Below are 65,433 nucleotides of genomic sequence, written 5' to 3' on the forward strand. Positions count from 1 at the left end.
ATACGTGGAACGTGGCTAGGAAGAACTGAGCCAAGCAATTAAATAACAGACAGGTATTACTCACTAACAGCACGCTGTATCCAGCCCGGGGGATCTGGAGGCGGCCCAAGAACTATATTACAACTGCGGGGGGAGAGCCGTATTGGATAGGCAGCTACGGCTTTCTAGTGAATACCACAGGGCCCACACCTTGTCGAAATGATGTGCTTTATCGTGGAGGTAGTATGTTATACTCTCCATGCTTGCGACATGCCAAATGTAAGACCGTAGTCCCTGCATAGAGGGAGCATTAGTGTCTTTTCAATGCTTTGCTATTAGGGATTTAGCAGCTGCAGGGCCACCTTAACTACTTTATGGGCCCCCGGGCAATGCAGTGTACCGGGCCCCTAAAAATATATATATATATATATATATATATATATATAAATAGTGTGTGTGTGTGTGTGTAAAAAAAATATATATGTATGTAAAAAAAAACGTGATTATATATATAATCACTTTTTTTTTACATATATATATAGGGGCCCCCTTAACTTACCTTAAGTCCGATCCTCTTCTTTTTTCCGCGCCGCTGAGTCTCTTCTGCCCTCTTCTGTGCTGTGGTTGCAGTGAATGCTGGGCGTGACATCACGCCCAGCATTCACTGCGAGCACAGCACGGAAGAGGGGACCAGGGAGGGAGCCGGATCACCGCTAATGTGACCGCAAGGTAAGTATTTCACCTGCCCATCGTGCCCAATGGAAGAGACGGCCCTGAGCAGCTGCCAAGATATGGGAGATTAGCTTGTTAGAAGGCACGCTCTCATCAGGTATAGGGCGGGAGAGAAGAAATTACCAGGGGTCCTTATTTATCTGTTGTTCTGACACAAAGTTTATAAGTGTAAGGACCATCAGCATCATCATTTATTTATATACCATGTTTCAGAAAGGAACTATATGAGGGCAAATCCATATATGTAGCATCGTACCTATCTGACCACATTCCTGCCAGCAGCTCAGAGTGGCTGTGGGAAACATTCTAGTCAGCTAGTCAGTGGTATAGTACCACCTATAGTACAATATGTAGGCTGTTTCCTTAATTAATGTAGAGATCGAGCACTTGGCAATCTCCTCCCTTCAAAGGTCATCTGGAGGAGGTCCCAGGTCATTTTCCCATTCCCGCTTATGCCGGTTTGGCTTGTCAAAGGTATATTCTATAAGCCAATTATAGATCCTGGGGAGATCATCCCTTTGGTGAGTGGGGAATGTAGACACATATGCTCAAAGAAAGTAAGGGTCCGGAGAGCATCAGGGGAGGGCAAGGACATGGCGAAGTGTCGGACTTGGAAGTATTCAAAGAAAAGCGGGCAAATACCCCAGGCTGACATGAGCGGGAATGGGAAAATTACCTGGGACCTCCTCCACATGATTCATGCTGGGAGGAGATCAGGGAGGGGATTGCCAAGAGCTCGATCTCAACATTAATAAAGGAAACAGCCTACAAAGTGTACTATAGGTGGTACAATAAGTTGTCTCAAATGTTTCCTACGGCCACTCCGAGCTGCTGACGGGAATGTGGCCAGAGAGGCACGATGCTACATGTATGGTTGACCTCCCCTCGCATAGTTCCTTTCTGGAACATGGTCCTTACACTTATAAACTCTGTGCCAGAACAACAGATAAATAAAGACCTCTGGTCATTCCTTCTTTCTCACCCTATACCCGATGTCCTATACGCGTCGGCAGTTATAGGATGCTCACCCTGACTCAATTAGATTTTATTACAACTAGACTAAGAGCCTAGTAAGCCTACATACAGCGACCATGTTACTATGCTATTGACATTCCTAAGATCTTGCAGATCAAGCCATTATAGCGCTGTGATTTCTAAATGGAAAATATATTTTGAGACCAGCCTATTATAGGATATGTAGTCAGTGAATAAATTGAGGTCACAATCATTATAATAAACAATAGATTCCCATGGCTTTAGGAGCACAAACATATATCTATCAGCGCTCAGGAGTATGCCTAATTTCAATATAAGAACTACTTAATGAGGCTGGATACTTTTCTTAAATTAACTGGATATTGTCAGCATTAAATGCAGACCTCAGATAGCCTCTATATCGCTATTATGCAACCTGACAAAGACATTATACGGTGAATACTTATTCACCTTGGCGCAGACATTTATATATAGCACTTATTAAACATTTACCAGATCATTAGAGGTTATTCAACTTATAGGTTAATTAAGGATATACCCACGAGTCTAATAGTAGTCTTTGACGGGTATAAGATAGTACACATAAGCAGACTTATCTACACTGCTCAGTACTCTATTTGAGTCCAACACAGGAATCATTTATTTATTACCTCCTCTTATTATACTATAGAAGCATAATGGTAGAGCATCCTAGTTTTAATTTCACTATTTCACCACAACTGTTTCGCTAATTTCATTATTTACATTTTTCTTGAATAAAAGTTATATTTTATCTTGTTTACATTATATTTGAATTGGGAAATATTGTGCACCATTGAAATTAACTCCTAGGGCTAGATTTACTAAGCTGCGGGTTTGAAAAAGTGGGGATGTTGCCTATAGCAACCAATCAGATTCTAGCTGTCATTTATTTAGTACCTTCTACAAAATGACAGCTAGAATCTGATTGGTTGCTATAGGCAACATCCCCACTTTTTCAAACCTGCAGCTTAGTAAATCTAGCGCCTAGTCTTTTCTTTGTATTCAGAAATAGTTAATGGTAGCACCCCTCTCTGAAGAAAATATATTTTCAAAGTATAACTTGTCATAGGTCAAGGTGATATAGATTCCAAGATACTTGGGGGTAAATGTATGAACATGCGGGTTCTTTAACACCCGCGTGTTCAGCGTGTTCGGCGATTAAATTTCAAGCGGCGCTGCATTGTAAAGGGAAACTTCCCTTTACAATGCAGCGCCGCTTGAAATTTAATCGCCGAACATGCTGAACACACGGGTGTTAAAGAACCCGCATGTTCATACATTTACCCCTTGATCTTATTCATACTTGTCAACTCTCCCTGAATGTCAGGGAGACTCCCTGAAATAGGGGTGATCTCCCTCACTCCCTGAAGAGTCTGGCATTCTCCCTGATGCTGAGCCAGTACAAGATGTGGTTGGCTTCGCCATCTGTGGCATGATGACACAGTTCAGAAATTGTGTCTTATGTCCATGTATTGATGCCTATGGAGGTGGCCATTTTCATGGAGACCAAGATTTAATCAAAGACTGACAGGTAAGACAACATGACTTCAGTAATGGAGACAGAAATGTAAAAGACACTTCAGTCTCTAAAGATTCATTAGCTGCTTTTCTTTAACGCATGTCCTGGAGACTCCCGCATTTCTGGGAGAGCAGGGCAACCTCCCGGTTCTCGCCCCCGCAATAGATAAGTGGCAGGGGCGGGGCTTATTGACGCAAATATTGCACAATCTTAGCCCCGCCCCCTGCTGTAATTGACCAAAAATTGTGATGTAATTCATCAAGCCCCATCCCCGCATGCCCACCTTCCCCGGGATCTCCCTGAAGCCAATTAGGAAAAGTTGGCAAGTATGATCTTATTTACCTGCCAGCGTAGGGAAAAATTGGTCTGTAAGCTAGTCCTAAGGGAAGGGGAGGCATGGAGGAGCATGGCCTCTGATTTAATAAAATTAATTTTATAACCTGAGAGGAGGCCATACTCATCCATACGTTTGTATAAGGTGGGTAGAGACTCATGGGGGTTTGTCAGGGCGAGGAGTATGTCGTCAGCAAAAGAGAGAGACCTTGAATTCCCGTGGTCCCACCGTCCCACATGAAACCAACACCGCCTGTCTGATCATTGCCGCCAGGGGTTCTATAATTAGCACGAAAATTAAGGGCGATAGGGGGGAGCCCTGTCTCGTCCCGTTGGAAAGGGAGAGGAGGTCCGATAAAGAGCCGTTAACCAGAACCCTAGCTTTGGGGGAGTTGTAAAGGGCAGATACCCTGGTCAGAAATTCAGCCGCGAAGCCGTAAGCCTTCAGAAGATGGATCATAAAGTTCCATGAAATTCGGTCGAACACCTTCTCGGCATCCAAAGAAAACAACATGACTGGGAGACGTCTCTGGTTAATGATTTGAACTAGGTCTATCACGCGACGAGTATTCTCCCTAGCCTGGCGACCCTGGATGAACCCCACCTGATCGTAGTGGATCAGATCCGGAAGGACTCTATTCAAACAGGTGGCCAGGATCTTGGCGTATATCTTAATATCAACATTAAGGAGGGAGATGGGATGGTAGCTTACACAATCGCTGGGTCCTTCCCCTCCTTATAAATGACTACAATACGTGCTTCCAACATCGATTTAGGGAAGGGGTCTCCATGAAAGACAGCATTGAATAGGGTGTGGAGGTCGGGGACCAGGGTCTGAGAGAATTTTTTATAGTAGGCCGCGGTGAAGCCATCTGGACCCGGGGCACTCCCAGAGTTTAGGGCAACTAGATTATACAATGTAGAGTAAAATTTCTGAAACTCGCAGCCTATCTGGTCAGGACAGTAAATGGGTGAGCCAGAGGGAGACTTAAGGACCATAACGTTATTTTGAGACCTCTGAACCCTCAGAGGGGCAGCCAAAATTCTGTCTGCTTTATCTCCCTTCTCATAGAACGTTTGCCTTAGCTGTTTCAGGGCTGTGGCAGTGGATTCAGAGAGAAGGAGGTTCAAATCAGATCTCACCTTTAGAAGTTTGGTCAGGGTGTCTTCATATGGGAAGAGTTTGTGTTGTCTATCCAAAGTCTGGAGTTGGATAGTTAATGACGTACGTTTAGAGATGGCCAACCTCTTACGGTGTGAGGCCATGCTAATAAGGTGGCCCCGTACTACCACCTTATGGGCTTCCCAGAGGGTCATGGGGGATATATATCGGGGAGGTCATTAAAAAGTAAAATGCTCTTCTAGAAGGGTCCGAAGCTCTAGTGTAACTAGCTGATCGCGGAGAATATAGTCATTAATGCGACACGTAGCAGGGCGAGGGCGGGAGACTATGTCTGAGAGGTCCGCAGATATGAGAGAGTGGTCAGATCAAAACATCGGATGTATGTGAGCCTCCCTGAGTTTCAGAGACAGATCGTGGCTGAGGAAGACCATGTTTATGCATGAATAGGTGCCATGAACCGGGGAGTAAAATGTATAAACTCGGGAAGAGGGTTCCCTAAGCCTCCAAGAGTCAAAGAGAAAATGATGAGAAAGGAGGGATGTCAAGGCCCTGGATTTATGGGACTCCGAGCCACTGGCAGGTGGAGGCAGAGTGGATGACCTATCTATAGTGTCATCTACTACAACATTAAAGTCCCCTACCATAATCACTTCTCCCTGGCACACCTGAGAGAGCAAGGAGTCTAGGGCAACAAAGAACGCTAGTTTTCATTCGGGCCATACAAGTTGACTAGAGTACATGGGGTATTAAGTTTTCCCACTAAGATTAGAAAACGGCCGGTCAGAATGGGATGTCAAAACTTCAAATATCACTACACCCCATTTTTTCTGTCTAGGGTCACAAGCTAGGAAAGTAGAAGGGTATAGTTTAAAACTTCAGTTCCGGATGTGAAGGACAAGTAAATTGTGTTTCCTGGAGAAAGACTATACCTGCCCTATGTTGTTTAAGTGGTTAAGCGCTTTTGTGGGCTGTTCAAACCTTTAACGTTCAAGGATCCTAAGAGCCATCGGGAGGTGGAGACAGGGCCGCCTCAGTTCGCCCAGTGAGGGCCAGACGCGCTGCAAAAAAAAAGAACAATACAATGTAAATATTGTTGTAATGAAGACAAAGGATATGAAGAAGTGCCTGAATTAAGAAAAGGTAGAAAGGAGAGGAGAAAAAAAAAGGGGATCGGGGGAGTGGACAGGACCAGCATGCGGGGGCACATCTGGTCCGTGATGCCGGCCAGGAAAGGTAAGGTGTAGTGCCAGTGGCAGGGAAGGACCGGGCAAGGACAATATACCCATTATGGGGACGTAGCCAGGGATTCAGACAGAGAAAAAGCCTGGGAGTACCAGCCATAGAATGTGGACGCCCACATTATCCCCCGGCCAGGGTCAAAGGAGCTGTAGAGGAAGCCAGGTGGAGGGGGAAAGTCGTGAGGGATGGGGATCAACTACTACCCTGAACCAGAGAACCGGTCAAACAGAGCGAGAAATGGGGGCAGTAGGTGAGTAGCATTCTGAAACAATAAGAAAGCAATGGAGTGTAAACACAGAAAGTTAGTAAGAAACAGATTAACCCAACATCTTGTGCATATGGCACCCAATTCCTCCAAATCTACATGAGAAGGACTAAAAACCAGCGGTCAGTCATGTAGAGAGAAGGTACATGAAACGGGATGGCTTCTGAGAAAAGAAACACAATAAGCATTTATCAAGCAGGTGGAACAGTAACAGATGGCTTAGCGGTTATGGTCACAGTCGGCCACTCGATAGTTGGGAGCTTCCGGGAGGCGGAGGTGGGTCCCAAAGAGCCGGACCCTGATCCCGGTGCTGAAGGGTGGGCGAGGGAGGCCGGGCCGGGATTCCCAGAGTCTCAAGAAGTTGGACTGCTACCGGCATTGATCGAGCAGAATGAAGCTTATGATGCCAGACTATAAGACGGAACGGGAAGCCCCATCGTTAACGAAAACTGTTGTCCCTGAGGATAGATGTCACTGATTTCAATTCACACCTCTTGAGGAGAGTAATGTCCTGGAAAATTTGAAAAGAGATTGAGTCAGTCTTGCAAGATTCCCGCAGGATCACTTCCTGGGTAGTGTAATAGTGACAGCGAAGAATGACAGGATGGGAGGATTCTTGAGGGCGAAGAGGTTTTTTCCCCGGGCCCTGTTCTCTTGGTCGTCTTGTAGATGGAGCATATCTTGTTGTAATCGCTGGATGTCAGTCACTGTATCCCGGTGAGAGGAGACAACTTCACCCATTTTAGTTTCAAGGTAGTCTGTCCTATTCCCCAGATCTTGCAGTTCAGCCCTGAGTGAGCCAATTGCTTTTTGCACTTCTGTTTCTGTTTCCTTGTCTCCTTGACCTACCGAAATAGGGATTGTAAATCTTTACGAGTCAGTGGCAAGGAGACCGAATCATCAGAGTCGGAATGAGCTTTGCGGTGTGAAGAGGAGGTGCTTAGAGTCTTTGCCTCCATAAATGCAAATTTCTTAAGGCTCTGAGGAAGATAGGTCCACCTGTCTTCCTGCCTCCTTTTAGGCATGGTATACTCAAGGAAGAGGCCACAAATAGATCAAACAGGATGCGCTGTTGTGGAGGTTTCTGTGTTTAGGTTAGAAAAGAAGACAGCCTCACAACATTCTAAGGGCCATGCGGGGCGTCGTAACTTAGTCCATGTCGCGGCTTATATTAGAGCAGAACAATGTTCAGCCAGATAGAAGTCCAGACCTCTCCCTCTGTGGGTATGTGGAAAGGTGTCCGCGGGATGCTGTGCATTGTGTGCTAGGATGGATTAAGTACCCAGAGAAGGGAGTAGAGCACGGTCCAGGAAATAAGCACCCTTTTGTGGAGAAGATGATAGATAGGCGGTGCGATAAGTCCAAATTCAGCAAAATACTCAGAACTCCTCAGAGGGGACTAGGCTGTAGGTAGCGAACAGCAACAATGTACTACTCCGTGATGATATGAAGAAGTAGTAGGTTCCCCTTTTTGCAGGTGGTTTCTGGAGTGTGTAGGGGGGCATTGAGCAAGCTTTCACAGCTACAGGCATCCCAGCCGTAAAGGATTGAGGAAAATATTATGACATCTATTAACCCCTACAAGCCCAGAGCCACTGTGTACAGGGAGAGGTCTGTCACTTTGCTTTAGTGTTCATCTGTGTACAAAATGAGGGGAGCAGTGAAAATTTTCAAAGCAAATATAATATATCAAATCACCTCTTGATGGCAGTGCACATCTGGTATGTGTTACAATATTTGCACGATAGTTGCCTGGCTCTTTCAGCTGGTGTGAAAGTCTAGAGAAAGATGTCACTCTGGTTAGCTGGTGTGGAGGGGTTGGAGGGGTTGTCAAGTCTCAAGAGACACATCCAGTATGAATAATCACCACAGACGCTACCTAAAGTGGTATGAAAGAAGCAGAGAAACCACCTCTTAATGCTGGAATAATCCCGTTTGTGAGGTGGGCTGATCAGGGCCGGTACTAGGGTCCATGGCGCCCTAGGCAAAATCGGCGCCCTCTCCCCGCCCCCCCCCCCCCCCCCCCGCAAAAATTGGCGCCCTCCTCCCTCCTCACCCCGTCTTTTCTTACCTTGTCTCACCACCGCCGCCTCTCTGCTCCGTCTCCTCCACTCCACTCACTGACACTAGTGGAGTGAAGTGGAGGAGACGGAGCAGAGAGGCGGCGGTGGTGAGCAATAGCCTCTTCCCCCCCTCCCTGTGCATCTGAATGCCGTGACAGGTATGGTCAGCGGTCGCCGCACAGTTTTAAAATTAATTTCCAGTTCTGTGGCGCCCTCCAGAGCCCGGCGCCCTAGGCAAGTGCCTAACCTTGCCTAATGGGAGCGCCGGGCCTGGGGCTGATTGCCAGGCCTGGCGAGTGTGGGGCCATTTGAAGGGAGCCCTGATGGTCAGGCTGCCTGTTTAGATCCTCTGGTCACCGTCAACGTGGCCCGGAAGTGTGCGGCCGAGCAGTAATACATTTTAATGTTAACTGATTCAGCTTGTTATGCCTGGCATTCACACATAGCTATCTCTCCGTTACAATCCCAGAGCTACTCAGCCAGTGTATTATCCATAGCAGAATTAAGATGGAACAAATTCCAGTATACATCTTCCTCCTGTATAATACACAAGATTGCAAACCCTTATTCCATATACTTTGTTTATTGTCCTAAACTGCAACTCTCTTATGATTACACAGCTAGTGTCAAGAAATATAGACCGAAAGCAACGTGCATTTGCAGAGACACTGGAGTGTAAAACGAGACACAATGTAATTATTATTAGAGACCTTGTATGTAGTACTGTACATTTATTAATTTATCAGACTATTGTTTCATCTGAACACAGTTCATCTAAAATGAAATTTATGTCAGGTTGTCTTTTAAAATAGTATGATACTCTTTGGGGATTTAATGTATGACACATTATTCAGATCTCTATTACAAACACATTCAAACCATATGAATTGGTCACGCAATTGTTTAATCTGAATTAAAAATCTACCAATGTTCCTCCTCTAGTAATGCTTCTGTTCTGCTCCAAGTTCTGCTAGACTGTGGTAAAGGATGCATTTTGTATTTTCGGGTTCCTTTTAGATACCTGTCAAACCGTTCTTATTTCCAGAGGACCATACTGCTTTGTAACGGAAGAGAGCATGCATAACTCTCAATAGTCCCAATTATCTGATGCAAAAGGACATAACCCATCAGAAAGCAGACGTGATGTGGTTGGGCAGATCTGAGGCATGGTCTAAATTGTCCTAATTTTCTGTAATGTTGGCATGTATATGATAGTGATGATGGCCTCTGAAATGCATACACTGTGCCATAAATGACATTTACCCACATTTTACCCATGAGTTACTTAACTTGTAGGAAAAGTACTGTAAACAGGGGCTGGCTGAGCTAGGGGACAGGGGACATCTGTATTTTTCCTTTACAATGTTCCTAATAAGCTGCTGGGCCGTGTGTCGCCCCTGACTGTAAACACTATTTGTCTTCAATGGAAGGAGTGCTTTTACTCAAATGTAAAACATTGTTTTTAAGGTGCAATGCACAATTACATGTTTACCTCCTACATACATGGCCAGGTTGCCTCTTAATAGCAACTGCACATTAACATTGTACAGGGTTGTATGTTGGCTGTGTCCTGTCAATGAGAACCTGAAAAACCAGTTAGGCACAGAACGTGACACTTTGTTTTCCACAGTGCAGGTGACAGGTTAACCTTTCTGCTGCAGGTTGACACAAGCAGTGTGGGCTTAGGACACTACTTATGTCTGCCTCCTCTCGGGGGATAGAATGAGTGTTCTTATTGGTGGACACATGTAGCTAAGACCAAATTAACTACACCAGCCTGAGGTCAAGAATGACTCTCTTAGATATATTACATAATGGCAATAGTCAGATGTGGGATCCTGAAACACAAGATTTTTTTAAGTACAAGTGAAGATCTCATGGATTGTGGATAATAATGCACCCATTTCCCTCTCCGCTCATAAAACTAGCCTGTTGTAAGTGTTCTTTGTGCTCGAAGGTGAATTGGATGTTCTTGCATTCACTGGCGTATAGTCCGGTTCTGGCCATTCGCTGAGCGATTTATATTTTTTTAATGCAAATTACACTACATATTGGCTTTACGTTTTATCAGTAGTGAACCAGGCCCTGAATCCGTACCATAGAAAAACACTTTCACTATTTTCCATTGTATTTATCCTGAAGCTGAGAACTGAATTGTGATTAGAGCGTTCTAGCACAGCTTCACAAGAGATTGTAGATCAGCTAAGTTGTTTATTCCTCTGTTTGTTGTATGTGCATTATTGTTTTTGTTTGATAAATATTTTTTATAACTTTTAACTTTATCAAGAGGTCAGGGATGACCTCTTTATAAAGTCGGACGACGAAACGCGTTGAGGGGAAAAAGGCTCTCCGTGTTTTCTCCTTGAATCACCCTATACTACCCTGGCCAGGTGGAATTCTGGAATCCGCAGTTGTCATCTAGGAGTTTACAGATAAGCCTCACTCTGTCTATTATTTTGTACGGGCATATTTTTAACTTTTGGTATTAAAACATTTTTTACTGTGGAGATCATGAGTTTATTTGGATAATTAATTTTAGTCCCTGTATTATAGCGGTTTGCTATTAGCCTTTTCTAGGCTTACTATACCGTAATAGCCTTTCTTTTGAGTTTCCAGCTTTATTGTCTGATGCCATAAAGATCACACATAAGAGGACTTTCATTTTACAGCTGTTCTTGGAGTGACAACATCAGATAAGCTGCTTATTATTTTATTTCTGGTACAAGGCTATTTCACTTGCATTCTCACCTGGAGATTACTTCTCTTGTAATACACTATGTGTGGCGCTTCTATTTTTTTGTCTTTTAGATTTATCTGGGCAAATAAGTGCTAAAAACTAAGGAGCTGCCTGCTGTATAAACTTGTATGTTAACTAGGTTTTACACTCTGGATGGTATACACCTATTTTACACAGTAGGTTTTAATTTTGTGAAGTTCCTGTGGTATCACATTTCACTAAGCGCCTATTGCTTTTCTTTCTTGTTTTCTATATCTTCAATCTGCGCCGACTTCCTTCTGTTGCTTGCAGAGGGCTGTTCTTTCTCTTCTTCCGACGTCTCTTCTCTGTCTTCCTCCAGCTCCTAGGCCTCTTCAGTCTTCTCTTCTCCTCCAGCAACCATCTTGTTTCTTCAGCTTCCTGTGCTGTTCTGATCAGATCAGTGCATGGGGCGGGGCTTAATGTATTGGCTCTCCATGATTGACGCGCTGTGGCGCCAAATTCAAACGGGCCGAGTTGAGTCCTGATTGGCTCACTTTCCTGGCCATTGAATGGCAGACAGCAAATCGTCACCAATGCCGGGAAGTGCTGAAGGAAGCTTTGGGTGGCTCCTCTTCACCCTACTCATGGGCACTGCTCCAGGGGACCGCACTGACACACACACACACACACACACACACGCTGGGAAAGTCATCAAAGCCAGATGTACAGTATATCTCAAAGGCTTCTGTCTTGTATGTTTTAAAGCACAAGGGAAATTATTTGTGTCTGGAAAGAAGCTTCCCAAACTTGTCTTCAGCTATAGGAAAAGCCAGTTAGGGTCCCTGGTGTTATGTATAGAGGGAGAAGGGTGGGCTTCATACATAAGGCACATTTCCGGGCCAGTGCAAGGGCACCCCAGGCAAAGCCCCAGCCTGCTACCCCATGCCCTACCCCCAAAGCCATACTTATCAAGAAAAGAACTGAAGGTTTCAAGTCAGATTAAAGGGAATTTAAAATGCAATTGATTTACTAGTAAACAAACATTCACACTTCACATTTCCATAGTGCCTAAATTTACAGTGTTAAAAAATAAAGATAACAAATATTCACTATATTATAGAATGAAGTAAATGATAAGTGATGTATAATTACCACACAATTATTGAGATATAATACAAGAATATTGAACATGCGGTAGAAAAGCAATATACCCGGAAGCTGATTTTAATCAATAATATCATATATTAATATTTTGCTATTTAACGTGTTTATGTTTTATGGAAATATAATAAAGTTTATTTTTTAAGTGTGAACTTACTGGGAGTATAACATCCTTCTAGATCATTTCTACATTTCTGATGAGTTTAAGTGGACTTTTATTGGTTATAGTTTATGGTTGTTTATTTACAAACTAAAGCCACTGTCTAACCTAAAATTTAATGTATATTGCCTGCCAGGTTGTCACAAAGCTGGTGGCTCAACTGTTTATCAAAAGCTACATTAGATAGGCACCATTAGAGCTGACTTATGTCTTTAGGGAGTCCAGAGAACATTCAGACAGGGGGGGGGGGGTCACTAATGTCTAGTCAGAGTTGTACACATTCAAAGGGGGGGGGGGGGGGGCACAGGCACACATGCACAAGGAGACTCATTGGCAGGGGCATACGTGGGCAGGGGGACACGGGCCCACATGGACAGGGGGGGACACGGCACACATGGACAGGGGGGGATACGGGAACCTGAGAGTGTCATGGTGTTGTCATTCTGCTTTGCTGACAACTCTCTTTACCTTTCACTGGCTGCGACCTGTGAGTAGTTATCCGGTGGTGGGAGAGGATCTAGGTGCCATTGCTCCTTCAGGAGCTCCTCTGATGGCGGAGAATAGTTGTGCAGGAGTGAAGGGGAGTCACCTTGCTGCGCAGCTATGCAATAAGACACTGAATGACTCCATTGCAGATCCTGGTTAGTTCATAAGATGCGTGGCGGCAAACGGCATTGTAGGTCAGGTTAATCATGCCCACGGCTGCCGACATTCATTAGACATTATTGTAATACCCCTGTGGTGTTATTTAGATTAATACGTTGAAGTTGCACCTTACCAGTATTAGATAGTTCTCTTTCTGGTTTCAACACTAAGGGGGGTATTCAATTGACGGCGGGATCGCCGAAAATCAGGCGCTCAAAGAATATTACCGTTAATACGGTAATTACTCGCTGGATTTCAGCTCGCAGCTCCCTGAGTAAATTACCGTATTAACGGTATTTACGCGCAGGATTACCGTATTAATGGTAATATTCTTTGAGCGCGGGATTTTCAGCGATCCCGCCGTCAATTGAATACCCCCCTTAGGATTATCTATGCACCAGAAGGGTAAGGAGATTTATCCACAGAAATTTAAGATGACACAAGTGTATTCTGAACTAATTCCCTTTTATTAATTAGAACTACTCTGATATTTATTTTAGAAGCGCACAATTACTTTTAAACAATATCTTATCACTTTGAAACTATTTACAATTGACAAACCTTTAAATTCACCATACTAATAACACTAATATCTTATTGAAATTCTATGTCTATGGATGTTTCTGCTGAACAAATTATTAATCTTTATATATATATATATATATATATATATATATATATATATACACATATATATATATGTATATATATATATATATATATATATATATATATATATATACACACACATATATATATATATATATATATATATATATATATATATATATATATATATATATAAAAATCATTAATACATAACACGATAAAGAGATGAATTTCTCAATACAACTTTAAGACCCACATCATATATTTCAATAACTATTTGTAGAAGTGGTGCACGTGGTTGGGGCCCATAAATTTCTTTTTCACGCCAAATAAACTGGTAATCTTTGGATTACACGGTCTCCTTCCTCTACTGAGAATAAGTTTTCTTTTATTTCCTTCAAAAACAGCTTCTTTTTTTTTTTTATCCCGTTGGACTTCATGGGGGGTATTCAATTGTTCCTCCGGGCGCCGCCGGAACGAGCGCGTTAAAACTATTACCGTTTATAAGGTAAACTTGCGCATAAAAACCGTTAATACGGTAGTTTACTCGCTGAATTTCATTTCGCAGCTCAGGGAGCTGCGAGATGAAATTCAGCGAGTAATCAGGGGCGAACGCAGGGTTTAGAAGGGGGGGTTTCCGCCCCCCCGGGAAAAAAAAAATAGAGCGAAAGAGAACTGCTGCGCATGCGCAGCAGCTCCATTTCAGCGAGGCTGAATCCTACAGCAGCCGCGGTGCTGTCAAGAAGCATCCGCGGCAGTGCTGTATTATACTACAATACAGCACTGCCGCGGGTGCTTCTTTGACAGCACCACGGCTGCTGTACAGTATCGTTGGTTCCCGGAGGGGAGGGGTTTCTGGAGAACCAGAAACCCCCCCTGCGTGCGCCACTGAATAATTACCGTATAAACGGTAATAGTTTTAACGCGCTCGTTCCGGCGGCGCCCGGAGGAACAATTGAATACCCCCCTATAAATAGTTACTTTATTAAGTGGTTGCAGACCTTCAGAAGAAGAGTTTGGCAAAACACTATCTTGAAAAACTGATTATTTTTTAGTAAGCAGTTCAAGTATATAAAGATCAGTAAAATGTGTCTAAGTAACTGCTGATGGTTTTTTCAGTTGCAGTGATGTAATGGGTGTTATGCTTAACTGTTGTTTTACAACTCCAACTTGTCTCTCTCCTCTCACACTGTCCTCAGTACATAGGCACAGTCTCTGTTGTGTGTGTTCACAGATCTCTCTACTGCTTAGTAATTTATAGCACTTTACTTTCTACTCACTTCTTCTCTTCTTCCATTTTTTTCACTTCTACTCTGCTTATATATCACTTTATCTGATTTTCCTGAGTATCACACAGTGTGATTCACACGCCTCTCGCTCTGTCACCCTCGGCAACCACTCCCACTCTTTTTTTTTTTTTATTAAATCTTTATAAACACTTATAACAATTAACAAATGTAACCACATCTAACCAGGCAGGTATATGAACATAGTTCTGAGTACACACATATATTTACATATAGATACACCCCGGGGTACTCAGGTTTTTGAGTAACACATTATTAACTATTATACATGGCTTCAGTGGTGCCCCCAGAGCACGGCACCCTAGGCAGTTGCCTAATGGAAGCGCCGGCCCTACTGGTGACTTTGGGGTATATGTGTTGCCATTTAGTTAGCTGTGTGGTGTAACATAAGTCCGTGCACAAGCAGTTTATTGTGAGTAAATTGGTAAATAATGGTGACAAGTAAACCCTCACAAAAAAGTAAATGTCCATCTGTGGCGAATACCTGACTGTCTGTATAGTGGTAGCCTTTCTGTACTCAACTGCAAGCATAGGGCATTCTACAGCATCTGGCCTCTACCTTCTAGATAGACAATTGGGAAAATATCTAGGGAGTGTTTCTTGCCCGTATATTTATCAGATCTAGCCATCATATGACTCCTGTGCGGGAATATTCGATTGTGAAACTTCTTCCCTCCACTATCCACAATTTATACTGAACCTGACAATAATCCAGATTTTTGTTGTAGAGTCAAGATTTCTGCCAGCAAATGAGGTATGACCTATCAGGAAACAGATGGTCTTGTGAGTGATGGTCATAGTTTAAGTGGATAGGATGTGGTCTTTGCAGATTCAGGGTGTGACCTAATTTATTCCAATTTTCATTTATGAGAAAAGATTACAATTTTAATGTTCTACCCAGGAGAGGGGTTTCATCTCATTATACAATGTAATTATTATTTATGTATAAAATATTTATCAGGAATAACTAAATTGAGAGCCACCTCTAATTTTCAAGTAGCTCTTTAAGACCATACTTGCCAAGATTTTTTCTTGGGCTTCCGGGAAATGCTGGCTGGGACGTGGGCGTGCAGGGGGCGGGGCGCCGAAATCGCATCATTTTGGACCCGCCCCCAAGACGTAATGACGCAAATCGCGTCATTTTACAGCGGGGGCAGGGCCAAACGCTGCGATTCCGGGTGAATCATGGCGTTTAAGCCAAATTCTGCCCACTTCACTAGGAAGTGGGCAAATCAGGGAGATTGCCACACTCTCCCAGGAGTCCGGGAGACTCTCGCGAAATGCGGGAGTCTCCCGGACATTCCGGGAGAGTTGGCAAGTATGTTTAAGACATCATATACAATACAGTATATTAAGCAACTTATGTGGGTAGTGCTCTCTCCCTTCCATTGGCCTCCCTCTTTTTTAGGTCTCCTGACCAATAAGAAGCGCTGAAAAGGCTGATCTAGAGGAAGGAGGTGAGCCTGTTCAACTTATTGGAGAGCTGACAAAGTAAAGGTTAACAGCATAGGAAATGTAATGCTTCCCACATCTGTTTAGATAAAAAGCAGCCACTCTCCAGTGCGAACTGGTGATGGGAAACCTATAATATCCTATATTATATTAGAACACCTAATACAAGACTGCAATATTTTCAATAAACAAATGAATCCCCATTCTCCTTTTAGTGACCAGTCCAATGAAATGTTAAATTACATAAATGTATTTTATTGCAATTATTAATGTAGAATTCGAGGCACCAAAATCCAATGATGGTAATCTAAAAAAAAGTAATAGTATATAATTGAGAGGTATTGGAAGAAATAGCACTGACCAATAGCGACTGGTTTGGTCAATAGCCCCATCAATAAGTAATGCCTGAAGGAAACAAGTTTTACCAGTCCACATTTGTTAATATTCAGGGCAAGGGTTAAACATTTATCAAGGGTTTTGGGTCTGCTTTTCTGTGCAACCAAGCCCTGGCAATATGTTTTTGTTGATTAACAGTTACATAACCCCAAACGTAGTATTGTTTGTAGTTTGAAAAGTGGGAGGTGTGGAGGGGCATTGTTGGAAAATGCCCCTGACTTGCAGGGACTGTGTTCAGTAGAACAGATTAGTTAATTTAATGGTTTTCAACACTGATCAATAAATACCTCTCGTGCTGTATATTAAATACACTACATATTGTTTAAAAGGTATTTATTGAAGAGCTCTATTCCAAATGCAAAAAAATACATTATAACCAGGTTCTGTACTCACATAATTCTGGGGATTGTAGTGCTCCGGGGTTCTGCTAAAGAGTAATATGCATAGTGTGCTTAAATACACCTGCAGCAATATCACTGGAAATGATCTGACAATGTTGATAACTATGATCTTCTACATTGCACCTACTGTGCAGCAAAGTGTTTGGGTACTACAAGTCTCCCAGCATGGGCAGAGCTGACATCTCTCCCTGTATGGGCAGAGGTGAAATCTCTTTTTTCCATGATACAAATGGCAGTAATTAGTGGTAATTACAAAGCAGTTGTGGGGAACCCAGTGAAGTGACCCACAGTAAACTGATACATGGAGGGTACACTTACTAAGTGGGGGAAGGTATTCCCACTTGGACAACCTTTTTCCTATACAAGATACATGACACAGGATAGCAGTAAATCAAGAATTACAATTCCAAGTTAGAGAGTGTGATTTTGCTTTTATCAGACAGATGCTCCACAGACTAACATTAATGGGTATATTTACTAAACTGTGGGTTTGAAAAAGTGGTTGCTATGGGCAACATCTACAATCAGATTCTAGCTGTCATTTTGTAGAATGCACTACTGTTTAGTAAATATACCCCTAAAACTTAAACCACTTGCGTTTTTTGTTACATAAGCAGTAAAATTATTTTTGTGTCCTCTGTGCTATGTTGTAAACATGTTCTGTTTCCTGACAGGACTGATTTTGTTCTTGCTTTCCCTCTTTCCCCCTCCCACTCCACCCTGAAATTCTGTGTCACAACAATCATGGACTTTGCTCTAGTCTAACAAACACTTACTGACATATTAACTAATACACTTTTCTCTCCCACACCCATTGGAAGTAAAGGCAAAGTGGTCTCATAGTACTCATGGGGTACAGACAGACATTCCTATTAGGTGATGCAATGCCACTTGCCAAATATTGCCTAAAGGGGGCAATTTAAAAATGATTGGTCCTATGGCTAAAGCTGTGTCCCACAACATTTAAGTTTTCTAAAAAAAAATGATATTTATTTATATAAAAAATAAATGAGTAACTATCGTTATAACAATAGGACTATTGCAAAATTAGATTTGTATTGCGGGGATACGCTGACGCTGGAATGCCCTGGCCAATTTGCCTATTTGTCCTTCCCTAACACTTGGTAGAAATTATGCTAACCTACATATTTTTTTGTAAATGTTCAGAAAACATAATAAACCCACCAGAAAGAAAAGTGTTTGCATATTTGCAATTTATTCTCTATATTTTAACACATATATGCTGTACCAACATAGAAGGCAATGCACAGCGCTGTCAATAAACTAAAACTTCCACACTGAATATTAACGTCCTTTTGCTAACATAAGTCTAGAGCGATTGTAATGATTTAAACAGGCTGGAAAGTCACCAGAGCAATGATCTGATCTGTGCCTGGCATGCTGACCAGCACTCCATAAACCTTGATCTGTTCTTTCTGCGCTGAGCACAGTGTAAATTCACACAGCTATCCCTCTGGTAGGTGTAAGTAACCTTTGTTCACACTGACAACTAGTAACCCCTCCCTCCCGCCCAGGGTCCATCCTGGCTGACAGTGATTGGCCTCCTGTGAAGGGGTGTGCGGGCAGAGAGCCTATAGGAGAACAGAGCGTTTAGGCACCGCCCCCGATGCGATATGTAACTCGGCATATAAGAGTGTGATGTGGCCCAATCTGTCCCGCCTCTCCCAAGATTCTGCTTACCACCTAGAGCCAGCATACCAGTAAGTGCACCCATAGGAAGGGGGGAAGTGAAGGAGTTGCCCAGTGGGTCTCTAGGCTTTCAAAAGATAAAGGCAATATTTAGTGCAGTAGCGAAACCGCATTAAACGAGTCTGTAATGCTATATAATACTTTGGGTGACAGTAATGTTCTGCGGATCTGTCACAGCTATGGTTGAATTAGTAAAACTCAGCACAGTCTTTGCTGTACAGAAGTCCCTGAAGTGATGATCTGCAGGAATTAGATAGTGGGGGTGGGGTAACTGGTAAAGAACTGGCTATTTCCAGATGTGTAGAAATGTTGACTGTAGTTAGAATTTCTTTGGCATTGAATTGTACAATTGTGTGTTTTCTGCTAAACAGGGCAGTGTCTTGTTTACCTATGTGTCTATTCACATCTGTATACAAATGGTCTGATATTGCAACTTTTTGTGCAGATTCATGTGTGTAATGTACACACTTTCTTACAGCTAATGTATAGCAACCTATAAATTAACTTATACTGTCAAACTCATGAAAGCTCTTTTCCAAAGTAATCGCCCTTACTGTTCTAGTAATTTTGCAGATCTGCAAAATGTCGATGTGCCCCAAAACCAAGTGTCTAGCATCCCTTCTATTGAATGTACTTTCTTTAGGGGGTTTTGTTACTGCAAATGTGTTCTTGCAGGAATTCTGGTAAGCAAGGGTTGTGTAAATTGTGAGTATATTCGAAGTCACAGAGAATTTTTGTGACCGAATAGATGCCTTTAGACAGGTCATTGATCTCAGAGGTGACTTCCTTCTAATCCACAATTTTTCCCAACAAGCATTAATGTAATGATGTAATTCACTGTTTATACAGATATTATTAACTGGAGTTTATACATATAATGGCATGAATTGTGTATTATTAGCCTGATGTTGTGAGGAGGAAGCACTTGGCTGGAGAATAATTTTAGGAAATTTCTTTTTGCAGTCATACAGAGTTGGAACTAGTGAGCTGTGGGCCCTGGTGCAAGGAAGCGGGGCCCACAGCTCCCTAGTTCCCTGTGCAGCGGGCATTATCTCCATGGACCCCAGTGCACCGCATCTGCTGCACCAATGGTAGTTCCGCCACTGCAGTTATAATATATGAATAAAGGAACCATAAGTGTTTCTAATCGCGATAACGGCACAGATACAAATGCTTATGATAAAGAGAGACTGAAACATTTAATCTTGGTAATGCTTCAGTGATATTTAGATGTACATTTAAAATCACACAATGTATGCATTTATTGGCAGAAGGTTTACATAACATAAAACTGAACAATCTATTTACTAGGCACATAATGATTTTGCAAGTTTTCAAATGCAAAGTTTTTAAGCAAGTTGACATGTGCAAATCTCGCATTGTTGAAATTTAGAAGTTTGGGAAAGTTTAGCTGCAAATTGTGCATGTTGCATGAAAAGCTGTGTTTAAGCCAACAGCTAGCCATTGCAAGTTTCCTTGGCATTTTATTAGCTGTAGCCTTTAAATCAGATATTTCCTACCTTGAGTACTAAGAGCTGAACCATATCAACCATGGTCCCATCTATATTTTACAGTATACTAAAATAATTATTTTGAAAACGATGTCTCTTCTTGTATAATCATCATCGTTTACTTGTAAGGCTCCACAATACCAGCAGCCTGAACAGTCAGATTTACAAATCGTACAAAATACAATCACACTAAAGTGTTGTTCAGTTGTACAGACTAGGTTGACTATGAAGTTGCACAAGAGAGACAAAGGGTAGGGAGGGCCCTGCTCATGAGAGCTTACAGTCTAGACAATGCTATTTCCTTCCTTTTGCTCAAATGGCATTGCTTGGTTAAGCCAAGCAAACATTATACCAATGTTTATAATAATTTGCCCACTGGTAACACTGTTCCATTGGATTGCACAGGAAATATTTAATTTTTATCTGGCAAAAGCAAATGTTATTGCAGCTCCCATTCTTGTTGACCATTAAATGTTTGTAGACAAATAAGGTTCTTTGTGCAGAAGGACTTGGGTCTGTGTTTTTCTGAACATATAAACAATTTAATAATATTTTGAATTGTGTATGTTTTTTTTAAAGTGAAAGTATACTCCAAAATGGGTGTATAATATAGCGTTGAAGAAGCTATGCTTTTCAAATAATTTGTGTGGATCTGGTACAAAAACTTCACATGATACAGTTTTTTACAGGTTGCAGCAATTGTAATTTCAGCCTTCCTCTCTTAGGGCTAGATTTACTAAGCTTCGGGTTTGAAAAAGTGGGGATGTTGCCTATAGCAACCAATCAGATTCTAGCTATCATTTTGTAGAAGGTACTAAATAAATGAAAGCTAGAATCTGATTGGTTGCTATAGGCAACATCCCCACTTTTTCAAACCCGCAGCTTAGTAAATCTAGCCCTTAGTCTCAATAGCCCAGGAAGATATACATTCATCCAACATATACCTCACGTAACTTTGTTATGTTAATTAAATGCCATATGACGGCCCAGAATAACCAACTAATAGAGAAAAATTACACAGAACACTAACAGAATTATTTGGAATCTCCAATCTTGAAAAAAAGATTTGGGAGTTTTTGTCAAGTCAGATGTGACTGCTGTGCCAGGGTCTTGCAAATACATGGTGGACTTACACACACACACACAGCAATTCCGAGTCGATTAAATATTTCTAATACTGTATGTACCTATCCAGCTTGCAGGTAGGCTTTGGCAGTTAAAAGGCAGAACTTGTAAATCCTTGATCAATGTCTCTAATCCTTGAGCTCTTCCAATAGGCCATCAAGAATGTCTCACCAATACCCAGCACTCACTCCTGAACAGAAGAAGGAACTTGCGGAGATCGCTCAGTCTATTGTTAAAGGTGGCAGGGGGATTTTGGCAGCAGATGAGTCTGTGGGTAAGTATTCCTGGATATCTTAAAGATAAAATGCAAAAGAAATGTTCATTAAGGGGGCTTGATATTAGTTTACCCAAGCTTAAAAATCTTAATTCTTTCCTTTGTAACTTACACAAAGGAGAGGCAAGCATGTTCATGAGCCTATAAATTCAATTGGCAACAATGATATCAGTGATGACCATATTCATGAGGCTTAACAAATATCTGCAATACATCTGTTCCTAGTGAATTAATAGACTGCGTTTGAATAAATATTTATTATAACCACAAAATGGCTCCAATGTGTAGACGATTGGTGCTCTTTAAACCAACCCAATGATCAGAACTGAACAAGCATAACTTTCCGCTACGGGATCATGAGGTCATTAATTTGGAACTGTTCATCATCATCATCATCATCATTTATTTATATAGCACCACTAATTCCGCAGTGCTGTACAGAGAACTCATTCACATCAGTCCCTTCCCCATTGGAGCTTACAGTCTCAATTCCCTAATATAGACATACATTCACACACAGACACAGACAGACATAGAGGGTAACAGACAGACAGAGACTAGGGTCAATTTTGATAGCAGCCAATTAACCTACTAGTATGCTTTTGGAGTGTGGGAGGAAACCGGAGCACCCGGAGGAAACCCACGCAAACACAGGGAGAACATACAAACTCCACACAGATAAGGCCATGGTTGGGAATCGAACTCATGACCCCAGTGCTGTGAGGCAGAAGTGCTAACCACTATGCCACTGTGCTGCCCACTGTTGGCAACATCTGTCACTTGTGTTACATTCTAATTTCAAGTGGTCTTGATTAATCTTTAGTCCATCCTGTGAGTAACTTTATTTACATAGCTCCCTTGGTGAAGCCTAATCCTAAACAATTCTAACCAACCATTCCTCTCAGGGACCATGGGCAGTCGCTTGAAGCGTATCAATGTGGAGAATATAGAGGAAAACAGACGACTGTTCCGGAATCTTCTTTTCACGTCTAATAACAAACTTAATGACTGCATTGGAGGAGTCATTCTTTTCCATGAGACTCTTTACCAGAAGTCTAACAGTGGAGTCACATTCCCCAAGCTTCTGAAGGATCTTGGCATAGTTGTTGGAATTAAGGTCTGTCTTTAATTTGGTTGCTGCTTCTGAGTGACTGATGCTTGGCTTCTACATTACATTTCTCTCACCTCTCCATTGTTTTACAGGTAGATAAAGGTACAGCTCCTCTTGCTGGGACTGATGGAGAGACCACCACACAAGGTCAGTGATTAGTAAAATTCCTGTGACTTTTATTCACCTACAAAGGCCACATGTTTCTCTCAATAGCTCCATTAAACTGCTCTTCAGACATTTCCAAAAGACCTCTATCTAGATGTTGTCCAGTATTCCCTCCAAACCTTTGGCTGTTACAATTTTAGGTCTGGATGGACTCGGAGAGCGGTGCGCTCAGTATAAAAAGGATGGTGCTGACTTTGCCAAGTGGCGCTGTGTGCTGAAGATCTCAGACCACGCACCATCAAGTCTTTCCATTTTTGAAAATGCTAATGTGTTGGCACGGTATGCCAGCATATGTCAACAGGTAACTGTTTATTTTAGAAATATTTTTCGACTGGCTTGTACACAATGGTTTTGTCATTTTCCTTTTTGTTTGCATTTGCTTATGCTGAAATCTCTTTTGCACTTTGGCACTGATTCAAGAGCTCCACTTTTGCACTCTTGATAAATGATCTGCACCCAACAGACAGAGCTGATTAAGCAATCTTTGCCTAGATGCAGTTACCAGTCCTATTAATTACAGGGAAAACCAATTACTTGATATACTTTGCATAGTAACATTTCTGGGCCTCTTTTGTTACTCTGTGCATTTTTTTTTTTTTTTGAGAATTTGATAAACTGTCAACATTATTCCTCCATTTGCCGTTACATGCATTTCAACTTCAAGGTCACCACAGGTCTCTGATATTCAAGTCTTGAGGGTTGATGATGCCTGCATGCCCCATGTATGGCATTACAACCCACATGGAAAAAAATCACTGGTGTCTTGAAGGCTTTATAACATTACTGGGGACCTCCCTGCTCCCACGCAAAATATTATAGCTAGCAATACATGAGAAGATAATTTGTGTCAGTGGAAACAAAACCGTTTATGTTGTGTGATCATTCAGAGTTTGGACATTGGGCTAATGTTGGGTATATTGATAAAGCTTCAGTAGGTTCAGAGATGGTGCACATTATACTATTTACATAACTCATGGGAGAGGAAAAAAAGCTTTTGATCTCTTAAGTGTATAGAAATTTGACTCAAAATGCATGAATGAATTTCTCTAGTAGTGCACTCTGCCAATCCAGCCAGACCATTATACATATACTCCGTTCCTGTTTTAGTGGTGTGCTCCTCTCTAATTCTTAAATGTTACTTGCAGAATGGTCTTGTGCCAATCGTCGAACCTGAAATTCTGTCTGATGGGTCACATGATCTTCAGAGATGCCAGTATGAGACAGAGAAGGTGAGAACATGCATACACAAAGTCCTGTTTACATCTTACATGGTCTGAGATAGCATTTCCTCTGTGTATCCCTTACCTAACATGACCTAAACTGTGGGTCTCATAGTAAGAAATCTACACAGGGTTATGTAAGTTTCATGTAACTCGCTGATTTCCCAGTTCTCTCTGCCAGCCTTGCTGGGAGAGCCACAGAGCATAAGTTTGTGTAAATATTAACATTTTTATTTTACACTCTAACTAGAGCAGTGTTTATAAACCTGGTCCTCATGACCCCTAACAGTGCATGTTTTCCATATCTCCTTGCTTTAGCACAGGTGTATTCATTACTGACTGACACATTGTAACAGATCCACAGGTGGTATAATTATTTCCCTTGTCACCTGGAAAACCTGCACTGTTAGGGGTCCTGAGGACTGGGTTTAAGATTGCCCATTTAATACTGGTCACATGTGAAAGATATACTATGCTGCACGTTGCACGTCTGCATAGTAACAGTTACAGCTTGTACTGTATATAAGGTATTTTAATACTAACCATACATATTGGATGCATGCTACATGCCTGCAATTGTTAGTATGCACGTTATCTGGCAACCCTAATCTTGTCCCACGTTTCTAAGTGAAATTGATCTATAAAGGTGAAGTGTATCTTAAAGTGTCAACACATGTTAAACTATACAGATCAGGCAGAATTTAACGACTCATTGGGCAGATCCAGCCTTTTGGCCAAACAACCGGAGTTCCATGGGGCTCCATAGTGATGGTAACCACATATTTGGTCAAGAATTACTGGATAATAATCCATAGGCAAAACTTGCATATGAATGAATGGATTAAGTATTTACAGTCCTAAATAAAATGTTTACCAAATAATATCAAGTATAGTGTTGTTAATACACAATTACACTTTAGAATATCCTTATTTGTGGAATTTCTTGTCTGAAGCAGCTGCCTCATCTTATAAACGCCCACTGACACTACTTTTACCTATATACAGATTTCCAGAAATATGAGAAACCTAGAATTTAACGGCATATATAACAACCGCTTAGCCCATCTAGTCTGCCCATTGTTTTATTAGCCTATGGAAACCTTAAACCTTATTTGATCCCTTATTCTTTATAAGGATATTCTTATGTTTATCCCAAGCATGTTTAAACTGCTCTACTGTATTAGCCTCTACCATCTCTGATGAGAGGCTATTCCACTTATCCACTACCCTTTCTCTGAAGTAGTTTTTCCTCAAATTTCCTCTGAACCTACTTACCTCTAGTTTCAGTGCATGTCCCCATGTTCTAATACTTCTCTTCCTTTGAAGAATGTTTCTATCATGTCTCCCCCCCCCCCCCCCCCTTTCCCTTCTATGTTCCAAACTATACATATTAAGTTATTTTAGTCTTTCCGGGTAAGTTTTGTCCTGTAGGCCATGCACCATTTTAGTTGCCCTTCTTTGTACAGTTTCTAATGTACTTATATCCTTGAGATTAACCTCCTCTTTTTTTTTTTTTTCCTCCACTCCGTATATTAACCTTAACTTCTCATTTTCAATGCAGACAGGCATTTTACTAAAACGTATATGTGCTGCTCAAATAGCTGTGAATTTATTTTTCAGTTTCAGCACTTTGGCTGTGATGACTTTGTATACTATTTTAAGGAGGGAATTCATCGCGGCTGCTCATTTTTTACCATTACCGGTAAAAGCTCCACTCATTGTTCCTCTCACCTCTATGGGGCGCGAGGAAAAATCAGCGGAGATTTCTGTAAAAATCTCTGCCGCAAAGTATCTCTGGAATGGTCGCTAGTCACTTCACGGCTAAGTGTATTCCTCCCTACATGTAAATGTTTCCTTCATGTATACATTCATGGAGATTTTCAATTGCATCATTACCGTTAATACAATAATTTTAACACTTGATTTCTGCTCAGGGATCTGCGAGCAAAAATAAGCGTTGAAACTACAATACTAACGGTAATAATGCACATCAATTACCGTAGTAACGGTATTGGATCTCCCCATCAATGTCTTTGATGGTATGTTTTGCTACATTTGTAAAGCAAATAAAGTTGCAAAAACAAAATTCTGTTACTATGTCAGCATATACAGAATCTTGACATGCATATGAGTTCATAATGACAGCTCAGTCTACAAAACCTGAGATTGCAGACTAGACAGCAGCAGACTGAAGAAGGGAAACTGCAACATTATATGTACACATTGAGAATTTTGACATAGTTTCTATACATCCATGACCTAGTCGTGTTCTTAGAAGAAAAAAATGAGTTTAATGTAAATGTATACATGTGCATCTCTTGACACAGGTACTCTCAGCAGTGTATGCTGCTCTCATCCAACACCACGTATATCTTGAGGGAACACTCTTAAAACCGAATATGGTAACTGGGGGACAGTCCTGTCCCCAGAAATTCACCCCAGAGCAGGTCGCTATGGCAACTGTTACGGCTCTGAGACGAACAGTCCCTGCTGCGGTGCCTGGTAATTAAGCCCTTCCTGTCTCATTAACTTTAACTACTACTGACCTGTTGCCTCCATGCGTTTCTTTCTGTTCTATTAAGAATAAACTGACCCAGAGTCCTGTACCTGGTTTTGTACCTCCAGGTTGACCCACAGTACCTACTTGGTTCCCAGATGTGTAGCAGTTGATAAATAGGCCACATGTAAATGTGGCTTGGTCTTTATTCCTCGACATGGCTATAAAGAATGAAACCTGCAGGACTCTGTCTATCATAACACACTTTATTTCTCTCAGTTTCAGCTATTTTCTGAGGATCTCTCCTGCATTCCAAAAATCAATCTCTTCAAATTGTTTTTTTGTGTTTTTTGTTTACAGAAACGTCAATCAATGACTGCTTTGTTTGTCATATGTATTATTGCAGGTATTTGCTTCCTGTCTGGAGGTCAGAGTGAAGAAGAGGCATCTCTCAACCTGAATGCCATGAACCGCTGCAATCTCGCTCGTCCCTGGCGAGTGTCCTTTTCATATGGCCGTGCCTTACAGGCTTCAGCTCTCTCTGCTTGGGTCGGAAAGGTAGAGAATGAGAAAGCAGCACAAGAAGCTTTCCTCAAGAGGGCAAAGGTCAGTATCTATCTGCCCGTCTTCTCCTAGCTTCACCGATGATGGGAAGGGAGCATAATTTCCATCAACTTACAAAAATCTGGACTGGTTATGTGTAGGACCTGTGTTTGATTTTCCTCTAAGGCTTTCACTAACTTTGATCAGGGAGTTTTCAGCGACAGGTCAATCACTGACTATTTTAGCATGTTTGACCTCTGCCAGGCTTTTAACACACCATAATATAGTTATTAACACTTTGTTACTCTCATATCTATTACCATTTTACACTGTCATATGATACCATATACTGTCATGTGTTCTTCTGTCATACACAGTAGAGGAAGTATTGGAGATCTTTCCAAGTCGCTCTGGTGACAAAGATGCGACTCCCATGCCTTTTTCACAAAACACCAAGCCCTGCCGAAAATGGCACTATATAGGCAATAAAGACTGCGCTCATCCAGAATAAGCCATAGGCAGCAGCAAAGCAGATAAACATTTCCAATAGATTAATTTTTAATTCTTTGTAAGGGGGTATTTATCGATTTATGGTTAAACTGATTTATCATTTTCTTGGGGTGTAAATTATTTTTATCAGCTGTTTCAATAACTTGATAGTAGTCAACCTAGCTCCATCATATTGTAAGTCTATCCCAGTTCTAATCCCATCATAGTTTCCAGGTGTTAGCTAAGAAAGCCAGAAATACAAATTGTCACAATCTTTCTGTCTCCTGTATTGTTTTAACTGTGAATGACTTCTTTTGTTATGTTGCAGACCAATGGCTTGGCATCTCTTGGTCAGTACGTTCCATCTGGATCTTCGGATTCCACCTCCTCTGAGTCCCTCTTCCAGGCTAGCTACACCTATTAACAGCTGCTCTGACATGGTTTCCTTTACCTCATTGGAGCCTGCTCCTCTATGTCCAAATACTGAGCCAATGATATAGGTTGTTCCAAACTATCAACTCTTTTGCAGTAAAAATATCTTTAAGGTGTTAAGGTCTCAAACTTTACAGTTCCAATTAACAGTATTGGGTGCTGTTTAATGTTTCAATGTCTGCAAGTAGGTAGTCATCCCCCCTGCGTGTGTGAGAAGGGAGTATGAAAGGCTGTCTACCTGTACAGAATCAAGACCTGAAAATACTGTTTATTCCATATGACAGACTTTTGCCTTAATGCTAAATGAAGTACTACAAAAACAAATCCAGAACATCATGTGATTAAAAACGGTTTCTAAAGAATTTGTGTGTGTTTTATTATAAATAGAATAAGTAGTCCAGTTCGAGAAATCATGGCTTCAATTCTTTCTATAACCAGATACATAATACCAATAATGTAATCTCTCACTCAGGACCATTTCTAGTTAGTGTTCACTTTCAATTATCTTTTCCAGTTTATTCATCCTCTTCCCAGTTCCTGAACACTAAGTACATGAGAGTTGAGAACCTGAATCTTTAACAAAAAGATAAAAAAAAAGTTATTTCCATTTTAAGAACCTCTAGCAAACCATCAAATTGCAAGAAGTATTAGAAATAGTGAGACCTTCAAAGAGTTTGCAATATATATTTCTGGTCTCCCAGTGTGTGAAGATACCGGGTTTATCTGGCCTAATGCTACCCACTTCACGCTGGCTGTCCACCCACGGGTGCCTTTCTATGCCAGGGAAGTCTACCCAGTACCTTCTAGGATTCGTATGGTCACTCAGGCAAATGCAGTTCTAAAAGTACAACAGAACATTTATTGTCATACAAACAACACCAGAATATTATGTACACACAGTAAATAAATGCCAGGCCGGTTTACCACATCATCTGTCCCTTACCCCACTAGTTTAAAGAGTTATAGTCACCTGGCTGTCCAGACTTTGCGACCCATGGATTTCTCTCAGCTGCATATATAGACTCTAGTTAGAGAACGACAACTCAAAACTAGATCTTGCACCTTCATGAATGAAACCCCAGAATGAACACCCTTCCCCCCTGGAGTCGCTCCTTATATCTCGGGTCTAATTTCCACAGTCTTTCCCCTCCCTAGGCATACCCCTGGGTCTATTCTTAACCATTGGTCAGTGCTGAAATAGGGGGAAGTTGGACAGGGGAGTGAAGAGGAGTTGTCCTTCCAGAGAACCTCCCCTGTTAGATGGCCTGTCTGGACTAGCCTGGTGTGAACAATGGACACTAATTAGTTTTCCTATTCCAGCACCTGGCAACCTGATCCCTACCTGTAATCCCCCTGGCTTCACTTTAAAGACAATGAATAACCTTACTGCAAGTCATCAATATATAATACACAAGATACATATTTACACTGAGCTACAATGTCCCCTTAGCCACATGTAATTGGACAATGCAGTTGTAGTCTGGTGAGCTGCGGAACATTGGGCTATAAAAAGTATTTGCTATAATCCACATTATGTGAGAAACAAAATGATTAGCGTATCCCGCTCGTTTCGTCACACAGTGTAAGTAATTATAGACTCTTCAAGAAGGAGCAGATAAAGGTTTACCTACCAATACGCTGAGAGGTCAGGTATCGCCTCCAGCTGCTTTGAATGACCTACATCTAGTGAGTAAAGCTTTTATCAAAATTTTTCAAGGCAATGGTGGAAAGAAGAAAAACCTACAAATTTGTGCCCTTCAATTGGATTATCAGTTAAAGGAGTTAACGAAACATGCTTTTGAGTCCAAAGTTACAAATTCGTTGAAGTCATTCAAGCTATTTTTTTTGTTCCTCCATCTAATACCGCTTTCATACCGATGCCCAAGCGATATCCCGGGTGTATGAACCCGGGATATTGTCGGGGGCAGAGGCTCCCCCGGAGTCAAAATCCTGTGTAGACCGCGTTCATACTGAACACGGATCTGCTTAGGGTCTCCATGGCAACTTCACAAGAGGAGCTCTGATTGACTCCTCTTGTGATGGTTTTTTTTTTTTTTAAACTTAACATTGTGTCTGGTGCGACCCGGGTTTTTCAACAGACACAAAGGGTTCCTGGGGCAGACCTGGGAATTACCCCACCAAAAGACTCTGGTCTGATGACCCAGGAATTCGATCTGGGACCATTCATGCTGCACCTCGACCCGGGTCATCTGGGCTTGCCCCGGCAAAATCCTGTGTTTTTGGTGCAGTATGAATGGTGTATAAAAGAGCATTCAACAGATGATTGGAGAGTGCTGTTTTCTAGGTCCATAGCCAATTCTAGGGGTGTAGCAGCTAACATGCATCCAGAGATAGTGTGCAGGACCGCTACTTAAGCTTACCTTAATAGAGCTGTTTCCACTCTAGATTTGTGAGAGTGGTTCTGCTTGGTTTGGAATTGAAATAAAACTCTATTGTCTGTAAAGTCTTTTCACAATATCTACTTTTTATGTATTGCTGATTATATGTTCCCTTTACGCTTTGGGTAGATCCTTTTAGTGTCTGCTGGGGAAATCGGAAAATCATCTATCAACCATGCAGAGGTTTTTTGTTCCCTTGACATCTATGGAAATAGCAGCACCACCCTCCTATTTAAGATTATTAGAGATTTTCTGTTGCTGTACAGAGGAGGATCCTGATTATTTAGATTTGTATTCATTCTCCAAAAACAATTGTGGAAGATCAGAAAAACCCATGTGTCAATTTCCCAAGATGTCGGAAATGAAAATCTCAGGATTGTAGACTGTTTTTGATTTACTTCTATAGTCTGTCTAAGTACTAACAAATAATATGCTGATGTTTATAGCACTTTTTAGAAATTGCTACATAGAGGACACAAAGTATGCCATTACAGAAAAGAAAGTCTTCATTTAACAATAAAGGATTTTTTACAGTAAGAGGAGTAAAGTGAAAAAAGTAATTATACTCTATGAGCATCTTCAGTGGTCAAGTTATCATGGCACATGGTAAAATGTTCTATTGGCTTGTATATGTTATATGTTTGATCTAAACATCTATCAGACATGGGAGTACCCTTGTGTTGAACTACATTTAGGAAAACTGAGGCAAAAAAATGTTCCTTAACCCACAGCAGCCAATAGGATGTTTGCTTTCATTCTCTGAACTGTACAAGAAAAATTGCAAGTTACAATCTGATTGACTACAGATTCTATGGGTTACAGAATTGTGTTAAACAATTACCTATGCAATTCTTTTCTTTCTTTGTCCCACATTGACAGGTTTTAACGTACAAACCAAATTATCAGGAAAAATGGTGAAATGCTTGCTAGCTCCTGTTAAGTGATGAACTATGAAAAACGGGATTAGCATTGTTGTAGCCAGCAATTACTAACTCAATAAAAATATAAACATTTTAAAATTTCCAATGTGTACCTAAACATTGCTAGATATCAGTACATTTTTCATAAAATTGTCACTAAAAATATTAAGCGTTTGGCAACCCCGACTACAATCGCCAATAACACATTATCTGGATAAGATAATAACACAAATATACTTTATTTGTACCATTGTAATTTACCTCTGTAAATTAACAGTAGACTAATGAATACAGATAAGTGCTTCTGATAAAAAAAAAGAGAATGAATCTGGTGGAAATGGTTAATATTTAATTGGACACCCTCCCTATAAGTCTGCAACAGTTTAAGGTAACATAATTTAATAATTCAAGTTAAATATGTTCAAAACGGAACTCTTCATCTTCTCTCCTTCTGAAGACACCCCATATTCCTCCTCCCCAGACTCCCCTAGCCTCCAAAGCTTTAACACTCCCAGCTAATCTCCAAACCAGAGGCTGGGGAGCATCTGTCCTCCAAGGTCCATAGTGTCCTATCTTGGCCTGGGTCACTGGGCTATCTGTATTTTAATTCCTTTTTAAATGTTCCCAATAGGCTGCTGAGACAAGTTTCACCATCTGGTCTAAAATTTGTTAGCCAGACTCTGTCCAAAGCCTCATCAATAACCACCTGACTTACTCCTCCCGTCACCAGACACAAATAAGTTTCAGTGCCAAGCGCCTCTCAAACTGCACTTCCTTCCATCCCAACTAGATTGTGAGCTCTCAGGGGCAAGTCCTTCCCCTACCCTTATTCACAATCACACTAATTGCTATCCGTGTCCATCAATTTAAAAATAAACAGTAATATCAAAAATAATAACCTTTCTGCATGCACACACAACCTTTATATACATCAGCAATTGAATCTAGTTGATAACATTTCCAAATTTATTGCACATCGCATCGTTTCTAATCTTATGAAACTGGGTATATGAGACGTTTCTACAACTCTCAAACCACAATTACAATATTTCACATAGCAAATGTCTTTCTAATGTACAAAACCGGCCACCATTGTCATACATATGACTACATTTCCCACAATGCATTGCGCCCATCGACTTCCCCATTTACCTGGAAGTGTTAGTTATCGACTGCTGGCAGGGATTTACTGGTAACATGAAACAGTGAGGTGATAAGTCTGCAAATATCAAATCAAAGCATTTGCCAGATGTTTGTGGCAACTAAATGCGTTAATTGAACTGTATAGGTAATGATGGTGCTATGCCATATTTTGGGCCTAAATCATACACAAGCTGTCTACTACTGACCTAGATTGTCTATGATATAGTATACTCAAGGGAAATGAGTAGATTGTCTATAATATTATAGTATACTCAAGGGAAATGAGTAGTAGGCCGATTTTGGCTGCCGTGGAACTACAAATCCCATCATTTCATGCTAGCTGCAAGTTTATTTATTATGCTAACACTGAACATGCAAGAAAGATGGACACAACAGATTTAGCATTGATATGTTTTCAACGTTGTCTAATGTTGTTGCAGAGCATATTACATGGGAAAGGAATTAGCATTGTAGTTCGTCAAGATTCCACAGAGTAACACTGCATTCCTGGGAGGCAGCTATTAACGTCATGTGCCCCATAAGTTTCATTTCATAAAAGGTATGATAAAAACATTGTATTACTGCATTCAAATAATGTTTACTAGTTAAGAAAAGCAACAAGACCTTTTGTGAACTACAGATCTGTATACACACTCAGGATACATGTTTATTCTTTTTAGCCATTGTTATGAATCTGACTGACTTGTGAAAGAGACCACAGAGAGCAAGATTTACAGACAATAAACGTGAGTTTCTCATAAACATACATCTTCTGATTTAATAGTATAAAAATATTGTATAACATGCTATTTTTTTTAAATATGTCTCCAGCATTTGTTACTGTTTTCAGTCTTATGCTATTGACAGTATACAATTAAAGGACCAATAAACCCAAAATATAAGTTAATTTATTTAAAATGGCTAGAAATGTGAATAAATAAAATTTCCACACTGTGACAGAACTTGACATATTTGACATTGTATTTACATTTGCTGTGCAGTTGAGTAATGGCTATAGTTATTATCTGCAAAATGTGGCTAGCTGTAGTGACAGTCAGTTAGATTATTAACAGGAAGTTTGCTGTGTGCAGGAGAATTTTCCCCTATGATCACAGCTTATTGTTTTTTTATATACTGCCAATCATATTATGCAGCGCTATACAGAGAATGTGTAGTAATTTACATCAATCCGTGCCCCATTTGAGCTTACAATCTAAATTTCCTAGAACACACATACTCGTGTTCATTAACTTACCAGTATGTTTTTAGACTTTGGGAGGAAACCAGGACACCCAGAGACAACCAACACAAACGCAGGGAGAACATACAAACTCCAAACAACTCGGCCCTGGTGGGAATTCAATCCATGACCCCAGCACTTTGAGGAAGCAGTACTAACCACTGTGCCACCATGCTGCCTGCACCCTTCATCTAAAATATGTTCAGTTATGATTAGCTTCTAAAACGTTTACATATATATTTGTGAACGTTATGAATAGTTCATTTATATAAGGTTACTTGTATCTTTAGGTATCATTGCTCTTACCTCTTCCCTCACCCAAACACACTCTCACGCAGCGTAATCTTGACGCCTTGGACCCTGTTGTCTTTTCCCCCTCCTTTGAAACTCTCCACTCCAGCTTAACCAACAGACCTGTGCCAACCTGGAGACATCCGTCTACAATGACACCCTCTCGTTTGCCCTTGACTCCGCTGTTCCAACCCCCAACCTTGGCGCTCTAAACTCATATTTTCCTAAAACTATGTTCACGTACTGCTGAACGGCACTGAAGTAAATTTCATTTCCTGGCAGATTTTCTTCATTTTAAGTTCATCCTCTCCTTCTACAGCTCTGCCCTTTCCCTAGCCAAACAATCCTCCTTCAAATTTCTCACAATGTCTCAGTCATCCAACCCTCATCGCCTCTTCAATTATTTATTTTTCCATTCCCCTCATCCCCTTCCACCCTCCATCAGTGCCACTAACGTCGTAATGTTCATCACCTCCAAAATTGAGGCCATTAGAAACTAAATCTCCTCCTCCCACTTCTTTCATACCCCCCAGTCTAACCCCCCCCCCCTTGCCCTCCAACTATCATCCTGTGTGCTCCTTTCAACGCAGCAAGTCCGTTCTCTACTTATGTCCTCTATCTGCCCCCTAGATCCCATTTCCTGACACCTCCTTAGATTCCTCTCGTCTACTGCCTGCTTTCGCCTCTTCAAATTATCCCTCTCCTCTGGTATCTTTTCCTCATCCTTTAAAAAACCTCATCTCCACCATTCTTCAAAAAAGAATCTTGCCCACACTGCCATGTTCAATAAGCGCCCCATCTCTCTCCTCCCTTTTGCTTTTAAATTGATCGAACGGCTTGTCTACAGTCGTCTCAATAGCTACCCCTCCTCTTTCCTCTCCAGTCTGGTTTTCGCCCCCTCAAATCTACAGAAACTGCCCTGACTAAAGACTAACAACCTTCTGTCTGCCAAATCTGAAGGCCACTACTCCCTTCACATCCTCTGGACCTAACTGCAGCCTTCAACACAATTGACCACCCTCTTCTGCTTGCACACCCTTCACGCCATTGGACTTTCTGCCACTGTCCACTCTTGGTTCACCTTCTCTCTCTCTAACCACTCTTTCTCTGTTTCTACGTCAGGCTCCTCCTCGCCATCTTCCCCACATCCCATAGGAGTCCCTCCGCTCATTCCTTGTCTGTCTGCTCTTTTTTTTGTACACCTCTTCACTGGATGAACTTATCAGTTCCTTCGGCCTGTAGTACCACCTCTATGTCGATGACACCCAAATCTACCTCTTTTCTCCTGACCTCACTTGCCCTCCTCACTAAGGTGTCCTCCTGGATGTCCGAACACTTACTTAAATTCAACATAGCCAAATCTGAAGTTAGTCTTCCCTCCCTCTAGAGACTCCTCACCTCCCATCCTCTCCATTACTAATGATAATGCCAACATCTCCTCTGTTCCCCAAGTCATTCTTGACTTCACCCTCTCTTTCACACCCCACATCCAATCCCTTACCCAATCCTGCCACTTTCATCTCCGCAGTATCGTCCGTATCCGAACCTTCCTCTCTATTGATGCCACCAAAACTCATCTGTTCTCTGATCATCTCCAGCCTAGATTACTGCAACCTCCTCCTTACTGGCCTCCCCCACTCCCGTCTCGCTCCTCTTCAGTCGATACTCAATGCTGCAGCCTAACTAATCTTCCTCTCTCGCCAGTCTACACATGTCTTCCCCTCCCAGCCATAGTATCCTCCTCAAACTGCTCTCCATCACTTACAAAGCCCTCTCTAACTTCACTGCTCCTTAAGTTTCCAATCTTCTCTCCATTCATACTCTGAAACTAATATAATTTTGTATTTTTTTCTCTTCTAGATGCTGGCAAGCTCCCATTAATCAATCAGTCACAAGATGGAGATTCAGAAAGAGGAACCTAAATCTGTAGCAGGGGAACACAAACGATTCATCATTCCTTCTCAGGAAACAGATGGGATCCTGGTGAGATGGCATTTTCAAAGTTTGTTAGATGTACTTTAAAATTCCCAAACACTTATACACAAACTTTTTTTAAGTACTTAAACTTGTGTAGGTTTTAAGTGCATTATTTGTGTTGTATACTACTTCTCATCTTGGAGTGGCTATTATACTGTTTATAACTTTTTATATCAGGATTTCTTTTGCACAGCCGTTTGGAGGACACTGCTGACCATGGTATAAAGGGCGCTGTGCTGCAAGTAAGGCCTGCTCCTTCCACTCTATGCCCCCTGAATGGAGGACAATAAGTTTTTTAACTGTGCTTATGGAGTAGGGCACTTTTAAGTTAATTCTCTTTTTATTTTATTTTCATTTTATTTCTGTTTTTACAACTAGTGGTGTTCATGAAAGTGAACATCACGGACTAGAGCTGGGAGGGTCACCGACGGCACTCCCATGCCACCCCCCTGCTCTCCAACTCTGGCTGCCCAGCAAAGGGTCACCCAGTTGCAGAAACAAAGTTACTGGGGACCCATAACCTACACCAGGGCAACGATGGACCGCATCGGGAGCCGTGGCATGCAGCCCCAGTCTCCCGCAGCTTGGTTGAGTTGGGGCTGCCGGAGGTTCCCACCTGGTACAGAGGACTCAGACAGCATGGGAGCCTGAGATTGCATAGGGTGTTAAAGCCTGGTAGGGGGCTACAGTGGTGACATCTCCCACTAGATTCTTGAATGGCCAGGCAGAACCTTGTACCTCGGGGAAAGTTGTTTTTTTGTACTGTTAATTTGTGACTGCTTTAGTGCTGTGTGTCACTATTATTATAAATGCATTCTTTATCCATCTTTATATCTGAGTACCTTTTTCCTCAATTGTATCACTTTTTACTCTCTCTATTGTATATTGAGTACTGACCCCTTCCCAGATTAAGTTACTGTACATTGAGTATATATAATATATATATATTTATATTAGCACTTGCTGACAGAAATTTTGTGCTAGTTATATACATATATGTGTATGTTTTCCTTATTATCCTTTATACAGTGCCAACATATTACTCAGTGCTATATAGAGAATGTTTAATCAGCTGCCCCAGTTTAGAGTCTAAATTCTCTACCACACAAACATTGGGGTCACATTCGTCCAAAGCCAAATAACCTACCAGTATGTTTTTGGACTGTGGGAGAAAGTCACAGCTCCCAGAGAAAATCCACACAACACGGGTAGAACATATAAACTTGACAGATATTGTACCACTGTGCCGTCTTTATAGCATCAACTAAAAGTCATTTGTTTTCTTTTAAATTAATGCTTAGTTTGTCAAAAGAAATACTATTCATATTGAATGTTTTTGCCAAATACGTTCTGTTGTCTTTCAGGTGCCATAGTCATTAGGTTTATTAAGGCACCTGCTGTAAGTCTGACTGACTGATACACAGTCCAAGCATGTGGGCAGATAGTGATGTTTCAAAAATACATCTTGGTTTTTTTTTATTATTTTTAAAGGATCAGCTAAATTTTCATCCTCACAGCATAAGTTATAAGTTCATAATTATTCTCCTTAAATATTTAAATATGATTTTTTTTTTCCTCCACCAGCAGGTACGTTCCCTGTTTCAAGCCACTGGAACAGCTCAGTCATCCTGTGTGAAATCAGCTGGTAGTTATGCTGATTATATTTTTCACAACGAGTCTACTAGTGCTGCACGGAAACCTCAGTGCGAGAGGGTAGATCTGGGCCCAGAACAGAAGCCTCAAAGCGAGATGGGGGATTCCAAGGAAGTGACAGGTTCCTCTACAGGACAGACAGACATCCCCACTGTAAAGACTGGAGGGGGGAAGAGCTGTATTGTGGTCAGCACCCGGCAGGTGATAGAGAATGGGAATTAAAGTGTATAAACGTCATTGCCTCTGTCTTATCTATGTGCAACTAAGGGCTTCTGTCTCATTGCCTCATTTTCTTATAGAGGGGGAACCCACTTCTTAAGCATGTCCGAAATATACCATGGGAGTTTGGAGACATTGTGCCAGATTATGTGTTGGGGGAGACATGCTGTGCCCTTTTCCTTAGGTGAGTGACATGCTGATTAGCTCTTCAGTTATAGTAGCATGTATAAAATGCTATGCTGGCCTATTATCCCTTTGAATCTTTTGAAACATTCGAAAGGGAATAAAATCTTATATTGAAAACTAAGTGTTTTTGCTGTTATTTTAATTTGTGTATTGTGACAACACAGTCTATTTAAAGTGGGCCTGTTAAGCTGGGTACACTCTACAGAAATTTCAACCAACTTTTTATGCCAAGCGATTTTACATGCGATTGATGGTCTGATCGCTCGGTCCATGGACTGCATACACACTAGCCTTGTTAAGGACGGTAAAGGGAAGAGCGGACGTCCCTTTAGCGACTTTTTACAGCCATGTTGTCATGAGCAATGACTGTAATTTCGTACTCACTGTTGTGGATCGCTCGGAAGTTTATACACACTACACAGCAGAAACGAGATTGGAATGAAAATATTAAACGGTACGACCAACCAAATGAAGCGACAATCGTCCATTTGGGCAGACTTTCGACCATCGTGTCACTGCACACACTGACCCGACTTTTGAACGAGCGGTCGTATGTCGGCTGTTTGAGCCGATTATTGGACGAAAACAGTGTAATGTGTACCCAGCTTAACCCACACGCACAATACTATTACTTATTACTATTTTTCCTTTTATTTAGGAGATTGGAATCTCATTTAGGAGATCCTTTTTTATTTATTTTTATTTTATTAAACTCCTTATGGAGGAAACAGCGTGAAAAAACATCCAAACACAATAAATATAAATACATAAGCTGCCTCCTTGCAAATTTTGTAAGTTTTAAAAGCAGGGAGGGAGAGGGACCAAAGGGTCCCTTCATTTTATGTGTCTTGTCTATTACTTTTTGGGGCAGTTTAAAACAATATAGGAGATTGTCTTGAGCCTATATTTATGTTTCAAGCATATATTAAGCATAATCACTACACAAATCTAATATATATAAAAAAGAGAGTGACTCATTTTTAAAGAATAAAAATATTTAATCCAATTTATGTGTAAAGATATTAGTTTGGAAATTGCATGTTTTTTAATATATTGATCAGAACAGTTGAGCCTGCTAATTGGCAGACCATTATGATTAGTAGGGATTCTGGAGGTGGAGGCTCTGATTTATTAATGCAAGCAAGGCAAAAAAAAAGGAATAAATTCGCTCCTGGACAAACCATGTTACAATGCAAGAGGTGCAAATTAGTTTATCATTTTGCATCTAAGGAAAATACTGGCTGTTTTTTCATGTAGCACAAACATACTTGATAGCTTTATTTTTACACTGAAATTTAAAGTCGATCTAGGCCATGCACTACCTCAACTATAAAGCTGTCCCCACATTTTAAATTTACCTCCCCCTCCAATGCAACATCTTTGCTTGCCTTAATAAATCAGGCCCTTAGTGGAGTTTGCCTATATATATATTTTATAAAGTCACACAATGTAACCAAACACGTCAGCTGCAGGCTACAACTTTGAGGGTTTGGGAGAAAACATTGTTCTTAGTTACCGTGACCAGAGCTGTGAGTAACAGGACATTGAGTCAAAATAATGAAACAAGGCATTCCTAAATTGTGAGCACTGAAATTGCTCTATAGAATTGGAAACAAACTATTGAGATTGGTACAATGAACACCATTTGGTAAGGTGAACACTCCATTCCCCTATTCATAGTCATGTACCATATGATCTAGAGACTTCAGTGATTATTACTGTCTTAAGTCTAGCACACTCAAAGCACAGCATGTACAAGCAGAATACCTCTTTACATCTATGTAAAACCTAGTTTCTGTTGAGTTGCTGATTTAAGGAACCCATAAGTATGCTGCTATTTCATCAGCAAGTTGGAACAGATTAGATTTGCTCATCAATTCCAGCAGCTGTTTTATCAGTATAGGTATACAGAAGTTTCTCTTCTAGAGGCATCTTTCCTATTTGAGATTATATTTAGACAAATGTTTATTTTTCAGTCATCCAATCTGGGGGACACTGCTATCTTGGGGTTGTATGAGGGCGCATGGAGTTGGCACTTAAATAGCTAACTAAACTGCTGCTGACTCCTCCCCTCTGCAACCCCTGCTGGCTTCAGTTTAATTTAAGTGCCCAAGGGGTTGGTCTTTTTTATAATTGAGCTGCAGTGCTTGGGCACAGTATTTAGATTGGTTTAGTTTCTTTTATGTTTTAGTTTTACTCTCAGGAGTAGTAGGTGTAGGGGCAGTTGCAGCACTGTTATCCGTTAAGTTAGTGGTCCATGTTACAAGTGGATGAAGACTACATGACGAAGGTCTCTCCTCTTCTGCCAACATAGACAGGCTGTCAGGCTTGTGCTTAGAGTGACAGTAGCCGCTCACTGCAGCGCGCTCACTAATGCTATCTCCGGGACCAGCGCTGCCAACAGGCAGAGAGCGCAGAATCAGGAGTATTGCTGGACATGTTGGGAGATACCAAGTTCCCCACTAAGGCGGAGGGGGAACTTGGATCTCTGGTCGCAGGACCAAGTCCATGGCAGTGCCAGACTAGGTCAGACTGCTGGAACAATGGGCGCATTCATTATTTACTCCAGACCCCAGGTGGATGACATGGAAGGTGTGCACCGCACTGCGGTCTGTTATTTTTTTGGGAGCCTTGATTGCTGAGGAAGAGGGATGGTCTCCCCCTGCTAAGTGGTATGATCTAGAGCGCAAAATCTCCCGCTGTAACCTCGAGACACCAAGTGTGTCGAAGGTTTTTCAAGTGGCTCTCTGAGGAGAAAGGAGTGGGGCTGTTACTGACTCCTTCTCCCTTTCTTTTCTGCTCTTCTTGGCATCCAGCTAAGTAGAATACTTTATCTGTTAATCTGTGAGAGGGACATAGCTACTGATATAACTGCCTCAGTGTACGTTTCCCATATCTAGATATATATTGATATAAGAGTGCTAGTCCGCTCAGCTTGTATTGTAGAGCTTACACTCACTTTGTTTCTTCCCTGGTTACATTTTCTATTGAGAAAAAAAAAAGAAAAAGTTATTTATTAAGAGTAGAGCTACTTATCTAGCTGGTAGGACGCGGTTTTGATGTAACAATCAGAGCAAAACCCCGTTCTTATTGTCTACCCACCCTGTGTGTATGTGTGAGGTACGTGCTGCAGTTTTGGTGTATTCCCCTCTCTGCTATTGTTATCATGTCAGATAAGGGAAAATCTGCACAGGTTAAGTTTTACTCCTGTTCAAAATGTTCTGCTAATCTTCCGGTGGGACAGACAGACCAGGAGGCGCTCTGTGCGCAGTGTGAGACGGGCCAGGGATGAGCAGGCACAAGGTTCCCCCTGTAGCCAGGGGGAACCAGTTTGGTCCTCTTCCTTGGGAAGGCGGTGGGACTGTTTAAATCGTTTCCTGGATTCCCTTGTGTTACTACCTCCCAGAGCCAGGCGAGCTACAATATCTCATGCTCTGTTTTCGGCCTCAGGCTCTGAAGGATCCTCTGAGGAAGAAGGGGAGCTCGTAGAGGATTCTGATTCGACTCGGTGGTGTGATTGGGAGGACAATTCCAGAAACCAAGGCGTTCAGGACCTGGTGGTAGCAGTGGCCCAGGTCTTGGACTTGGTGGAACCAGAGGAGCAGGATCTTTTATAAACAAAAAAAACCTGAAGATCGTGTGTTTTCCCTCCTCCTCAGAGCTATCAGAAATTGCGGAGTCTGCATGGAAAAACCGGACCGGAAATTTTACTTTCCTCGTAAGTTTCTGCATCATTATCTGTTACAGCAGCAGAATGTGTAGCTAGATTAGCCTATCATACCATGTTGCTGGTTCCCAGCTCAGCGGTCCTACAGCACCCCATGTATAGGAAAACTGAGAGTTTTCTTAAGAGCATTTTTGCTTTTCATTTAGGCCCATGTTCTCATCTGTGTTGGTGGCCAGGGCAATGGAAACCTGGCCGGCAATTGGCGGCAGGTTTACAGGATTCAGATCTTCTTCCTTTATTCCTCCTCCATTTGAAGGAGGCTTCAGACTATCTTTATGAAGCGGCCCAGAGCGCGGCTTCGGTCGCTTCCGCCATTTCCGCTACGGCTGTGGCAATTAGGAGGACTCTTTTGGCTTCGGCTCTTCGGATGCAGACGCGTAGTCCAAGAAGTCGCTGGAGGCCTTTCCATACTCTGGGTCGGTTTTATTTTGTCCAGAACTGGACACCATGATTTCTCAATCCACTGGAGGTAAGAGTAATTTCCTCCTAGTGAATGCTCCTAGGGCTAGGCCACCTAGGTTCAGTTCCTTTCGACAGTCCTTTCGGGGCTACCAGTCTAGCAGAGATCAGTCCTCAGTTAGAGATGGGCCGCTTTCATCCCGAGGTCAGTCTCACAGGGGTAGAGGCTCCTTCCCTAGGAGGCGTCTGGCCTCAAAGATCCCAGGCAAATCCTCAGCATGATGGGAATATCCCTCTCCTTGCAGCATAAGTAGGGGGGGGCCTTCTGCAACTCTTGAGGAACCAGTGGGCGGTTTCCTCACGAGCCAGCTGGATCTTGGGTATCATGTCCAGAGGATACGTGATCTTTTGGGTTCAGCTCCTCAACGTTTCTTTGCATCCCCTCTCCCTCGCAATTTACTGAAACAGGCCTTGATTTGGGCCATCCATTTACTTCTTTTTGCAGGAGTCATATACAAGGTTCCTCAGCTGCAGAAGTGCCGTGGTTTATACTCCAATTTGTTCCTGATCCCAAAACAGTATGGGTCATTCAGCAAATCTTAAATCTCAAGGGCCTGAACCAGCATTTGCGGGTGGACAAGTTCCAGATGGAATCAGTCTGTTCAGTTATCTACGGACTGGACATCAAGGACGTCTATCTCCACGTCCCCGTTTGGGACAGGCATCAGTCCCTTCTTCGCTTCACGGTAGGAAGCGGCCATTTCCAATTCAGGGCGCTTCCTTTTGTTCTCTCCACCGCGCCCTGTGTGTTCACAAAGATTATGGCGGTCATGACCGCCCGTCTGAGAGCCATGGGGATGAGCATAATTGTGTATCTGGACGATCTCCTTATCAAGGCCTCTATGAAACACATCTTGGAACAGCATCTGCTTTTGACCATTCGGGTCCTATAACAGCACAGATGGATAATAAATTATCTGAAGTCCCAGTTGATTCCCTCTCAAGGGATGGTCTTTTTGGGTCTCCACATGGACACCAGTCAGGAGAAGGTTTTTTTGCCAGACAAAGCTTGTGTGATCAGGACCTCGGTGCAGAGGCTTCTTCAGTTTCCTCACCTCTCCATATTGATGGGCATGAACCTCCTGGTCCAGATGGTCTCCTCTTTTGAGACCCTACCATACAGCTGGTTCCATTCGCGGGGCCTGTGGTCAAGCAGGGAGACTTCCCTTCCGATAATTGTCCTCAAACTAAAGGCGATCCTCCTGGCACTTCAGGGGTCGCAACTCCTTCTCAGAGGGAAGCTGACTCTGATTCAGTCGGACAATGCCACGGCAGTAGCATTCCTAAACCGCCAGGGCGGTACAAGAAGCACAGGTGCTATGGCAGTGGTGAACGAGATTTGGCCTTGGGCAGAGATGTTCGTTCCAGCGATATCTGTGGTGTTTGTTCCCGGGGTGAAAAGCTGGGAAGCGGATTATCTTGATAGACATGCAATCCTCCCAGGAGAATGGCCGTTATATCCCAGAATATTTCAGGATGTAGTCGAAAAAATGGGACCTCCCGGACATAGATCTGATGGCTTCATGTCACAATCATCGTGTTCCTTGGTTTTGCACAAGGTCCAGGGATCCTTTGGCAGCAGCGGTGGACTCAATGACCATGAATTTTCAGCAGGGATACCTGTTTCCTCCTATTCCCATGATGCAGCGAGTGCTTCGGCAGTTCGCTCTGGGGCGCCGTCCAGTAATTCTGGTGGTGCCCAACTGGCCCAGGAGGGTTTGGTACGCCAACATTCTAATGCTCGCGGAAGGACCGGGTTGGCCCCTTCCTCTCAGATCCAACCTTCTGGGTCAGGGACCGTTTCATCATCTAGACTTAGTTCGGCTAGCTTTAACGGCATGTCTTTTGAGGCCAGCATATGGCGGGCCAAGAGGTTCTCCTCCAGTGTAGGGCAGATCTTGATGAAAGTCAGAAAGCTGACCTCGGCACACATTTACCATAGAGTATGGCAAGCCTACGTCAAATGATGTGTGCATCGTTCTTGCTAGACGTCATCTTTTTGTTTTTCCCATTTATAAGTGTTCCTCCAGGACGGTTGGGATGTAGGACTCCGTCTTAATTCTCTGAAGGTTCAGGTCTCTGTGTTGTTAGTGTTTTTTCCATGCCGTCTGGCTATTTGTCCACAAGTACAGACGTACCTTCAGGGAGTGTTAAATGTTCAGCCTCATTATGTTCCACCTTTAGCGCCTTGGGCTCTCAATTTAGTCCTAGGGGTTCTTCAAAAATCACCTTCTGAGTCACTGGATTCGGCCTAGTTATGTTTTTTGACATGGAAGGTGGTGTTTTTGTTGACAACAGCGTCTGCACGCGGAGCTCGGGGCCTTACCCTGTAGGGCTCCCTACCTTTATATTTCATGAGGATAGGGAAATTCTGAAGACGGTGCCTTCCTTTCTACCAAAGGCTTCCACATAAATCAAGAGATAGTGGTTCCTGCATTTTGGGAGACTTTGTCTTCAGGGACTTCCTTATCTTCATTGTTGGATGTAGTATGGGCTTTACGTACTTATGTAAACAGGACCTCTGCTTGTCGCAAGATGGACTTTCTTTTTGTTTTGTATGACTCCCATAAGAATGACTGGCCAGCATCCAAGCAGACTATTGCCCGTTGGATTACATCTATAAATCAACAGACTTATGTGAGTTATAGTAGACAGTTGCTGGAGAGAATCACTGCTCATTCCACGCGTTTGGTGGGGGCATCTTGGGCTGTGTGTCACGGTGCTTCAGCAAATCAGCTGTGTAGAGCTGATACCTGGTCCTCGGTTCACACGTTTACCAGATTTTATCAGTTTAATGGTTTTGCTTCCTCGGATGCTACCTTTGGCCACAGTGTTTTGTGTGCAGGGGTTTCTGAGCGAACCCTTCCTTAGGGGCTACTTTAGAAGGTCCCCATTGTAGCAGTGTCCACCAGATTGGATGACTGAGATCTCTGGATCCATCTGGGGGACACTGCATTCCCTCCCTTTTTGCTCTTTGCTGGATGTTTGATTGTTTGGTTCCTACCTTGGGGCTTTTGTATTATACTGAAGCTAGCAAGGGTTGCAGAGGGAAAGAGTCAGGAGCAGTTTAGTTAGTTAACTATTTAAGTGCACTCATACAACCCCGTGATAGCAGTGTCCCCCAGATGGATTCAGAGAAAGAGATTTGACGTAAGTACCAAAATCCTCTTAATATTGTGCACAAATCGTACAGTGATAATTATGATTGTGTTTTAATGTCTTTAAGGTTACCATTTTGGAGCCAGTTTTTCTTTTTACATAGACTTTGCTATATCATGTTCTAAAGTATTGGGTTATTGACTTAATTTTAACTTGAGGATAGATTATCTGTATTTCTTTCGGTTTCTCACACGCAGTGGAGACATCCATCTTGTGTGAACCAGTAGGCATCCTACCAATGTACTGGGAACCTGAGACTCCACTGAGGCATGTCTTACTTGATATTCATAAGGGCTGTAATCTCATTAATATTATACCAGCCCACAAACTGTGTAAAGGTCACTGGTCTACTTTTCAAATAGTCATTAATCCTAAAAATTGATTCTGTAATATTGGAGCTTGAAAATTTGTTTTCAATCCTTCCAAGAAAACATAGCAATCAATCAGATCTAGCTATCATTTATCTAGTACATTCTAGAAATAGTGAGAATCTGATTTGGTTGCTATGGGCAACATCTCCAATTATCCTTTCTACGGAGGGTTGATACATTTGCCCTATTTATTTATGCCCTAATTATTTACACTAGACAAATAAAAAGTCAAATGTCTTACAAGAAGAAAAAAAAAAGGGTTCTCCATAATATAGTAAACATTACCATCCATTCACGTATCTAAATATGACTTAAAATAAAATGTTTACAAATCAACTAAGGCGTATAACTCAAAACTCCTTTATGGTTTGTAGTCTGCCATGTACAAGTTTTGTTGTTCAGTGACCCTGTTTTTCTCTTCTAGTTTGCGTTATCACAACCTGAACCCAGAATACATTCATACGCGCCTACGGACCCTGGGTCAGTCGTATGCCCTCCGTGTCCTTTTGGTGCAGGTGGATGTGGTAAGTTCAAGGACCAAGGAACAACTGTGAAAGAGACCTTTAGCTTGCTGTATTCCAATGTGTTTTCTTTTCCTTGCAGAAAGATCCACACTTTTCACTAAAGGAATTAGCAAAAATCTGTATCCTGTCAGACTGCACCCTGATATTGAGCTGGAGGTGGGAGAGTGTTTATGTGTAGGCTGTAAATATGTGATAATGTACACTGGGGGTGAAACTGTACAAAAACCGATTGGGGAATTCTGAAAAAGTCATGGAGATTTGGAGAAGTGCTAGGATGTGGTTAAATAACCTTGTTAACTCACATCCTATGTCTTACAGTCCGGATGAGGCTGCACGATACTTGGAGACATACAAATGCTATGAACAAAAGCCGGCAGATGCTCTCAAAGAGAGGACAGAAAGGGACTTTATGTCCAGGGTGAGGATGAGTGGATAATAGACAAGTGTGTTTGGTAGAAGGGAGCATTCAGCAATGAAATTCAGTATGTGAGGAAACTATCCATTGTACCAAACGGAACACAATGTTAGAGGGGAGATCATTTACTATAAATTATAATGTTTCAACATCCCTTATGATTCCTCTAAACTCCTATCACAGCCTTTGTTTTATTCCAGATTACAGACTGCCTCACAACTGTGAAGTCCGTGAACAAGACAGACAGTTGCACCCTGCTCACCACATTCGGGGTCAGTGTTCTCTGAATCTCACTGCAATACATCCTTCCATATGTGAATACTCACCCCATATTGTGCATGGGAAGCAGGTGTCATGATTGTGTTGTTGATAGCGATGTAAAATTTGGGGACACAAGTTTAGATGGTGAAGGAACATCCAAACCAAAATGGCAGATAAGTATTCTGTTATATGGGATGTGAAGGAAGGAGTTTGCTGGACTGACTCCTAGCAGTACTTTTGGCAGTAGGATAGAGCCTTGATATACTCAAACCGAAAGGTGAAGTGGAGATTATTCTATATGTATGATACTAAGGGCTAGATTTACTAAGCTGCGGGTTTGATAAAGTGGGGATGTTGCCTATAGCAACCAATCAGATTCTAGCTGTCATTTTGTAGAAGGTACTAAATAAATGAAAGCTAGAATCTGATTGGTTGCTATAGGCAACATCCCCACTTTTTCAAACCCGCAGCTTAGTAAATCTAGCCCTAAGAGTCTAATTTATATCTGATCGCATCTTGTGGTTAAAAAAAGAGCACAGAACTTGAGTGTAATGCTGCTCATATACAAGTACAGATCTCGAGATGAGTTTCTGGGTGCAAGTACGCTCTTTCTAAACGTTCCAATAGACGGAACAGAGTGCAGAATACGCACATGCCTATGTGCAATGTAAAGTCACAGAAAGTATTTTACAAAAAAATATTTTAGCAAATAAATCAACACCACATAATACTATAATCATTATAACAAATATGTGCTTTAAAAAAAATAAATAATAATTTGTAAACATATACATAAACAAGTTAACCCGTGCATGATACTCAAAGCATTCTAGTCAAATCAAGCTACTTTAGGTGTTAAAAAGGTTCTTGTCATGCCTAGCCCAGGCTTCCTCAGGGGAAGAGCTTTACTTCCCGACGCAAGCGCCCTTTTTTAACATGGTTTTGTCCACATGTCACCACCTCATCATTTTTCTCCATCACTTCATCTTCATCACCACATCCTTCATCAAGCTACTTAAGGTGTTAAAAACTCCCCACTGTCACCCCCGGCAACCACCAACCACTCCCAACTGTCACTTCTCCTTCAAGAAATATATAGGTCAGTGTATAACTTTGCCCAGCAGGTGGCGATGCAGCTTGGGGGTTTTTTTCCCCACACACGCCACTAGGTATTTATATAGTAGATGTTCCCAATGGGTACTATACATACACAATGCATTTTTATAGTCTCGCTTGCATACATGTTCTTTGCTATCCATTGGCACGCATAAGTTTAATTTTATATTGAAAGACTATGCCGTTACAGTCATCACTAATGGGAAACCCAGGACTTGAACTGGTTGCTTCGGCGTTGACATGCCTTTATTGTACATTGCCTTCACACCCCTGTTCTGCCCTTGGAGTCATAGTCATAAGTGTCGTTTGCATGACATGAACTGCATGCAATCATAGTTCAATGGCATAAGTCTCATTCTGGCACATTTCAAGCAATATACTGCATGCAAATTGACTTGTGTGCAGACATGAATTAGGCCCTAAATGTGCCATTGGAAAGGAATAAAATTAGGAGAGGATGGGCCTTAGAAAGCAACTGATTTCTCCTTCATCAGTTAACAATTAGACCAGCAGGGGACAACAAAGACCATGCATTCCTGTGTGGGTTGGTCTGTGTTCCCCTACAGCCTCGGAGAAAGGGATTTAACAGTAACTACTGCAGTGAGGGAAATCAAATGGTGGGATGTCCCAACGCCACCCTTAACAGGGGAGGAGGAATGAACAACCTTCCTACCAAAGTTGGCCTTTGCGGAATCAGTATTGCCAGCTTTGGAAAAGGTATGCAGAGACAACTGTGAAAACCTGATCCGCCATTGCCCAAAAAGGATCTGCTCGATTGCCACCCTGATCCAGCGGCAGATCGACAAAGAGGAACAAGGGGGTGAAGAACAATCCCTTGCTAAGCTCCATGGGACAGCTGAATGTAAACGATAATAAGATAAAAAAAAATGAAGCCAGTAGCCCTGGGTGTATCTGCAATGCAGAGAACTGGGGAAAAAAAGGAGCAGGGGGACAGGTTAGGGAGTATTTTTTTTTTTTTCTAATTCCCTGCTTAGGGGTGAGACAACCCAATGTAAGTGTCCCTCTACTCAGCTGAATAAGAGTAGACATCATATTTATGTCACTGTAGCTTGTACTGTTGATTTTCAAATGATAGCTAATGCTGTACAAAACATTTTATGGATTTATATTTCTGCAAGCCACACAATTCACACACACACACACACACACACACAGACACAGACATATTAAGGCCAATTAGTGTTGAGAAATTATCACCGTTTCCCATTATGGGCCTGATTCATTAAGGAACTTAAATTAAGAAGTTTCTTATTTAAGTCTCCTGGACAAAACCATTTTACAATGCAAGGGGTGAAAATTAGTTTTCTGTTTTGCACATAAGTTAAATACTGAATTTTTTTTTATGTAGCACACAAATACTTGATAGCTTATTTGTACACTGAAATTTAAAGTTGATATTTGTGTGCTACATGAAAAAAACAGTCAGTGTTTAACTTATGTGCAAAACAGAAAACTAATTTGCACCCCTTGTATTGTAACATGGTTTTGTCCAGGGACTTAAATAAGAAACTTCTTAATATAAGTTCCTTAATGAATTAGGCCCCATATTTGTATAAGTGTATGAAAGTCATTCAGTTTGTAGGGCAACCCCAACTGAAGCTATAACCAGGCAGGAAATTCAGACAGAATCCAGCTCCAGTTCATTGTTTTATTATTTGTATGTTTCTACTCCATTTTCTACATGTTGGACCTGAGTCATTAAGGAAAGTAAGGAAAAAAGGAGTACATTTTCTTCTAGAAAGCCATGTTAAAATGGAAGGGGTGCAAATTAGTTTATTATTTTGCACAGACGATAAATACTGGCTGCTTTTCATGTAGCACACAAATACTCTATAGCTTTATTTTTACACAGAAATGTAAAGTTGATCTAGGGCATGATCTACCCCAACTATAAATCTATCTCCACATTTTAAATACAACTCCCCCCCCCCCCCCCCTCCAATGTAATATGGCTTTGCCAAGGTGCAAAGTTGCTCATTTTTTGCTTTCCTTTCCTTACTGAATCAGGCCCATTAAGTACAACTTAAGAAGATACTGTCCTATTTTTGTTTTTATTTTTCCCTTCAGACTGTTGCTGACCTAGCAAATGCATCTCGAGAAGACTTATCTCTTTGCCCAGGACTTGGCCCACAGAAAGTAAGCTTCATGTGCTTACCTCTCTTGCCAGCTTTTGTTTACAGAATGTACCATCTTTCCAGAGCACACATTCACTGTCTCAATAGTAACCCACAAACGCACCCACCTTGTCTGAGCCAAAATTATATTTCCTATCTCCCAGAACAATTATGCTTGCTCAAATGGAATGATTTTGATCAGTCAGTTTAGCCATTTCTGTATGAACAAACCCAATATACGATCCATGGGTTGTGTTTGGACTGTGTAATCTGTTCCACCAATTGCATGGCTAAAAGGGCAAATATTCTGGTATTTTGGCGATCGAGTTGCACAACAGGATTATCCCAGTGTTTGACCAGCATTAAAATAGAATTAACATGAGTTCATACAGACCATTTCAGTTTTTGTGGAAGATGCAGACGACCAATCTAATATAACGGATCACAATCAGGCTATAGCAACAGTTTTAATATTATCCCTTTAAAACACCCAATTAGTAATTTTTCTGATTATATCCTGCATAGGAATTATACCCTAAATGTCTATTTCTGCTCTATTAGGCAAAGAGACTATTCGACACTCTACATGAACCATTCCTAAAAACGAAAAAGTAAGCAGTGAAACGGAACTGAATCAGCTCCGTGACAAATCGGAAGAAGAAAGCGCTTGGTCTGGCCACAGGAGTAACAGACCCAATAAACCTGACCATGCAGCATAACTCACACACATTAAATTGTCTTTACAACCTTTATATGCACATTTATTCATGCTTTCCTTTTTCCTATATATAGACACATGCACAAATTAGGGACTTTGACAGCTGTTTATTGTGTACCAATACAAATGGGATATAATTCGCATATGTTACATTAGTTTTAAATACTATAGGAGTCCTTAGGACACTAGTTCAGAGGGGAGTTATTACACTGCTATATACAGTAATCAAGATACATGGAAGTTGGGCAGATGCTACAATCTATAGATAATGTAAATGTGTTGTTGTTTTTATTATAGATATATACAAATATACATGTCTATTGATTCTAATACAGTCACGGTAGCAGTGCGAGGTTCAGAAAAAAACCATAAATCCAGCTTCACCCTGCTCCTCGAGGTCCAGCTTCCAGGTATTGCTTAATGACAGAATTTAATACAGATTTGGTTGACAGGTGTTGACATTACAGCACAAGACACATACTTCCAGGCATTGGAGATCTGGATTACCCAGTCACAGTAAAAGAGCTGGAAAACAACACTAGAAAATCTGCACAGACAAAACTTGATATTGGGGAGTGCTTAAACTATTTCATGTCTAAGGAGGTTTACTGTAGAGAGACTTAACAAAAAAATACGTTTCCATAGGTTTTAATACAGTGCACCTTTAAAAAAATAAAAATACAAAGCGCTTTCAACAAATAGTTCAGAAAATGGACAATGTGTGCTACATTAAAATATACAGATTGAAAGTTTTCTTTCTCTCTTTTCCCAGTGTTTTCCTAGTGGTCAAACTCTAGAAGTGGTAGAGAGCTTGTGGAAACTGGTGCAGTTAATTGAAGATTTGCTATAACCCAACACACTAACCAGGTGTTTGCTTTGATTTTCTAAACTACTAGAAATTATTAGAGGCATCTACTTGTATTATAACAGATCTTTTAACACAGCTATTTGTGCACCAGTTTTCATAAATGTCCCCAAATGTTTATCATTTAGTCCGTTAAAAGTCCCTTTAAATTAATATAAGTGCAAACAGGAGCTAGTAGTTCTTGTTTATTCACTACCCAACTGTACAGTACTGGGAAAAATAGTATCACATTTGAAAAAGAGATCTCATTAAAACAGAAAGTGGTAACAGGCAGGAGTGTGTGGGAAACAGAATTTAAAAATAAGTAAAATACACATGTAACACAGCCTCTTGTGCCTTGTTAGAAGAAATAAAGGCTTATTTTGTAGAATTGGGAAAATATGCAGGTATTTTGAAACACAAAGCATTACACATCTACTTTCACTACTGTCATTCTAAGCGAATATTTTCATAGATCATTGCTTTGAAGTTATTTTTTTTTTTTTTATACATCTGACTGGGCTACAATACAACTTTCTGTGCTGTGTTTTCTTTGTGGCTACAAGTTGTCTGTGACATGGACTGGCCCAGCCATGTACAGCTGGGAAACTGTTTAATGGGAATGATGCTTGGGGAGAACAACACTCCTGGATTATATTATTTTGTCATGGACAGTTTTTGAACGAGAAACTGAAGTATGTGCTATGTTGCTATAAGCCATGCTTTCTGGTAAGTACATGCATTGAGTCAGGTTATGTCTGCCTGTTATATTACTGCTGCTTTCTAATTTACAGTGTAGGTAGATCATGTCCTTTCTTGCTGTGGAAAAGAAAGAATCAAAAAATTTCTCTCTGTGGGGGCAACCTGACCCTGCAATACTCATACGTTTAGTAACTAGGCTGGAAGTACCTTTGTCAGATCTGTGTCTCATCAGCAGGTAGTGTGGGAACACCAGCTATAATTCCCAGCTGATGAACTCTTCCTACATGCTTTCCATCGGCTGTGCATCAGCCATCTAACAAGTTGACTTAACATAGAGTGATCTATAACCATAGAGGTTACCTTGCTTCTTACCATACAGGTTTGGGATAAAGGGGAAACTAGGCAGAAATTGAATCTATTGGGTTACAAAACTATCAACCTAACATTAGGATTACATACACACACATAATTTAAAATATTGTAAAAAATTCACAATAACAACTCCCTAACATTAAGGTGAACATCCCCTCTCGATGCATTTCACCTTAATTGCATTTCATGTAACACTTTCAAAATGAATCACATGACATCAGTGGGCGGAGTGTTTTAAATATAAAAGGACAGAACCAGGCAAGTATAAGAAGTGCTTCTTGCCTACATCATAACATTCTTTAAAAGAGACGTTACATATTAAGCTGGAGGTCTAGATAAAAGCCAGCGATTATGGACATGAAAAAATGTCCATGATCAGTTCAGACCTTAACAACGTTGGTCCTTGTGGGCCGGACAGTTTTTGCATATCTCAATTAGTCATTGATGAGTCGACCTGCGTTTTATGCACCTGGACTTAGCGAGTACCAGCTCCATCTAAACAATACTCATCAGGTATATGTATATAAAACTTGCCTACTCATCCCTCCATGGAATAGAGAAAGTCAAGGATGGAAGGCAGCAGTGATCTTTACTATACTGCCTCAGCATCACACACAGATCTGTAGAAAGACTCATGTTCATCGGGCAGGGGTAGTAAAAAAATTTTAAAAAAAAAATAACTAAAAAATGGCAGACTAATAGAACATTCCCTTTAAACAAATCGTGGCCCTCTTGGCTTGACGTTGAGCAGCCCAGGTCTACAGTGACCCATATGTAAATACTTCCCTCACAGCTGCCTTCTATATGTCACGTTAGTCTGAGGACCATCTGCACTTGTCCAGATGATGTTATGCCTAGCAAGAAAAACTCAGTGGGTAAGGAAGTCACCTCAGAACAACTGGCTGGTTGTTTGCTACACGAAGAAAATATACTGTATTAAGGTGTAATAATTTGATGTAAATAGTATCTGCTAATCAGATATTACTTTCATTAGTGTAGTTAGACTAATGAAAGTTTATTTGGGTTGGTTTCTATATGATATGGAGATCTGGCACCGGCTTCAGGTAACAGGAGAGCTCTGTGGGTAGGGGTGAGCTATTCTGTCCTAAAATAGACTGACTATTCTTTCCCAAAGTGGGTAGAGTGATAGAAAAAAATGATTGGATAAAAACAATACTATATTACGAATTTAATGCCCTTAAACATTTTAGAGCTAAATCCAGTAATAGTTATAAAAGGACCTAGTGATCATTATCACCCATTAAAAAACTATTTTAATGAGAAAGAAAGCACTTTTTGCTACTGGAAGAGTGACATATTACTAAGCAAAATCTTTGTAAAGGTTTGGTTTTGCAGAACTTTCCAGTAGGACATTGGTTTTCAAGCTGTTTAACTTGTGCTCCCACATTTTTTCAATTTGAATCAAAAAAGTTGCTGCCCAAAACAGTGGGCTTCCACTGTCTGAAAACCTCTAGCAGCGGGTTAAAAAAAATAATGTAAAGTGGAACTTCACCTGTGCTGATGATGAGGAGCTTGGTGTCCAATATATTTCTTATTGCCCAGAATTCAGGAATATATATATTACTCAAAACACTGTATAATTAAAAGGTTATGTGGTTGAGTAAATCACAGTGATGCAAGGTTCCACTATACATGATACAAGTGAAGTCTAAAATCTAGTACTAAAACGTAGCCATTCAAATTCAATCCCTCAAAACTCAATTTCCTACACACTCCAATTTGATGCCTGTTCCAGAGCGGAGTGCTGTTAAAAAAAAATAAGGAACATCAGGAAAAATTCCAGATGAAGTTCTGTGACCAACATTTGTAGATTTAACATTGGTGCCAAAACAATCTGCCAGTGTGTTTAGTTCTGCAGAGTTCTGGGTGAACACCACTTGCAAACATGTCAGTTCTTTCAGGCCACACGATATGCCTTCATTAGGGAATACTCTCGCCGACTGGCTCGAGATGCCCAAAGAAAGAGGGCACCAGCCATGACCTGTAGAGGTGAGGAGACACAAGCCAAGCAGAAGGACCATCCATACTCTCCCCGTACACCTGGAGGAGGGGGCAGACTCTTCTGCAGCATGTGCACCCCACTGGCAAAGCACATAACCGATCCCAATGTGCAAACACCTGTAAGGGAGCAGGAATGTAGAGTGGAAAAAGAATGAGACACCCAGCAATGTGTCAAGAGTATGCATAACAATAATAATGTGTTAAAGAAAACAGTGTAGATGATAGGCAAGAAATGAAAATTACACAGATGACGCATCCAGGGAGAATCAGAACGCTGTAGTCATCCTTACTCACCTGCCAGTAGGTGCAAGACCCCAGTTCCTAGTGCTGGATAAAGACTGCGGCACACACAGCCGGCAAGACCAATAATGGCTCCAAAGAATATAAGTCCAAGTGCAACCAATGGGAGCAAAAATTGGCAGCGCCACAAATCTGAAACACAAATAGGTTTGAATTGAACCACACATGTCTGCCCAGTAAGAGTTGCTTGTTGCTGAATTAATTTCAGTTTATACATGTAGTTTGCATATTTCATATACATCTGCTTTTAAATGACTATGCAACGTGCTGTAATGAGTCTTGTCTGTGCTCTCTGGAAGCTAGAAATGATTTGGTCATAACAATTACTTTTTTAAAAGAGAATATTGGTCAAAAATACATGAACAATATTCTAATTATTTTTAATTGAAAGTACCATCACAAGTGTTTTCAAATTTTATTTTTTAAAAATAAAAATTTAAATTAGGGAATTATACCAGAAAAGGTGAGTATTGCTACACTGCAGGACATTTTTGATAAAGTGATTACTGTACGGCTAATGTTATACACAGGGCCATCAAAGAAGACCTGTAGTGTTGCTGTTTAAGACCCGATTTTTATACGAGCAGTGAAAGGGAGTGTGACATTCCAATCGTGTCAACCAAATGTGCACTAGTTATTCTTTATGGGATTGTTAGTTCTTTAAGAGGACACCAATTAAGTGGGCAAATTTACACATCAAGTAACATTATGCCTGTCTCAAACATTATAAAAGCAAGGGAAGACATGCAGGTATTCTTGCAAGTTACTCACACGTCCGAACTAGATCAATCTCAGTGTTGTGATTTCCAGGCTGCATATATTTCTCCAAGAACTGATCAGAGAAAGACAGCGAGACACATCGCGAGCCAAACAGAGGGTCTATCATATCTTAAAGAGAAAAAGACATGTATGTCTGATGATATTTAAATGTACAGTAATTTTTGCTATTCATACTGATAACAGAATGGTTTACAAACCATAGTTATTTGTCCTGCTGGTTTGAATATAGCACATGAAAGCTGTTTACACATACCTCCTTTAAATATCAAGAGAAATTATCGTCCGATATTCAGAAGTGCACATGCTCCCTCCCTGTCTAGTCTGAGGTGTTTTTTTTAATGTAAAGCGGATGAATGGAAATAGTATAAAGAAATTTACACATACAGTTCAGTTCTTTGGACTGTTTGATGAGGCGAGTAAATTATGTCAGTCCAATGTCTGTTGTATTAAATGAATCAGAGATGTATGTGAGAATCCTGACTTAAAGGGTCACTGGAGTCCTTTCTGCAGAAAAGAGCTATGGACAAGCAGCATTTATTAGTGTTGTATTTCACTAATAGGGTAGAAGATAAAAATAATAGTAATGATACTTATCACTTTTTTATCCAATGGGAATATAAATTAAAACCATGTATGAACACTAAGTTACTTAACAAGCGATTCCATACAACAAAGTCATCAATTATTATTTTTCTCAAAAATGTAATAACATTCTTTAAAGACAAAAAAGTTTCCTTCTATCATCATTCTACACCACCCAAATATACACTACATGGCGAATAGTATATGGATATCCCTTCTAATTAGTTTGTTTGACCATTTCAGCCACATTCATTGCTAACTGGTTCATTAAATCAAGAATACATCCATGCAATCCCTATAGACAAACATCAGAAGAACGGAACGTAGTGAAGAGCTCAGTGACTTTCAACGTGGCACTGTCATATGATGGCACTATTCCAACAAGTCAGTCTGTCAAATTTCTGCCTTGCTAGAGCGCTTCCTTGGTCAGCAGGCCATAAAAGCTTACAGAATGGGACAATCGAGTGCTGAAGCATGTAGCCTCTAAAAATCCTCTGTCCTCGGTTGCAACACTCACTACTGCGTTTCAAACTGCCTCTGGAAGCAGTATCAGCACAAGAACTGTTTGTCAGAAGCTTCATGGATTGGGTTTTTGTGGTCGAGCAGCTGCACACAAGCCTCAGATCACCATGCAGAATGCCGAATGTTCATTGGAGTGGTGTAAAGCTTACCACCATTGGATTCTGGAGCAGTGGAAACACGTTCTTTAGAGTTGCGAGTCAAGCTTCAGCATTGGGCAGTCTAATGGACAAATCAGACCTTAGTGAATGCTTCCTACATGAATGCATACCAGCAACTGGAAAGTTTGGTGGAGGGAAAATAGTCTGGTTTTACATGGTTTGGACTGGGTCCCTTAGTTCCAGTGAAGGGAAATCTTAATCTTACAGTATACAATGACATTCTAGCTTGGCTGGCCTGCACAGATCCTTGACCTCAACCCGATTGAACATCTTCTGGATGCATTGGAAGGCTTACTGGAAGTCTGGCCTTATTGTGACACCCAGCCCAACCTCACTACTGCTCTTGTGGCTGAATGGATGCGAATCCCCTCAGCCATGTTCCAAAATATAGTAAAAAGCTTTGCTAGAAGAGTAGAGGCATTTATAGCTGCAAAGGGTGGTTAATGTGATGTTTGGGTGTTCACATACTTTTTTTGCCCATGTAGTGTATCACTAACCCTTACAAAGAATAATACAAAGACATTTTTGTATTACTACCCAAACCCCTTAAAGATGCAGAATTATACAAGGAATAAAACTTAAAATTCCATATGCAACCACATCAATAAAAACAATTACTTCGCAACATAGCTGTAATAGAATATTCATGACCATTTAATTATTAAATGAAGACAGCAGATACGTTTGCCAGAGAGGTATTTAGAAATAAGTGCATGCAGCAGAAGTAGGAGAGAAGTTAGTTGCATGACTTCTAAAGTGTAAGTGAAGAAAGAAAAATGGTAGCATTGGAAATACTGGCCAAAGTATGGAATAGTGTAGGGAAAAAAATGATTTAGAACTTATTGAGCAATCAATTTTGGCCATACCTGTCCCTGACTTAAGAAACAACAACTGTGAGAGACTCACCATCACTGTTTTGGTCAAGGTCATCTAGGTGCACAGTAATGCATTGCTGCCATAAACCCAAGCTGCCATTGCAGTGGTAGAGAGCATCTGTATACGCCTTCTCGTTCGCCTTTTCTTGCTCATTTTGGAATTCATTTGCAGCTGTCCCACTAACATTGGTGAGTGCAGGAGAGGTAAAATAGTGGTACCATGAGACTGTCCCCACTGCCACAGACAGGTAAATCACAGACAAAAGAGATAAGACACTACCAATCACTAGTGCAGTGGCAAATCGGTTATCCATGGCTCTATCACCAGCTGCCTCTCGCTCAGGGTGCTGTAGGGAGCATCTGTCAGAGGTCAAGAACATAAGAAGATATAACAGCTTTATTTCAATCTCACAGTTGCATAAGTATACAGTGTAGTGGTACTTAAAGACTGAGAATGCAACAAAACATTTTTATGATCACAAAAGCAGCCTGTGACTCTCCAGCTGATGTGGAACTACAGGTCCCAGAATGCCATGTCAGTCTTTGGTTATCAGAGCATTATATTACTTGTAGTTCCACAAAATCTGGAATACCATTGGTTGCCAAATATATACATCCTGCGATAGTTTTCCTGGGTAGGGATAGTTGTCAGATTTGGTGATTTACATAGAGTGAAGTCAAATAAATGTGTCACCCCCATTAAATATGCAAAATCTACTATACTATTCATTTGTGTATTACATACAATTACAAATTATAAATATAACATTATATTATTCTACACAACTTCCAGACACAAGCCTCACCCTTTTAATCAGCTTCCTTGTGCCGCTACTTCCGGGTCGCGTCGCGCAGAGCATGCCGGTAATTGTAGTACCGAGAGCGAAGAGCTTGGCCGCATGCGCAATACATACAGGTTCTGTTAGGGGAATATGGAGGTTCGACGAAAATGACACCTATGCAACAACGCCTACAATGGGCCTGCTGGTGTAAGAAATGGAGATTCTCTCTATAAGATAGGCCAGAGGACCACACGTTTCTTCTATTTAAAGCAACATGAATTTATTGAAAGTGGTTCTTAAAATACATCTTATACCACACTGTACAATTGTCTTACCAATTACAGGCACCTTTTGCCTTAGCTTTTTGCACTATTTTTAGTCCCTGCAAATCAATATTTCTGCTATTTTTACTAACATACAGATTACTTATAGCCCTCTTCTGGGTAGAAATGAACTGCTCAAATAAAAATTAGCCCTGTCTTTTCGCAACCCACAATGCGGTTTACCCAATAAAAATCAAGAACATTCTTTGAATGTATCATTGTGAACTGCTTTGCATTATTGTTTTTCTTTTTCTATTCTGTTTGAATTTTTGTTAAGTAAAGGATTTAAGTTTTGTTTAATTATAATGTTTCATCTAATATTGTATACTTTAAGTATGGAGAATAAGAAGTTTAATCTGTCTAGGACACAGATTATTTACATTTCTGCCTTCACTAATTAGTATTAATGTCCTTATTTCTCCAATTGGCCTTAACTCCTTGTACACCCATTAAATAAAGGACATGGAACTTTTATTTTTGGTGCCATTTTGGCTTGCAATGATTGGTTCTTACACCTTTGTAAATGAAGACCTTGGAGATTATCAAGGTGGTGGGGACAGAGACAAAATATTAATCAATATGCATTGGGTGACTACAGGAGGGGACTTTCTACCAGATGTGGATGGACAAAAAAGAATTACTACTCCACTCTTATGTTTGTAATAAAATAACTATTTTAATTAGTCTGATTTTTACTTCCCTCTTGATTAGTTTTGCCATCAAATTTAACGGTGTTTGTAGATTTATCTGTTATTCTCCCACTATGCTATGCAATATTTTTAATCTATAGCACATTTTCACGTTGAATGACCAGTAGAGGACACTGTTATCCAGACGGAGGACCTACATTGTTGATTTATGAAAGGCTTACACATTCATCACTTCATAGGGCACATTTATCATCACGCGCAAAATATGAAAAATAGTTTGGATTGAACTATTTCTCATATTTATTAAAAAAGCAACACAGGAACAGCAGTTCCGAAAAACTGCTGTTCCTGTGAAGTGGAAAACACACCACTGCTGCTTCGTTCCCGAAGCAGTATGCGGTCAACGGGGCTCCTCTTCTTACTCCAGTGCGCATGCGCCGAGTGAAACCCTCGGGTATGCGCACAAACATGTCTGCTCTCTCTCTGCAATTATAGTTTGCAGAGAGAGAGAATGAGTGACAGGGAGGGATCATGTGATCCCTCCACACATGCGCTGTCCAGCTCTGCTCCTCGGAGCAGAGCTGACAGCACTGAAACGTTTCATTAATGATAATGTACGCCAGCTTCAGCTGACATACATTAACATATTTGAAAAGTTAATTTCATTTATTGTTAAATAGCGTTACTGAGCACTCACCATACACTTATGGGGAGTGCTCAGTAAAACGATAGGAGATGGAAAGCAGCAGATATCTATGATAACAAGATATCTATGATATCTACAATCATAAATACCAATTTAGTGTTTAATCAACAGTTTTCGGGAATTTTACAGGGGGAAAACCTTTAATAAATAGGCCCCCTTGTGAGGGCAACTTTATCATTGTTGTTTATGTCTACTACTTCATCACAGACCTTCACTATATATGTTTTTATTTGTGTTTTGCGGTTTGGAGACAAATTCTCACCACAATCTTTTAACATATATGTATTTATGGTGCCATATAATAATTTTGTTTTTATCTATGTGATTTTAGTTTCTATAAATTGGAGATCACATTTTGCAATATTCCATTGTTGATATCGTGTGGTTTGTGCCAGTACCAGGTCTGTTTAGATTATTATTGTTGAAACCTTGGTTCCTGACACAGCAGTCACTTAGTTGAGTACCTGGGGTTTCTCTTTTACACTTCATTATATTTTGCAAATGTCTTCCTTCAAAATTATAACTAATCATTGGACATATATTAATTACTTACTGCCTAAATCGCTGTATTTTTAAAAGGATTCTGTTTCTCCAAATAGTTTATTGCAAGAACTCTGTTCACATTTACTAGCATCACTAATAAAGGTTCCCTTAATTATGATGATGATAGCATACCTCCCAATTATCCAGATTTGCAAGCTGCTCATGGGGTGTGCTTGACAAAAATGGGTGAGGGCTCACAGGAATTTGCTTATTGATGGGCAGAGTTTGGTACAGCAGGGATGGGGCCTATTTTGTGATTCTTAATGTTGGGAGGTATGTGATATATGCCTTTTGCAATATTGTGAACCTAGTTGACAGCAAATCGTATACCTATCTTAGCCAGCAATGCTTAGAATATAAGGTTACCCTAATTAAAATGTTCTATTTTTAAAAGCTATATAAATAAACCTATTCATTAAATAATACTTGTTCTAGAAATGATTATTGTGCAAAATGGCTGATGACCCGAGATAATAGTTTGCAGTTGCATAGTCAGAGCTTTTCAGAACTAAAGATATTTGAGATAATATTGTTATCGTAAAAGATGATACTGTTCCTACCAAGCACAGGCTTTCTGTCTTTAACCCTATTGAGGGGCACTAGAGTCAGCCTCCAGTCTGCAAAGCTGGAAACAGAGTACAATAGCTTACACTTAGCTACACAGCTTATGTAAATACAGTGTCAGACAAGGGTGCATATTTAAGAAATAACGGTAGTGCACTATCGTGCACTTACCGTGTAAATTAGTCCACGATGTCTCCTACTCAAATTTATTAAAGGTGCATCACAGCTGCTTTGCACTCCTTATCGTTTTTGCGAGCAGTCACCATACAACAGTATGGTGACTGCTCTGGCCGCAATCTAACAAGTCCCAAAAAAATCTTTTTTTCGGGAACTTGTTGTGTTAATGTACGCCAGCTGAAGCTGGCATACATCATCAGAATTGAAGAAATCCAATGCTGTCAGCGCATGTGTGGAGGGATCACATGATCCCTCCCTGTCACTCAGCGCTCTCTCTCTGCAACGATAGTTGCAGAGACAGAGAGGGGATCTTTGTGCGCATGTCCAGTTCTTGGAACTGGACATGCGCAATTGAAGAATGAAAAGAACGAGGAGAAGACCTCGGAAACAGCGCTTCCGAAGAGGGGGGTAAGTATGTTTTTTTACATCACAGAAACAGCAGTTTTTCGGAACTGCTGTTTCTGTGCAGGGTTGTACATAAATGTGAGAAATAGCTCAAACCTTATCATTGCGATAAGGATTGAAAACTACTTTTCACTTTATGTGAATATTGATAAAGATATGTGAACATATGGGAACATTTTCAGATAGATTTGTGAATGCTATTAGTAGTGATGTAATGTTTTCCGATTACCAAGGGATCCACTGATCATTAGAGATGCTCACTGACCCCGGTGAAGTGGTTTTGGTTTTTAATCTGGATTAGCTTCGTGTTTTGGCAAAACCACCCTCGTGTGTTTTGGTTTTGGTTTTGGATCTGTATTTTTTTTTAGAAAAATTGCTAAAATATGCTAAAATCACAATAATTTTTTGTTCCTACATTATTATTAATCTCACTAACACTAATTTCAAGTCATTTACAGTCAATTTTGACCACCTCACAGGTCACATTATTATTTTCATACACTTTTGGACCAATACTGCAGCGACCTGGCTGGATGCTAAGCGACAGAGCAATGACTCAAACACATGGCAGTACATCTAGCACACATTGGCACACAGCAGTGGCAGAAAAGAAAAGAAAAGTGGTTCAAGATGGAATTGTCCTTGAGACCTCCCAACCACCCTTATGTTGGATCTTAAAAAGGACATGCACACTTTAACAAACCAAACACTTCAGCCACAAAAGTTCCACTCCTTGTGGCTGAAGTGCTTGGTTTTTTTGGGCCCCCACAAAACAAGGCCTTAAAGCACCTAAGGTACTTATCATCCTCAGCCTCAACATCCTCATTAACGCCCTCATTGGCTACACAAATATCCCCCTCATCCTGTTCCAATTCCAAAGTGGCATCCTCAATTGTTGTATCACCGGCTACACTCGGGCTGTTCAGGCACACATCAGCAGAAATGCTGAAAGGGGCCTTCTTTATGGGTACACTATCAGAATGGTCACGATTACACATAGCACTCGTGGATGGACTCCCCTCAGGGATTGGTGTCATTTCTGAGTCTGAGCATATATTTTTTTCTAATACCTTACTGTTTTCTTCCAGCTCGGCTTTTACACATGAAAGTATTTGGGCACCACTTTTGGAGTCCGAATTACTTGGTCTTACTTGGTCACGAGTGACCTTACAAGACGATGCCTCAGTAACAATTTTAGCTCTTGTACTCATAGAGAATGGTGAATGCCTCATTCTTTCTTTGCCACTGCATGTGTAGAATGGCATGTTGGCAATTATTTTTTTTTCGGCAGATAACTTTTCCAGGATTACAGCTCTTTTTTTCTTCACCACAGTAAAAGGTGTTTTTTTTTTATGTTTTATTCCCTGACTTAAAAAGACTATGTACTTTTACATAGGCTTTACCAGATGACGTACAGGGATTACCATCATCAGGACTGGTGGCAGCAGCTGCTTGCTGCGCCTGCTCTTCTGTGTACTGCTGTTTATCCATTTGGATAACACCCTAGACTTTTTGGTTCAAGGACTAGTATATTTGTATTTCAGCTCTTGTCTTTGGGTGTATATAACACCCTACACTTTTTGGTGCAAATTCAGAAGAAAAGCCTGCAAGGATTAGTATATTTGTAATTCAGCAATGACAATTAGCAATGGAGCTCTTGTCTTTGGGTGTATATAACGCCCTACACTTTGTGGTGCAAATTCAGAAGAAAAGCCTACAAGGACTAGTATATTTGTATTTCAGCAATGACATTTAGCAATGAAGCTTTCTTTAACACTGCTACCACCCTCCTCTTTCAATTATCTAAGTTTACCTGCCCAACTGCTCTACACTCTATCCTACCCCTTCTGTATCCCTCTCTCAAATGGCGCTAGATTGCCGTGGAGGGCGGTATTTATAGATTCCAAAACTCTCTAGATCCGACATCACCATGACGTTTTGCCTCCTTTTGGAATCCGAAAAAGCGCAAAAGTACCGAGCCCACTCGGCTTGGTACTGAGATCCCCTAAGTTCGGGTGTGTTCGGTTTCCGAGGAAACGATCCTGAGCATCTCTACTGATCATGATTGGAAACAAAATAAACATATGAGCAGTGAGAGTCCCAGGACGCGAACAGTTGTCCACATTTTCAGTCATATATGAAAGCAGTACAGAAATATATAAACCATCCAGCTGAAAGGCCGGAGCGGCTGAGGAAAACTAGGCAAAGCCTACAATTTTAGCTTCAAACTAAACTAAAACTAATATTAAATCTAAAACTAAAAACTAGTGCTCACCCGAATCTAGAGATCAGCGATCCATGGAGTTGGAGGTGGGATGTCTAAAGAGCATGTGAGAGTGGGTAGGAAACCAGTGTGATGTAATGGAGTATAGAGGAGACAGGTGTCATGTACTGACGGGGATACAATCTGCCAAAAGTTGATGAGAACATCAAGAGGGGTACTGAAAGCCTTTCTCAATTGCAAGTTTTGTGTGCTATGGGAGGGTGTGTATAAATTTCCCCAGCATTGAAAAAGGGCTGGTGTCAGGCATTCCTTGTTGTGCATTGTTTCTAACCAGTCCTTTTGGATCAGAAACAGCAGAGGTGGCCATGTCTAGGGATGACAGGACAGTGTATATCCACTGCCGGAGAATGGCATTACAGCCCACGGCGACCAGAAGCATCAAAAGTTTTTAATCAAGTCATGGGATTTCGAGTTGATCTGCCAGATATCCCAGTATAGCCTCATTTTCATTGTTAATATATTAATTTTGAGGTTTTTAATTGTATTCGGGTCTGTTAGGACACCACCATTGCTGTGCCTCATTTCTCACAGAATGTGGACTGTGACCAAATACTTTTTAGCCCTTTTGGTCCCCCCAAAACCCTAGGTGGGTGTCAGCATGTTTAAATAAAGGTTATTTCCACCAGCACTCCATCTTCTTTGGTATGTTATTATTTTACTGAATGTTTTAATTATGTTTAATGTTAACACTTGTACTGGGGCTTCAGGAGATCTATAGCCACATTGGGTAACTACCTATCCAGCAAGAAACAT

At 41.0% G+C, this 65,433-nt stretch overlaps 3 protein-coding genes across 6 annotated transcripts; 2 read left to right on the forward strand and 1 right to left on the reverse strand.

The window, feature by feature from the left end:
• The first annotated feature begins 18,723 nt into the window (after positions 1-18,723).
• On the forward strand, positions 18,724-28,538 carry LOC142161569 (fructose-bisphosphate aldolase B-like). The gene is made up of 9 exons (XM_075217297.1): positions 18,724-18,820; positions 21,598-21,719; positions 22,625-22,836; positions 22,923-22,977; positions 23,136-23,296; positions 24,141-24,224; positions 26,543-26,717; positions 27,119-27,318; positions 28,073-28,538. The coding sequence occupies exons 1-9, from the start codon at positions 18,759-18,761 to the stop codon at positions 28,166-28,168; spliced, it is 1,167 nt and encodes a 388-aa protein (XP_075073398.1). The 5' UTR covers positions 18,724-18,758; the 3' UTR covers positions 28,169-28,538.
• Positions 28,539-32,602: 4,064 nt separating this feature from the next.
• ERCC1 (ERCC excision repair 1, endonuclease non-catalytic subunit) lies at positions 32,603-51,121 on the forward strand. Of its 4 annotated transcripts, none has more exons than XM_075217299.1 (12): positions 32,603-32,705; positions 33,079-33,197; positions 33,319-33,384; positions 36,030-36,152; positions 37,731-38,000; positions 38,099-38,202; positions 46,345-46,444; positions 46,524-46,600; positions 46,763-46,862; positions 47,060-47,131; positions 50,325-50,393; positions 50,933-51,121. In XM_075217299.1, exons 4-12 carry the CDS (start codon positions 36,066-36,068, stop codon positions 50,984-50,986), a joined length of 933 nt encoding a protein of 310 aa, XP_075073400.1. In that variant the 5' UTR covers positions 32,603-32,705; positions 33,079-33,197; positions 33,319-33,384; positions 36,030-36,065; the 3' UTR covers positions 50,987-51,121. The 4 variants fall into 4 exon arrangements, with proteins under 4 accessions (XP_075073400.1, XP_075073399.1, XP_075073402.1 ...); XM_075217298.1 differs by having other exon boundaries at positions 32,628-32,783; XM_075217301.1 differs by having other exon boundaries at positions 32,628-32,783; positions 37,734-38,000.
• Positions 51,122-51,181: 60 nt separating this feature from the next.
• CLDND1 (claudin domain containing 1) lies at positions 51,182-59,103 on the reverse strand. The gene is made up of 5 exons (XM_075217302.1): positions 59,053-59,103; positions 58,278-58,606; positions 56,101-56,217; positions 55,324-55,461; positions 51,182-55,146 (listed from the first exon to the last, which is right to left on the reverse strand). The coding sequence occupies exons 2-5, from the start codon at positions 58,558-58,560 to the stop codon at positions 54,926-54,928; spliced, it is 759 nt and encodes a 252-aa protein (XP_075073403.1). The 5' UTR covers positions 58,561-58,606; positions 59,053-59,103; the 3' UTR covers positions 51,182-54,925.
• Positions 59,104-65,433: the final 6,330 nt, after the last annotated feature.

The sequence above is a fragment of the Mixophyes fleayi genome, chromosome 6 (genome assembly GCF_038048845.1).
Source record: "Mixophyes fleayi isolate aMixFle1 chromosome 6, aMixFle1.hap1, whole genome shotgun sequence".
Taxonomy (NCBI): domain Eukaryota; kingdom Metazoa; phylum Chordata; class Amphibia; order Anura; family Limnodynastidae; genus Mixophyes; species Mixophyes fleayi.

Coding starts and splice junctions, on each gene's coding strand:
- LOC142161569 (XM_075217297.1), top strand. CDS start 18,759: ATGTGGCCCAATCTGTCCCGCCTCTCCCAAGATTCTGCTTACCACCTA. Junction 22,837..22,922: donor GCATAGTTGTTGGAATTAAG/GTCTGTCTTTAA, acceptor ATTGTTTTACAG/GTAGATAAAGGTACAGCTCC. Junction 22,978..23,135: donor TGGAGAGACCACCACACAAG/GTCAGTGATTAG, acceptor TTACAATTTTAG/GTCTGGATGGACTCGGAGAG.
- ERCC1 (XM_075217299.1), top strand. CDS start 36,066: ATGGAGATTCAGAAAGAGGAACCTAAATCTGTAGCAGGGGAACACAAA. Junction 38,001..38,098: donor TTGTGGTCAGCACCCGGCAG/GTGATAGAGAAT, acceptor ATTTTCTTATAG/AGGGGGAACCCACTTCTTAA. Junction 46,445..46,523: donor TTTTGGTGCAGGTGGATGTG/GTAAGTTCAAGG, acceptor TTTTCCTTGCAG/AAAGATCCACACTTTTCACT.
- CLDND1 (XM_075217302.1), bottom strand. CDS start 58,560: ATGGATAACCGATTTGCCACTGCACTAGTGATTGGTAGTGTCTTATCT. Junction 55,462..56,100: donor GATTGATCTAGTTCGGACGT/GTGAGTAACTTG, acceptor TTTGTGTTTCAG/ATTTGTGGCGCTGCCAATTT. Junction 55,147..55,323: donor GGTCTTGCACCTACTGGCAG/GTGAGTAAGGAT, acceptor GCTCCCTTACAG/GTGTTTGCACATTGGGATCG.